The sequence below is a fragment of the Haliaeetus leucocephalus genome, unplaced genomic scaffold (assembly GCF_000737465.1).
Source record: "Haliaeetus leucocephalus isolate CR32 unplaced genomic scaffold, Haliaeetus_leucocephalus-4.0 Scaffold142, whole genome shotgun sequence".
NCBI classification, from domain to species: Eukaryota; Metazoa; Chordata; class Aves; order Accipitriformes; family Accipitridae; genus Haliaeetus; species Haliaeetus leucocephalus.
This window is the reverse complement of record NW_010972578.1, coordinates 162,309-233,746: the sequence shown is the minus strand read 5'-3', so window position 1 is coordinate 233,746 and position 71,438 is coordinate 162,309. Positions and strand designations below refer to the sequence as shown.

Genomic DNA, 71,438 nt, shown 5'->3' with positions numbered 1-71,438 from the left:
GAATGAGGGTGCCATCACATATGAGGCACTAGTGAGGAATTTCTCCTTCTCCACGTTGTTCTTAAAGGCAGAAAGACAGCATGACTCCTCACAGCCAGCTGGCCTTGTTATACCTTAGCCAGAATGCCGCAACTGCAGAGCTTGTGGGGTGACCCACATGCCTCTGACCCATAGCCCACATTTCTTCATGCACAGTCCTCAGATCACACAGTCTATTGCAGCCACAAGTGTCCTGACACAGGCAAGTCTAGTCTTCCCCATTAGGCAAAGCCAAAAGTTGTAATGGGGAGCAGAGCAGTTACATTGAGTCTACTGAGGCCCCTCCAGCACTTCAAGGATGAAGGGTGGCTTTGCACAAGCAGAAGGAAGATATGCACTAGAGCTCCCAGCACCAAAGCTGGTAGGACATGAGCCAACCTCCAGTATAAACCTCCAGTATAAAAGCCAATGGTCACAGCACTGAAGCTGGGTGATGACCGAGGCCGTGCCGCTAACACAACCAAGTGTGGAGTTGTGTCAGGGCTCAGCACTCATCTTCAGCTTATCAACCATGGGGACATGGTGATAGCTCAGCCCTGGTGGTGCCACCAGGCTGCCTGGTGTCTCCTTCCCTGCTTGAGGATGGGACTCAGATGCAGGCCAGTTTCTCCCTCCACCCATGACCAGTGCACCCTCAGTGCTAGATGCCAACAGCCTTGTGTCCCTCACAGTCCAGCCTCTCGACCCAACTATTCACCTTAGCCAGAATTAAAAGCCAATGTCTCATCCCAGTATGCTGCCTAGGTCCTCCCCTCCACAACCAAGAACAAGCTCTCCCAGTAGGAAACTGCTGCTCGAGATAGAGGAACAGAGAGCTTTTCCCATCCTGGACCATCCTGATCTCTGGGTCCTCTGACAGTGAAAAGGAAAATGAACAGATTATCCAATGGCTCACCAGAAGGCCAGTGACAGAGGTGGGGAGAGAAACCCATCCCCCGGTCCCACTCCGAAAGCTGCGCTCTCATACAGCCATAGTGGATGTCTCACATACCTATCATGACCTCATGCAGAATGATGCCACAGGTATCTTCACCACCACTACAGGTTTTCATGGAGCCAGAGCAGCTTTTTCCTATGCTGTGACAAACCTCACACTGAAGGGAGATCCCTGGGGAAAGAAGGACACATTCCTGGGTAGCAGTCATGAGGGATCTCACTTCCCCTTTCATCGATGTTTTACTTCAGCATTTGATCAGCACTTTTCACGTTCCTCTTCCCTTATTTTCCCTGCTTCATTGCTCAATTTGTGTTTTTTTAATTATTTCTATTATTATTTATTCTAGTATGAACTTGAATTTGGGCAAGTAAGAGGAATCCATTTGGGGAGAGCATTTTACATTTTAACCACCAAAATCCAGCCAGCTTCCCTTGTCTCCTCTACAGTGATGTTTGCTTGGTTTTCCTGGGGCTGCTTAGGAAAGCATCCCCACATACCCCTCTGTCCTGGCAGGCATTCGGGTATCCCTGGATTCCCAGGCCCCAAATCCTCTCCTTGCAGTGAGCAGAGGCATCCAAAGGTCTCGGGACCAAGAGGCTGTCAGCAGGTATTAACTGTACTATGTACAAACTGAGGAATGGCATATCTCTTTGTAGGCATTAGGGGAAAACACTTCACCTGCTGGAACACCTTAAGAAGATCAGAATATCAGGCAGTCAGCAGGAAACACTTAGAAAGGAATAAAGTGTTTATCAACAGAGGACAAACATAATGTCTTCCCTGACACACCATCATCGGGACCCAAGGGTCCAGCATGCAAATTAAGAGGCCCAGGGCATGTGTCAGTTCCCTAAACCCAGGTGCCATCCAAGGCACCTTGCAGTGGCTGTGACATCTATATGGGGTGGCAGGTATAACACAAGACCACCAAGACACCAGTCTTTGCTCTTCCAGAGTAGAGCTGACGGACAGCTGAGATGACATATAATGTCTAAAATGTCACACGACCCCAGGCATGAGCAAAATAAATGAGCCCCTAAGTTTGTGGTAAATGGTGGCTGGAGATCAATTCAGCCGACCAAAGGTCTGTCTGCCTCAGAGTAACCTGTGTCACTCCTGTGACTGTCCCTGCTAGATCACCAGTGACCACCACGGGAGCTTAGACAGCCAGCTCACGTTGTAAACGCCTACACCTTCATCTGCACATTGTCCAATAGCACCAATGCTCCCCCAAGATCAGTCACCCCTCTGCGGTGCAAATCCCGCTGGATGAGGGGTTCTTATGGCTCACATGGCAGGAATGGCCCCACGCGCACAGCACCCATTCCCAGACCACTTCCATGTCTCACAACCCCGCAGGTCCCAGCGGAAAACTCACCTGGGTCCAGGAAAGCCAGGAAGAAGCTGAGGCCAAGGGACACTTTCATGCTGATGGGATGTAAGCACAGGGAGCTGCCAAGTCTTGCTGAACACAGCACTGTGTGCCACAAGGGCTTTATAAATTGTGTTTTGGGGAAGTGGTGGTTGAGAAAGTGCTCTGAAGAATACAGATACTGCAAAGCACTAGCACCAGTGTTTGTTTTTAGATTTAAAGCACAAGTTCTGCTTTTTCCTCTGCATGAGTAATGCTGTTTGTCTTTCCCCGGTCTAGAGTATGCAGCCTGTGGGGAAAGACTGGCTTCCCTGGGGTCTATCAGGTATGTCTCCAGCGCGGACTTTGAACAACATTCAGCCTCTGCCATACACATGAATGACGGAGAAGAAACCATTTGAACAGCCCTGTTGTGCTCTCACCATTAGGCCCAAAGAAGTGAAGTGTAGCAAGGGCCAGCCAGGAATTTTCCTCGTGGCTGAGTTTTTGCTGGCTGGTTTCCCATCTCCCTTCCCATCAGACAGTCAGGAGCTCTCATGCCCCGAGTACAGCAGCAAAGCAGACAGTGGCAAAGCAGTGAGCTTCCTCTCCAAGCTGGCATGCAGCTTCTGTTTGCAATGTGACTGCTAATGCATACCTTGGAGCAGAGTCAGTCAGGGGTTCCTGGGGTTGATTATGTCAGAGCTGCAAAGCGGGTCCTCCAGGGTGCAGTTTTGATATAAACACTTGGAAGTTGCTAGGAAAGTCTTCTATTGTACCTCTGGGCTTTAAATCAAACCAGCCAGCAGGAAGAAAGCATTGATGTGGCTATAAGACAGCCTGGTCACAGCTTAGGTAATAAGGTAATAGCAGGTTTTCCATGCCCTGAGATCTCACGATGAGCTAATGCCAAGCAGCAGTGACCAACTTGCCATCAGCCCAAAGGTTCCCTGCCCTGTGTGCAGGTTTTATCAGGATGTGCCGCCTCACTGAAAACATTTCCTACCCTGAAGATATCCTCTATACTCGTCTCCCATGCCAGAACAGAAAGCCAGTTAGTTTATGGTCCTCCGGGACTTCTTGCACTGATGGCAAGGAAGAACTGAAATGTTCTTGTGCCCCCGCTCAGCTGCAGTTATCAGCGACTTGGGGGAGAAACTGCTCCAAGTACACTTCTTGCTGTGTAGCACAGCAGGGGTGCTGGGCTCATCTGGCCTCCAGACACAAGGGCAACACAAACAACAAGTCCTCCGCAGCAGCAGCATGCAGACAACAAGTACAGAGGCGTAATAAATCACAAATACAAGATGCAAGGATCTTTGGAGGCTCACCCAGTCCATCCCGCTGCCCAGGACAGCTCTGGCCTAGGACAAGGGCTGCCTGTGGGGATGGATCATGTAGCTGGGAAATCCAGTTTGCTGGGGAGGGAGTCTCACCTTGACCTTGGTGGGGCTAGGTTTTGATGAAGAGCAGAGAGGGTTTCACTGCTGAGGTTTCCTACTGCTGCACAAATGAGCTAAGTGCTGTTCCTGGCTCTACGAAAGACTTCCTGCAAATCCATAGAGAAAAAACACAGATCTCACTGATGTTTCCACTCACTCGTTGCTTTGTTTTTCTGTTTCTCTCTCCAACCTTACTATCTGCTTTTCCCGTTTGAGACTAACCTCTTCAGAGAAAAAGTGGTCTTGTGACGTTTCCAAATACATTGAGCCATCCAGTGGGAGCTCTTCTTAGCTAAACCCACAGCACTATGAGAATGGAAATTAGTCCAATCACACCGGATAAAAGCCTAGGTCCCCCAAAATCCATAAAGCTGGTATCACAAGAAGATAAGGGAGAATTATATCATCACTTTGAATTTCTTTTTCAGCTCAGAAATGGTCTCACACCACATAACAAAGTCAAACTTCTGACTGCTGCCAGTCCAGGATTAAAATTCATTCCTCATTGGTCTTAAACCTCAGACTGAATAAAACCCTGTCCGCAGGCAGGCTGTGGTACTCAGATCAGGGTGATCCTGCCATTTATCTACATGTGGGTCTGCAGATACAGGTAGGGAGATGAGTGGATGTGACTGTCTCTGGTGATTTTAATTTCATGCCCTTTCATTTAAGACGATTACTGAAGTGCCTGGGGGATTTTCCCTGAATGACATGACTGCACTAGCCCCACTGAATTATATTGAACTCACCTGTTTCCCACCTCTCATGGAGGGAGGGTGTGAAGTTGCAGCCTTTTCATGTGCATTTTTAGAGATGAAACGAAGCATAGCAAGGAGGAGCCAAAATCTGCAGCAATAAGAGACCTGTAAAAATAAGACTTATGAGAGAATGTGGAAACAATAAAGGTGCTCAGGAAACACCCAGTCATATCACATATATCTGCAAAAACGAGGACTGCATAGGAAAAAATATCACAGGAGCCTTACATGAGGCATGGAGGGAACTTTCTAACAGTGACAACAGTGAAGCTGATTGCCTAGGAAGGTGTGGATCCTCCATCCTGGGTGGCTTGGAAAAACAGGCTAGACAAATACTGGGAATTATTTAAGTTGATAGGATCCTGCTCCAGGGCTGAGAGATGGATTAGATGATCTCTTACAAGATCCCTTCTAAATTGGTTCCTACTCTTTAATTTCATGGTGTGCATGAAATGCCTGTCTTCTGCAGCTTGTCCATGTTTCCAGAAGCAGAATGGGGTGATAATACGATAGTCACACTCTACAGGGAGGTGAGACAGAGGCTGGAGAGGTCAGAGAAATTTGTAAGACGAGAAAAGTTAGAAATCCAAACCCGAAAATAGCATTGGCAGGAAGGTGAGAAGAAGTGCATATGTTCAGAAGAAAGATGTTCAGCAGGAGAAAGATGCCCATCTAGGCTAGAGCATGGACAAAAATCATATGTGAATCTGTCTTGCAGGCTTGTGGCAGAAAATGCCAGGGGGGTTCATAAAATCTTTTATGTTGGAAAAGACCCTTAAGATCATCAAGTCCAACCATCAGCCTAACACTACTAAGTCTACCACTAAACCATGTCCCTAAGTGCCACATCTATACATCTTTTAAATACCTTCAGGCATGGTGACTTCCGTGGGCAGCCTGTTCCAATGCTTGACAACCTGTTCAGTGAAGAAATTTTTCCTAATATCCAATCTAAACCTTGCATGGCACAACCTGAGGCTATTAGCTGTCATCCTAAGAACCCAAACATATGGCTTTTAGACATATATGTCATCAAAGCATGAAGCTAATGAATCAGGTTTACACCACAGCTGAAGAACCCAGGTCAGAAAGCTCTGGAAAAAGTAAGAAAAGTGGCTAAGGTGTGACAAAGAAAGGAAAATACAGAAAGGGCTGGGCAGGCACAGTTTGTGTAGGAGGTAGGAGGTACTAGGGAAAAGCCTTATGCAGACCTAACTGGGGTTGAAATGCAAGGAGATGCTCAAGGGAGAATGACAATCATGGCTTTAAGAAAGAATAAGTGAGATCAGAGCTAAGGATAAACCCTCTGATGGTAAGAGCAGCTGGGGCCGGGATGAGCACTCTGTTCCTGTGATTGAACACTTGAGAACGAGCCAGAAGGACAGGGTGTGCCTGGGCCCAGGGCGAAGCCGATGCAGCCCTGGGACCAGGCAAGGGCATTGCGGCTGCCAGCCCTCATCCCTCACAGTTACTGTGGCTCCAAGGGATGGCAGCACCCTGACAAAGGCTCCCCTCCCAGCAGCTGGGAAGACAGCAAAGCACTTTCTGCAATGGTGGACAAAAACAAGAACCCAGGCAGAGGCCGTTGCAATGCAACTGCTCAGCTCAGAGGCACAGCTCACACTGGCCATCTAAATCCAACTGATGTGTCTCTCTAGACACCTCACTTGCAGATATCTTGATCTGCAGACACCCTTTCAGGAACTGGCCACATTTATTTGAGATTCACTGGAGTCACTAACTCTGCGAAACCACATCTGACTCAGGAAGCACCAGCACAGAAGTAGCTGAGGCTGGCACAGTAGTACGGAGTCAGGAGTATCACAGATGTTTGCTCTGTTCTTCCTCAGGGCTCTGCTTATGTTCACTCTTTAGGGTTTGGTTTGCTTTTTTTTTTTCCATGCTCCTATCCCCAGAGGGATGAGTACTGCATCCTGCAGCCAGCTCTAGGGAGGAGCATCTCTTGGGTAATGGTCAACCACCCACCAGATGCAGCAGAAGCTCAGTGGGGTTGGGGTGGCTGGAGAGGAGCAGAGCAGCTCCCACTGCACCTGCTGCCACTGCTTGTAGCTGAGCAGAGTAGGGAGAGCAGGTGAGGCTCAAATCAAAGCAGAGACCTGAGGAACAATATGCTCACGTGCATGCTCCAGGTCATGGATGATATAGTCAGGTGCATGTCACCATGTCAGGTTGAAGCCCTGTACACAGGGTCCTTGCATGGCCTGGGTGGGCAGCTGGGTCCAGAGGGTCACCCAGGCTGGTGGCAGCCACAGCAGTACTGTCCCCCGCTGTCTCCACATACCAGGATACAGCTCCAGAATCAGGCTGGAGGGGCCATCATGCCCATAATAGCCATTTTTAACCACACTGTGCCTCTTTTTCTTCTTATGTTAGAAGATGTGACAGTCTGACAAATTATAGTCAATGTCTCAAACATTCATTAAAGAACTTTGGTGGAGAAGATGGCCTCTGTAAAAATGCTGGAGTTGTGCCAACAGGAAAATGTGGCCAGAGGAGAGGGCCTCACGGAGGGTGGGACCATGCTTCTCCAAAGCTGCAATTCCTTATCTTAAGTGACCAGGAGAAGGAGCACAGCGTATGCACCTGGAGGAGGGGCCCCACAGAGGATGGGACTGTGCTTATATCTTAAGCAGTCATGCCAGCAGAGAAGGAGAGGCAACTCCCCAATGAACCCCCCCAAAGCTCACCAACTGATTCCAGAGAACTCCAGGAACATGAACTGTTAGACTACCGACTAACACACTATAAAAGAAGGGAGAACGAGTTTTCAGTGCACACTCTCCAGAACTGGATGTCTACACTGGCTGTACCAACGGTGGACCCAGGACTGGTGAAACCTTTTTCTTCTCTCTCTCTTTCTTTCTTTCTGTCTCTCACTCCCTCTTTTTCTTCTCTGTTTTCCACAGTCTTTATACCTCATCCTTTTAAACATAAACTGTTGCCCAAGTCTGAGACTAGGAGTGGATCTAGACACCCTTGGGCTCCTCTTTGAGAAGGACTCCAGGAAGCAAGGGGGTCTGCTCTGAACCTCATGACTCAATGGGATGGATCTCCTTCTGACACAGTTTCATGTTCCTTTTTTGGCTTCTTTTTCTACACCTCTTTTCTCCTTTCAAACAGCGGCTTAATGATGTGATGCAAAGTTCATATTGATAAGTTCACTTGTATTTGGGCAAGGTTAGCTAGGTTGAATAAATGTTGATTGTTGTTTGAACTCCCATGGCGTTGTTTCACCTTAATTCTGACAAAGGAAATCCACAAACCTGAGTCAGTCCGACTTTGGGACGTGACAGAGGATAGTCCTGACTCTTAAGCCTTGCTAGGCTAACATTTGGTTTATGCTAACATGGGGCTGTCTGCAGCTGCAGGACCCTGTACACCCCCAATAGTTCTAACACTACCAGTAAGAGAGAACAAGTCTAACAGTGTCCCAAAAGCCCAGGCACAGCCTCTGTGGGAACAATGGGGCAAAGGAGTCTTCCTTACCTCCCTTTACCCATGGTGCGAGAGGACAGAGCCACAATACGTTGGGACATTTCAACAGTGAAGCCATCCACAGCCCATAAAAAAGCTGTAGAAGAAGAATCAAACCCACCCATTTTCTGAGCTGATTCCTTGTTCTCCAAAACCTGCTAATCTGGTTAACCAGGCAAGGAAACATAAGACAGCAACCCTAACCACACCATGCAGGGATTTGTATGCCTGTCCCAAAGAGTGAGAGCAGGAGGAATCTCACTGTTTGCCTGCCGGCTACAAGCTGAAGAAGATTTTGATGGTCATTTGTTTCAGCTGTGATTGCATGAATTAATAAACCAGCCAGGTGGTGGGAGGTCAGTATAAATCTAATTGCCACTCCTGATTTGTATCTTCCCAACAGCCCACAAGGCAGCACCTCAGCTGTGTTCCCATCAGTGCTTCACCACCTAACCCCAGGCCAGAGAGGAGGGGATTTATTGTCTTTCCCCACCTATTGCTGATTTGGGTTTAGTGCTTGAAAGAGGAGCTGCGGGGGGAGGGCTGGTGGCACTCATGGTTCAACAGAGCAAAGCCATCCCTGTCGCCTACATGGGAGTTCACAGTCCTAAGAGTTTGTCAGCAAGGAAGTTAGTGCATGCCTGGAAGAGCAGCGTGCCTATAATAGGGTGCTAATTGACACGGATTAATTTCCAATGAGGACTCCTCCGTTCATGGCCATGTATTCACTTTGAAAGTGATGCTGCTCTTACTAATGAAGCACAAGCAATGCAGCAAGGGGGAACCACACACCAAAACGGAGCTCAGGCAGACACTCATGGAGGGGGCTGTGATAGCAATGGGTTCCCCCAGGGCAAAGAGGGTCTCCAACAGTATGTTGCCGCTGCCAGCTCCAAGGTGGGCGCACTGAGCCCTGTCCTTGCTCCTGTCCCTAGCCATTGGCTTCCTCCTGCCTCTGGCCAGCGCTGGACCTGCCCTGCCCAAAACCACCCTTAAGGGGTTAGTTTCCAGGCAGCTCAGTCTCTTAAGAGGAGAGCTAGGGTCAGCAAAGTGTTTGGGAACCAGAGAATTTGAAGGATGGAAATAATGTGAATGTAATAACATAAAACTGCTTCTTAAATGTTTTCTTCTATGGCTAAAAAAGATGGTATTTAACACGTTATTGCACACCTGCAACAACACTCTAGTGAATATTATCAAATCATGTAACTTTATTTTTCAGGAGATCAAGACATTTAAAGGAGTGCAAGAGACATTTTATTTTACCTTTGATCCTACACCATTTATGACAATGATGGCATTAACACTGATAAATTTTTGGTATCCTGGCTAGTAATTACCTTTCTGATTGAAATATTTGCCAAGAAATCCAGCTGCTTTTCAGGCATCTTGGAACGAAGATAAATTTGCATGCACGTTAGCATGTTCAACAAGCTTTCTGTTCTGGCATGAATGATCAGCAATGTCATCTTCAAGCAATCAGGACAACAGCATCTACTTAATTCACTGGTGGATGATGTAAAAAGTAAGTCATTATTAGATATTCAGAGTCCTTATTAGATATTCAGAGTCCTTATTAAACACTCGTATTTCAACCTCCTCTTCAGTGAGTTGCTCCAACATGCAACATTTCCCAGCAACAGTTTGTTTGCTAGAAGAGTTCCAGTCTGGCAGCTGAGGCAAACCAGTTTACCAGTTTTAACTGGTCTATTGAGAGAAAGCTAATGCTGCCATGGGCTTATGTCAATAGACAATGAATGTATAAGAGGAGAGGAAGTCTTTTAATATGATATTAATATCCACACATTTTACTTAGTGTTAATGGAAGCGGTTAGGACCCTTGGAATGGAATAGAAATTCAGCATTTCAGGGATCACTTCTAAGTGGGCAGTCAAGTAATTTGTGCCCACTCTTGTCCCTTGGAAAACTGGCCCCCAAGTCTCTGGCAATTTGATTTAACATGCCTGAAAGTCTCTGCCTCTTCTAAATGGCTTTCCTATTTGCTGCTTTCTATAAAAAAAGCCCCCTGCTTCCATATAGCTAACGCTTGTGGTTGGTGATGAAGGTCCCAAGTCCTGGGAAGCTCAAGTGGCTGCATTTTGCATCACACTGGAATTTGTGAAGGAACCAATGAAGAGAACAGTAATTTATAAATTTCCTTTAAAAGTCCAATTTTGTGGGCAAAAAAAGAAGCCAGCCAAAGCCAACCTGGAGGTGAGGCATCTATGGACTGCAAGTGCTAGGCTGATCTGGCGGATTTTGGAGGACAAAGATTCATTCAGTCCTTTACTCACCCACTCCCTCCCTCCAGCTCTCCACTGCTCCCATCTGGGCACCTCTGGCATGGGAAGCCTCCTTAAAACAGACTACAAGATACTTGGAAACAGGAGATGTGTAATGGGTAAAAGGATTAATTTTTGCCCTTGATTGCATTTATTCTTAAAAATGTGACTTTTATCACTTTCCCACCCTCTCTTCCCATTCAGTCTATTACTAACTAAGTCCCACCAGCAGGAAACAAGATCTTATCATGAAAAGCAGTAGTCATGGCTGAGTAAGATCCACCTTGGAAATGGGCAGATGCAGCCAAATCAGAAAAACAAAAAATAAATATGTTACCAATAGGCTCAAGACAAAAGACTAGGTTGTGGCTGCAAACTCTCCCCACAGTGGGAAGTATTTGCATGCAGGTATTTCTTTGAGCCATCACACAGATGCAGCAGCTCTGTTTGTACCAGAGGTCTTTGAAGTCTGAAGATCCAGACAACCTCATTTACCACCTTGTCTTAAATTGAAGTGATCTGGAACTGACTGAACCCTCATTACAATTTTTGGCATCCCATCTCTGAGAGGTGTGACCTCACTCTGTTGATGCCATTCTTTTCTGTTGCAGGATTTTTTCTGTGTGTGCAAAGCACACGTCATTTCTAATGAGCCCAGGTGTTGTACACTTATCAGTGCCAGCTTCTGCCTACTCTTTCCAGTCCCTTATTGTGAAGCATGACACATAGCATAAGGAAGAGAACAGAAAGCCATGCCCTGCAGCACCAAGAGACGTACTCCCAGCTTTCCAAATGATGCTCATCTTTCCCATCACTTTCCAATCCAACTTTATTCATTGTGTGATAAGCATCATAAAATAAAGGTATTCCCAGACAAATGTGTCACACAGCACTAAGAAGAGCACGTTTGCTCAAAGCCTGCATTGGTTTGGGCAGATTTTCAAGTCAACAGTCACTTTCAGAAAGCAAAATCTGTTGTTGTGTTTGCCTGGTTGTTTTTAAGAGCTGAAGAAAATGTGTTCTTTGTTCTTGCATTTTCTTACACATTCATGAGGAAATGCAACCATTGCCCAAGGTAGGGTGATCCCCCAGGCAAAACAACTGTTTGACAAGTTGTAATACTGTGGGATGTTCAAATATTACAGCAAACATCAGATAAACACCCAGAAACAGCAAACAATGAATGGCAGGGGGAGAGATCAAAGCAAACCTTCACAGCACTTAGCATGGAGACACCTGTGGTAGCTCAGCAGAAGCTGGTACAGCTCATGGCACAGCACCGTGTGGGGACATCAGCTCAGGTTCTGCAAGCAGGTTGAGCGGGGGCTGCTGTGCTGACCTCCAGGACCCAGAGCAAAGGGTGCTGCCTGCATGGCATGGGATGCTCACACAGCAGCCTCCCATCTGGTTACATCGGTGACTGGGGGTTCAGAAACCAGTGGCAGCTGCTAATGGCCAGAGCTATGTATTGCAACAAGACAAATGACTTTGACGTTGCTTGTCCTCAGCTGGGCAGATTGGACAGAACCAGGCAGAAGCGATGAGCACAAAAAAAGATGAGCAATGTTGCAAAGGACAATCAAACTGTTCCACAGATGCCGTGTTCCTACTCAGCCCAAAAGGACATGAACTGGGGTTTCTCACTCTCTAACAAACACCCTGGTTATGGGGATAAAAATCATTCTGGCAAGGAGCTCTCTGCAGGGTAATGTATGATAATAAATACATTTTCACACATAGGCTCTCACTCTGCTACACCAACCAAAAAGTGACTGGTTTCAGCAAGTCAGAAGACTAGGCTACAGACATCTTGGGGCCCTTTACAAACCTTTTGTTTATATGAAATAAAAGTTTTACAACAAGAACATGTCCCAGTAAAAAGTTTCTTAACATATCAGTGACATAGATGCAAACAAAATCCCCCCAGACATGGTCTTTAATAGGTCTGCCCCACATCTTCAAACCTGAGATATTATAAGTATACCTGATAGGGGTGATATACTGATAAATGAATGGGGTTTGTGTGTCTTTTAGGCCTCAAGAAATCATCTGGGAAACCACAAGATTTTAATGAGCCTGCCCCAGAGACATCAGATTTTATGGAAACAGATTAAAAGAATTTTACTTAACGATTTAATCATGCAGTATAATGAGTAAATAAAAAATAATGCCATACAGATAAGACATGGGAAATTCCAGTGCTAGTGATATGGAATGTATGGAAATGATAATTAGGTCGATACAGAATGAAAATAAAAACAAAAGTGAAAGAAGAAAGGCAGATTTGTGAAACAGGGATTATAAGATTATTAAAAGACTAGGGCAGTCCCATATTAGACAAAAAAGTCCTCCCTAATGTAGCTTTTTTCAAGACAGTTTTTGCCATCTTTGTATTTGAACTTTTGCATGAACATAGAGTGAAAGATTGAGGAATACAACTGGGATCCAGATCTCTGCATTGTCTTAATGAGGTCTTTAAAATACCTGTACCTCAGTTTGAGGAAAGCCAAAATTACATTCACTGATGATGTGGAAAACCGTAGCGTGAGGGTGACACAAAACAAAGACTGTGGCAAGCTGGTGCTGCCTCCTGTGAAAGGCTCTAGGGCAGATTTGGGGGCTACAAGAGGGGACTTATTTCTAGGAATTACCTTGGTGAGACCATGGGAGCAATATTCCTCCTCTCCGTGACAGGATCCTCTCAAAGTCACAATCTCTGACAACGTGCAGATATCTGACGTTTCTTGGGCTGTGCCTGGCTGAGAGCAAACCAATAATACAACTAGTGGAAAGGCTGCCCTTTCTATTCTTTCACTTCATTAACCAAACTGATGAAAATAGGTCTTTTAGATCTAGAGGCAGATTCATTTCCACTTCAACAGAGTGTTTTAACACTGTCTTTTTTAAGTTTTGACCAATTGTGAAGTGGAACAATTCTTTCTTGAAATAGTCTCCACAACATTACCTTCTCAGCTGTCCATTCTGATGCCACTCTAGCGTACACCAGCTCTACATTTCTTCATGAATGGAAACCACATTTCTCCCCTGGGACTTTCACGTGATGCCCATGACTACTCATGTACTGGAAAGTCTTCAGCAAGCAGTGGGGAGCTCTGAGCAAGCTCTCTGAAAAGCAGAATATATCAGGGTTTCTGTAACTACTGAAGAAGTCCTCTGGGCCCCCACAGTGGAAAGACAAAGCCCATCCAGGTCTGTCTCCTAGTGACATGGAACCAAGCCCTAGAAGTGTGTAGAGTAAAGGCAAACAATGAAAAACATAATAAAGGCGGTTCAGCTTCTGTCTCCAGCCTGGGGATGCAGACACTTAAGAGAAAGGAATTACATGTGCTGGGCAAAGGGGATAGGTGTATTGTCCCTTTTCTCTTGCAAAAGGAAATGTTCACTGGGGGAAAAGATGAGCTTCAGCGGGGCATTCACACGCTGCCTCAGGAGGTGACAGCCCTTTGGGAGCTGTGGCCATGGACAGAGTGTTAGAAATTATCATCATGACCCTCTTGCTGGGCAGATCAGGAGCAGGATCAGTGCAGACCAGGCAGCCAAAGACAGGCCACTGAGTGGCCCAACACTGCAGATCCAGTAGTCCAGTAGTTGAGCTTGTGTTGTGCGGCACAGCTCAGGTCATCAGCCCAAGGAGCAATTTCTGAGGAATTGTCTCTGATTAGACTGAACACTGAGAAATGCTGCTTCTCTCATTCCCACTTGCCTGCCTGACTCAGACACGGGAGTTTGCTTTAATACAAGTGGGCAAAAAGCTCAGAAAATTCTGGCACAAAGCACAACCATTTTGTGATCTGTTAATTACGGACACATCTGCACTTTGAAGGAGTAGTCTGAATACAGCTGCATCCTTAGAAAAAAGCATCAGTGGTGAAAAATTCACACATGCAGCTCCATGTGCAGAGGCAAAAGAGGCTGCATATAAAGATGAAAGTGAAGAGGAAGCTGGGGCTTTGAGAAAAACTTACACACTCTTCCTATTATACATCCCAAGACCAAATGGAGAAATAGATGAAGCACACACTCTGCACACCCCAGCAATGGGATCTGGACTTCCCTGTCAGTTTCGTGGCTGAAGATCAAGAGAGGTGCTCAGTTTGGGGGCAGCACAGTGACAGAGATGTTATGGGAACTTGAAGACAGTTGTCGAGATAGGGCTCAATTCTGCTGCATGCTCCCTTTGAGATGCTATGCTAAGCTGCTGTTATGGGCTTGCTGCAGTTCCTGTATCAGGTCTGACAGCAACATGAGGATTTTTCAGATACTGTGGGGCATTTCAAATGGCAGCTAAATGCATGAGTCTTAGCCTGCAAGATGAATCCCATCTGAGGAGCCTGTGCATTGCATTATCCCTGGAGGCCCTACAATGTTCCCCACATCAGGTGTTCCGAAGTTATTAAACCCACGGATTCACAAGATGTTCTGATAGTGCTTTGCCTTATACAAACCCTAGGGAAACAAAACTGCAACAAGATCCAGTTATGCCAGCACTGTATGCATGCACAGAAAGAGGCAACACCAGTTCTTAAATGCTTTAGTGAAGAGATCTGAACACAGAGAGCTAAGTGGCTTGCTCATGGTCTCATAGACAGCATAAATGCCCTGCCAAAAGCAGTCCTGCAAAGGTCTTCTGCCTGTACTTACATCCCCATGACAATCCCGTTGCAGTGACAACCCCATGTGGCAGGGTTAGAGGCAGCAAGAAGTCTCTCCTGCTCTGAAAGCGATGCACAGGTCAGCCAAGACACACAGCATCACGATAGGGTTGCTCCAGCTACTCTGATATAAACACAACTCTTGTTATACCACCTGTTGCTAAGGGAATAGCTTTTGTGTTTCACATGGGTTTGCAACCATTAAGGCCTGCTATTTATGAACCAGGCAGAAAAGAGCTGTTGGAATACAGGTCTTGACCTGCCTTTTGTCTGTGCCAAGGAATAGATATTTCCTGACGTACTGGCCTGTCAGAGCTGAGTTGTTCTTGAGGATGGAGCTGGGTAAGCAGAAAGCCAGTGCCTTCTCCATATGCACCCAAGGGTTCAAGAGGACTCCTAGTACCAGAAAAAGAAGCTGTAGCCACATGAAGCAAAGCTCTGGTGCAGCAGAAGTTGACACTGCTGGCAGAAATTTATTCCAATGGTTACCTCTGACCTGGCAGGCTCTGTTCCGGAACAGACCCAGCACGGTCTGTACTATGCTGTCTCTAGCTCAAATCAGATGTCATCTGACTGCACTAAGCCCACATAGTATCACACCAAGGCAGTTAAGCCAAGATCACCACTTCCTTCTCCCATATCGTCTGCTCTGTGTGCCCTCCTCAATCTCCTTCTACTTCCTCCTCTTTCTTCTCCCTTGTGCCGCTGCCAGTGCTCTTGTGCTCCCCTGGCAAGGCAGTTCAGGGAGCAGATCCATCTAACACTCACCCAGCAACGAAGAGGGCAATGTGGTCAGGCCATGTGGCTACGCTGGCAGGGACCGAGAGGACAAGGTGGCAGCAGCCCATGTTTGACTTGGCTGATGCTGGCAGGGAACCGAGCACTAACTCTGTCCTCAGCATAGTGCGTGTGCTGGGTCAGGCATATATAAAATCATGCGTGCTGCCTAAAGTCTGTATTATGCATCCTGGCTAATTGAATTTAAGTTTATTCAGAACTCAAACCTGCTTTGGTTCAAATCCACATTGTGACATGACCCGGCAGCATACAGACCTGGTACTGAGGGTTATGGAAGTACAAACCCCATCTCCATCGTTCATGCAGTCCCTGGCTTTTTTGCTCGACCTCTTGCAGGGTCCCAGGTTCATCTTTTGGGATGTGGCCATACCTCCATCACGGCAGAACAACTCGGTGGCCCTCCTGCAAGGGAAGCTAAGAAATTAATTCTTTATCACATGGGGCTGAACTGAGGTCACTCAATACTTGGAAACTCAGATGTGTGATAGGACTCTTACAACATCCCCATTCCAGGAACAAACCAGTGATTCCGATTTCCTAGACATTCCTATGCTCCAAGTTGTCCAGGGTTTGGCTTCCTATACATTGAAAGCAAAGAACATGATACTTAAGCTTGTCACCAACAACACAATGTGCATATAACACGGGATCCACTCCTGTGCTGGGCTGGCTGGGCTGACATTCACACCAAGAAGAAAAAGGCTCCCTTCTCCTTTTGGTCACCACTATGGACTTACAGTGTCACGGCCAAAGAAAACTGCTTCCTCCTCTTACAGACTGCAGACAGAGGAACTGGTTTCCGCAAGGGAGGATGAAGAAAATCTGCATAAAACCAAAGCCAGGATTATAACACAGTAATTCTGGACAATAGGCCAGTGCCAACTGATCCAAAATGCCTTTAGCCCCAAAGGAAATGGCTGTCTAATTAACATCACTAGAGGGAAGGCATGTGCATGGCTCATATGTGCTCTCTGCCAAGGTTACAGTTGGCAAGAGCACACCTTGTCAAGAGCAGCCTGCAGAAAAAGACCCATGTTTTCCACAGCGTAGAATCACATGTCTCTCCTCATTTCAGAGATACATCCACGACCAGTGGGCTGCTCCATTTTGAGAGTCCCTGCCTAGGCACACTAACCCCTCCAGAGTTAGCCTCTGCTTCCACTAGAAAAGAGGGATGAGTTCCTTATGCAATATTTAACAAGACCTCAAAGCCAGAGACGCTTTTGTCCCCATTTCAGCCTAGAGCATGGGTGCAAGACTCAACTAGCCCAGAACTTTAACAAGGCATCACCAAAATGAATCATTACTACCAAGTTATGTGATTACTTAACATTCTGTATGCATAACTGGATGAAACCAGCTCTCTCCCCTCTCTTCTTTCTCCTTTGTCGAATCTCCCCAATTATCTTCATCTATTGAAGCCAAGATCCTTTCAGTACCTCCAGCTTGCCAGGGACAGCTGCCCCAGCTTGCTAGCTGAATTATAACACACCCTCCAAATAAGACTCTGGCTCAGAAATCACTTGAGTGAGAATATCCCTTAAGTGCATAACAAGGAAAGCACAGTTGGATGAGTAATTGATTCAATTTGGATTGAAATGGAAAAATATAGTTGGGTCCTACTCTCAGTTTTCTCCTCCAGTACTTGCACAGACTGCAGTAGATCTGTTCTCAGGGCTCAGGGATGAGTTGAAGTTTCTGAACTAGCTTTCCTGCAGAGGTTGGCTGGCTCAGGGTCACCACCTGGATTCACAAGCATCTACTCTCTTATCCCTAACAGAGCCCGGAGAGGGAACCTCAGGGTCTGCACAGGTGGAAAGGAGGTAGTTCTTCTGCTTGGGAGCTTATCTGAAGGGCTGTTTCGCAGTGGGCTGATGCTTAGACTTTCAGGACTTGACTGTAAACTGTAAGGTTGGGAATAGCCCCAAGGCACAGCTTATACATGATTTTTGGAAAGGAGAGGGGGTTGCTGTCAGCTGGGGAAAGGGATGGCCAACAGGAAGCCAGGTACCTCCAAGGGCACAAAACAGGAGGATGTCAGCATTGCAAGAAAGTTGAGGAGATCTCCAATTTTTTATTGGAGACGAATTGTAGTGGTGCAATTCTTCACACCAAAGACAAGGGAAGGTAAGCTGCATCCCTCTGTGCCTCCATGCAGCACCCAGACTAGGTGAAAGCAAAGATGGGAACCCAGTATGGAGTGGTTGTCACTGTCCTCTTGTCCTGCTTTGACCTGTCCGGGACTGTAGGATCTCTGACAGATCTTTCACTAAATGCACGTGCAGCACCTGGCACAGAGGAACCCGGAGCCTAGCAAGGCTGCCAATCTATTGAGAAAAATAATAAACATAGTAGATACAATCTCAAAGAATGCAGAGCAGAGAGAGCAGCCTCTGCCAGGGCAGGGACCTTTCCTTATGCACTTCAATGGAGATGCTTAGCAAAACCAACGCATTGCTTAATGTGTGGGGATGAAGGACTGTACAGGAATATGCAATACAGGAGCAAGTGTCAGCTTAGCCATGTCTAAGACAGGACAGAACTTCTTGTCCCTCTGACATGCCTATCTCCAGCTATCCTAGCAGTATTTCTGTTTCTCCTCTGCAGATAACATGTTTGAGTATTTTAAGATGCACTTAGGATTTAAGTGGTGTCAGCTCTGTAATACAGAGAGTCTGCACCAATAGCCACATTACAAAAGAGTTGTATGCTCACATTATTGCTGTTTTCCCACCAGTGGTGGCAAGTAGAATACCTTCCTTTTTCCCTAGGAGGGACAGCGAGCACATGGAAACAAAAGCCCATGGTCCATGTAACACCTACAGACAAGGTCTAGAGAACAGGTGTCTCCTTCAGAAGGTTTGTGAAGCGTTTTGCAGAAAAAATTGTGCATCCTCATGGCACCATCCATGATGTAATCCTTCATGACATCACCCTTCTAGAAGAAGTACAACCCAAGGTTTCTTTCCAGACGTTCAGGCTGGCACAGCTCAAAGCAGGAAATTGGCTCAGGACTTCCTGGGGCAGGGGAGGAGGGCTTTTCCCCAAACATTGATTCTCAGTGGATTTCCATCTCTGCTTCTTAATCTTCTTTCTGTGCACTCTTGATTCCCACCGCTCATCTACCCCGGGGGCATTCACTTGAGTGTTGCCACTCTATTAAATGTGAATTTAATTAGGCAGGAGGCAATTATCTGTGCTGGAACTTTCCCAGGGTATCAGAGCTAACATCCTCAGCAATATCTGATGAGATCTTTACAGACCACAAGCAACATAGATATCATTTTAAATGATGGTGCTTCCCACACTGCTCCTGAATATAGTTTTGGGACACTGCGCTGCAGGGTAAGTAAGTCAGAGGGAAGAGTTAAATCACACCCCTCTTCACAAAGCAATTGGGATTTTCTTTGAGATGTCTTGGACTACAGATTTGCTGCTATGGCTTTTTATTCACAGGTGACTGAAAAACAGTCCTCTGGCATGAGCCGTGTTTGGTGTGCAAACTGAGCACCCATGTTACCACATTGCTGAGTGTGGGGAAGGGTCCACCATCAGTACAGGTACTGGTGAAGGATATTCCTGCCCTACCCTGACCTGATTATGATATCTTACCATATTGTTAATGCCAGACTGATTTTGAGCCAGCAATGTGCTCTCATTGGAAATTGGGCAAACCACAGACTGGGCTATGTTAGGACATAGTTGTGGCAAGCAGACCAAGGGAGTTACTATCCCCACTGTTGGGCCCACAGTTCAACATGCCTATCAAGAAACTGGAGAAGGAGCAGAGGAGGGCTACCAAGACCAGGAGACCAAGCACATGTCCCAGAAGCAGATACTGAGGGAGCTGGGATTGTTTAGTTTGGTGAGGAGGAGGCTGAAGGGGACATCTTATCGCAGCCGACAACTAGTTGAAGGGTAACTACAGTGACAGTGCAGCTCAGCTCTTCTCAGCAGGGCAGGTGATATAACAAGGGGCAACAAACTGAAGTTTGGAGATGTTCAGGGTGAGCATGCGGAAAAGTTTTTAGCTGGGAGGGAGGACCAGCCCTGGGTCTGGTCACCAGAGTTATCTCCATCCTTGCAGCTTTTCAATACACAGGTAACAAAGCCCCAGACAGCCTGATTGAGTGTTTGGGATAGCCCAGCTAGTCAGAGCAGGAGGCTGGAGGGCAGGTCTCTAGAGATCTCCTCAGACCAAAGCTCCTGTGGTATAGTCCTTCCATCAGCTTTGCCAGCTTTCTGTGTGTCCACACAGAGGGTCAGTGAACTGCTTTAGTTGAAAAACAAACCAGAAAGGATGATTTGTTTCAGGCAGATCTGTTCTAAGAGATCCCACACCAGCCTGGGAACAGAGATGAGTGGTGTGTAGCAGACGGTCTCCAGGTTACCACCACTACCAACAAAAAGTATGCAGGACCACTGGTAATCTAAGATAACATCTATCTCAGAGAAGTTTGTATTTTGGGACTAACACAGCTTAGTAGCTTTCTGACAGAAGCAGTCTCATGTCCATGTAGAATATGAATGAAGGACTGCAGCTTTCAAAATCTAGGTTAGGAATCAGTCTCCCTCAGCAAAATCATTCTCAATTTACTGCTTGTCAGTCTCAGTCCAGAGCTTGTAATGAGCCATGTGTGCAAGTACATGTAGGAGAACAAGAGTCCTGCCTCACCGTACAGTAACAATTCAGCATGAGTAATTTCACAGGGAAAAGATTGCCTCCTAATCAAGTCAGTAATCAAAGAGGTCATTTGTGGGGAGAGGAAACAAGATTTTAATCTGAACAGGACTCCACATTGAGTATGGGTACAAAAGGAAGATAAATATTGAAATGTGTGTTTGCTCCCATGAAGGACAATTTAAGGCTGCAGAGTTTGCATAAGAAAAACACAACAAGACAGGTAGAGAAGGGGCTCCTAGGCTAGCTGTGTGATGCACAGCGAGAGAGGTCATGCAGGCCAGCCTTAGGATGACTAGTGCAAACTGTGGTTTTCTCTTATTCATATTTTCTTCCAGCACATTCACTCTTCTGTTTGTTTTGCTTTCATAGACAAATTCTTTGTTTACTTTTCTTTAGCTTGGCTGGCATTGCAGTTCATGTTGAATTAATTGCTACTCCAAGAAGACCATGCCAATGAGTGTGATAAGGCTCTCTCCTGCTCATGACATTAAATACTCTAGGAAACAAAAAGGTTATAGGCTGTACTTCACCCACCTGAATGGACCACGCTGAGGGAAGGTAACAGAGAGGGCATGTGAAAAACATGTATTAGCCAGGAAGATCTTTGCATTACAGCAGGACAGTGGGGAAAGCCTCTGAGGTCCCCCAGGAAGCCTGTACTGTGAGTCTTACAGTGCCTGTGACCCGCAGTGGCTCTGGCTCCATCTAGAACAGCATCAAGGTACAAAATGTGGGCTTCTGGACTCACACCCTTCCTCAGTTTAAGCCAATTGCTCTTCTTTTTTCCTCTTTTTGAATAATAACATTGCCTAACCCAGGAATAGTGGATCATTTTTAGGTGTTGTGAGTCCATGGCCAAAGAGATGGTGACAAATGATGTCTTGACAGATGGGACAGGCTGGGGCCACACAGTTATTGCAGCTCACCACAACTCGTTAAGCTGTAATATCTTGGTTGCTACTGTTCAGAAGCCCATAGTCCAAGGTGTACCAAGAGGGAAAGGAGAATCAGGAAATTCTCATCACATCCCACATCCGCCACCAGACCAAAAGTGTAAGCCAACAGCAACAAAGCTGCACTATGCACAGTGTTAATAACTGCTCCAGAAATATTTTTTCCAAGCTATATTCCCAAGGAACGAGTATCTGAGCAGGGCTGGAGGAGCAGAAGTCAGTGATGAATGAATGGTGCCATACAAGTTCAGCAAAGCCTTTGCATGCTAGCACCCAGAGCCGTCGGGGTCTATCAGACATTGGGATTATGGGGAGCTATTGAAGTGATCAGGATGCGCGATCACTTCCTCCAGCTGGTCAAATCCCATGTGGGAAGCAATCAGTGGTCATCACAAAGGGTTTGGCTACCAACCCTGGGTAGTCCAGGTAGCCTGTGCCATTGCCTGCTGGTTTTCAAACATGTGCATTTATTTTTTATCCTATGCTCCTTGTTCCTGGGGGATTTTCCTCAAAGATGACCCATGGAAACCTCACACCCCCTGCCCATCGCCTTCTGGCAACCCTCTGCATTCAAACCACCATTTGTCAGGCTGATCCCTAGGGTCTCACTCCCTTCTTCTGCCCCCTGGGTCTTCATCCAGCTGTCAGTTCTTGTCTGACATTGGCTGTAACCTCTATGAAATGGGCACATGTCCTGAAGCGCTGTGAGGTACAGGGGAGTCCACGTCCACCATTAGGTCATTTATTCTCTATTACGGCAACAGAGGGGAGGAGGTGGGGAATAAATACACAAACACTCCAGCAATATCTAGGGAAACAGGCTCTGGAGGAATCCCAAAGCCTCCCTGGTTGTAGACCCAACATCTAAGAGTACAGTCAGTCAACATTTTTATTCAAATTACTTTTCAGCCAAATGTGTCCTTCTTAGGAAATGGGAAGCCTCTGCAAAAAGCTTAACTATGCCCATATCTCTGGAGCTCAGTGCAGAGTGAGCCAGGTGATGAGCCTCACGGACAGTCACATTAGGCAAATCACCAACTCCTGCTAGCTTGCAGGTCTGGTGCATATAACCTCCTATGAAGACATGCTGGGAGGAGAAGCACTGCCTTGGACACAGACGAGGCTGGAAGACACAATGTGAGTCATGTCATAGCTGTTGCTAGTCCAGGCTCCGTATATCACATTCATTTTCTACAAGACACTGGAACTGTAGCAGTTGATAGATAAAAGATGCTCAAAAGCCAGAGATGGACCTGCTCCAATAGGAAACCTGTCCAGCCCCAAAAGCATAGAATAAGAAGAGACATCAGGTAACAAAGTGAAAGACCAGAGGGTGAAGGGGAGGATGGCAGAGTACAAAGGAATAGTTGTCACCTTACACCAGAAAAATAGAATAGACTATTCCAGTTGGAAGGGACCTACCATGATCATCTAGTCCAACTGCCTGACCAATGCAGGGCTGACCAAGTTAAAGCATGTTATTAAGGGCATTGTCCAAATGCCTCTTAAATGCTGGTGGGCTTGGGGCCTTGACCACCTCTCTAGGAACCCTGTTCCAGTGTTTGACCACCCTCTCAGTAAAGAAATGCTTCCTCATGTCTAGTCTAAACCTCCCTTGCCGCAGCTTTAAACAATTCCCATGCGTCCTATTGCTGGATACCAGGGAGAAGAGCTCAGCACCTCCCTCTTGCCTTCCTCCTCTCAGGAAGCTGTAGAGAGCAATGAGGTCACCCCTCAGCCTCCTTTTCTCCAAACTAGACAAACCCAGAGCCCTCTGCTCTTCCTCACAGGACATTCCTTCCAGCCCTGTCACCAGCTTTGTTGCCCTCCTCTGGACACATTCAAGGACCTTCACATGCTTCTTAAATTGTGGGGCCCAGAACTGCACACAGCAGTCAAGGTGAGGCTGCCCCAATGCTGAATATAGCAGGATAATAATCTCTTTTGACCAGCTGGCTATACTGTGTTTGATACACCCCAGGATGTGGTTTGCCCTCCTGGCTGCCAGGGCACACTGCTGACTCATGTTGAACCTGTTATCAACCAACACTCCCAGTTCCCTTTCTGCAGGGCTGCTCTCCAGCCACTCCTCTCCCAATTTATACTTCTGCTTGGTGTTACTCCATCTTAGGTGCAGAATCTGACATTTTGACTTGTTAACTTTCATCCTGTTAATCATAGCACAATGCTCCAATCTATCTAGATCCCTCTGCAAGGCCTCTTGTCCCTCAAGACACTCAACAGCACCTGCCAGTTTGGTATCAACTGCAAACTTGTTCATAGTGCATTCAACTCCTGCATCCAGATCATTGATAAATACATTGAACAGGACTGGCCCTAGACTTGAACCCTGAGGAACAGCACTAGCGACCAGTTGACAGCCAGATGTAGCCCTATTCATTACAACCCTTTGAGCTCTGCCCTTCAGCCAGTTCTTCACCCAGCACACCATGAACCTTCTCATCCCACAGCTGGACAACTTGTCCAGAAGGGTGCTGTGAGGAACAGTGTCAAAAGCCTTACTAAAATGCAGAAAAACTACACCCAGCACCTTCCCTTCATCCACTGTGCAGGTTACCTTATAGAAGGATATCAAATTAGTTAAAGAGGACTTTCCCTTTGTGAACCCATGTTGACTGTGCCTGATGATTGCATTATACTTTAAATACTGCAATAAAACCAGAGTTTCCCATCCTCACTGAACCATGGCCACAACTGTCAGCCAGTAACTAACCATAGGCATCGCTGTGTTTCCCCTTCTAGATTATGCATGCATCTTGTTACAGACCTAAAAAGGTCTTCTGGTCAAATTACCCTTTGAGCTGTGGGCTGGGAGACACACCTGATGGTGTTGCCCAAACACCTGGAGAAGGAGACCGCAGGTTTTGTACCTTGGGCAGAAAGATTGAACACCCTGGAGCTGCAGCTCTGCAGGCCATGGACAGAGGGATCCAGTAATGGGAAAAGAAGTGTGGAATAAACACACACCACTTCCCCAAGGAAAGTCTTTTTCTGCTAGAAATTTAGCTGAGAAATAGATGTGGTTTATACTCATGGCTTTTATACCTTGGAGACTGCAGTGCTGTAACACTAACCATGCATTAACATAAATACTGTCTAAATTAAAGGTTTGCGTTACCCCAGCTGCACTCAAACGCCTTGGACAACAAGCCCAGGAGAGTGACCCATCAACCCCACAGCTCCAAGTCCCTCAGGCGAGCATCGCAGCAGGGCTCGGATGAGGAAGCAGCAGCAAGAAAATCACTTTTCCTCCCCACTCTAGGGCTTTGTTTCACTTCAGCCTCCCCAGAGAGCTGGCCCCCTCCCAGCGTGATCTCTGCAGCACCCTGATGACATGATCATGTTTGCCTCATATCTGGAGAGGATCCATGTGATTCACTTACAGCTCCTCCAGGGCCTTGAAGCTTTGATCCTTGTCCTCATTGCTCATTTTTGTTTTCTCACAAGAGAGAAAGTAACAAAGATGACTGACAAACACACAAGATAAGGAGTCTGCTCCATGGTCACCAAGTGCCAAGGATACAGGCTCAGGCATCTAACAGCACTGGGTGGTGGGCAGGTGTGTGCGATGCTGTGCCTGGATTGTACACCAGCATCTTCCATGAGCCAACTCCACTCCCTGGAATAGCACACATTTTCCTTCGAAACCAGAAAGACCAATGTAATTGCCTTGTCTTTCCCAGAAATGAGTAACAGCACAGAATGACAGATGCTTTCTGAGCTGACTTAGAGCAGTGAGTCAAGGTTTGGTGTTTGGGCCTGGTGTGCCCAAGGGGAAAAATGACACCCTGAAACAGCCAGAAGGCTCTGGGGACTAGGAGGGTTTGGTGCAGAGCAGAGGAGTGGGCTAGTCAGCATAGACCCTTGCTTTTGTGGCTAAAAGTAAAATAAAGTCCTTAACTAATAAGATGAATAGAAGTCAGCCGGCAGTTTTAATTTGCAAAACTGCTGAGAAGCTGCCATCACTAACTTTTTGTTCCTTTTTTCCCCCCTTAACTATCCCCCTTTTTTTTTAAATAGGTGTATTTCCACATAGGGGAAAACAAGCAAGAACGAAGCTTCAGTTGTCAGCTGCTGAATATGGAGAGGATTGTGTCTAACTAGATGTGTCTAACCAGATGGGAGCCCTATGCAAGAACAGCCTGCTTAGCCAAAAATAGGCTTTCCTCTGTGAAAAGCCCAGTCACCTTTTGCCAATTCCATTTTAAACAGGGGAAGCTTTGAAAACCAAGATTGTTTTCCAAGTTAAAAAAAAAAAATATATATATATATCTTTTGCAACTCTAGGATCCTGTTATCACAGGTGACTGCTTCCCAATACCATCCTAAGAGACTTACACAAGCATGATGTGATTACTTCGTCTTGCCAGTTGTCCATGACTTTAGGAGATCCAGTGTCCCTGACTGAAAATGAGCTTTTCTGTGCATGGCAGTGATCTGTTTTCTGATGGCTTGCATGCATGTGGAGTGTCATGCAATAAATGTCATGCTTATGAATTCCCCCTCAGTGGGGTCAATAACACCGAGTCCTCTATCCAGACAGAGACTTTTATGAAATTGGTAGGAATTCTTCGCTCCTGCTGCATCTGCCACTCTCCCATATTTACCTGCAATGGGCCGAGCGGTTCAAAGGTGGCAGGGGAGCGGAGAGGTGCACTCAAGCCTCTCGCACACCCGGACTGCATGGTCTCTGAGTCCTGGTCTCCCAGGGAAACCAGACAGAAGCAGATAATCATGTCCTCATTGTATGTCTCCAAGAGTAAGTAAAATTATCCCCTGCAGGAGAGAGCACTTCTTGTGTGGGTATATTTCCCTGCCTGCGGAGCACTGATACACTAAGAACAGGAGATTAAGAGTACCATGTGAGCTGCGGATCCAAGGCAGAGATGAAGCTTGTTTTGAAGCTGATAGCTTGTTTGTACACAGATCGCTTTAGAAGACTTTTCCTGAGTTTCCTTTGAAGAAGATAAACAAAAACTCATAGGAAAAATTACTGAGAATTGTTTGCTTATCTACCTGGCCTACAGCTGATACTGCAAGGTATAGCCAAGAGCTCAACTCCAACCCAAACCTTCTCCAGAGACAGCTCTCTGCCTCCTTCAGCATGGGACATCTGTGATGCCAGAAGGGAAAAAAATAGGAGACCAAAGCTACTAGCAAGGGCATATATTGAAGGTCCCCACCTCTTTTCGTTAATTTCTTTGTTCATGCTTTCTCCTGGCTTTGAAGTGGAATTTTTCAGTGGTGTGCCTCATGATACTCCCGAACATGCACAAGGGAAAGAGGGTTAGGAAGGAGAGGGAGATGATGTGGGAGAAAATAATAGAGGGTTTCCACCCTGCAAGTCCTCTCAAAGGACTCTGAGACCCTCCTGCTGCTGTGCTTATACACGTGCAATACTTACAGACAAGGTGATGGGGAGACAGATCTTTGGCAGTAATAAATGAGTTAGAAAGTGGCCTGGGGGCTGTGGGAATGTGGAAAACGTGTTAGGAAACAAAGATACTAGCACAAGAGCAGAAGCTCCTTCCAAAACACTGGGAGGGTGCAAAGTGACTGAGCTGCACACCAAGGGTGGAGTAAAAACAGCCCAAGGGCATCAGGTGAAGGAGCTCTGGTCCCAGGCTCATGTGGTGCCTCAGGCAATGTCACAGCATGGTACATGTGTGGAGCAAAAGCAGGGACAGACAAGCATCAGGGGATGGGAACTCACCTGCCTCTGTCCATGCCCCTTCATCTGCCTCCACCATGGAAAAGTCCCTCGTGCACCCCTGCCCAGTGAAATCCCCATGGATGTAGGCTTTAACAGGGGAGGAAGAGGAAGGAGGAGGGAAGGATTTAAAGAGATTTGCTCAAAGCTCAGCTGAAATGGCTGAGTGGGCGCGCTGGGTGAGAGGTGAGGAGACAGCGAGGACGCCCTCAGAGAGGAAGGTTTGGGCACGGTAGAAGGAGAAGTATGGTGAGGGTCAGAGACCTTGGAGGGAGGTGGAGGTAGGGAGAGGAGCACGTGGAGGAACAGAACACAAAGGGTCCATGGGACAGTACACAAGCTATATCCCTGATCCCCTGCCATGGCTCTTTCCTCCAGTGACCAGCTCCTGGCTCAGAGTCCTTGAGGGCTGGGCTTGGTTCCCACATGTTTAGGGCATAGGTGACCGTAAAGCTGTGTTACCTTGGCTCAGGAAAAGGCTCTCATTACCCCTGGTCCCTTTGTAGCTTACTTTCCTCTCAGGGGCTGACACAGCTGCAAACATTTCCTCCTCAAAAATGAAAGGAAGAAGCCGTGAAGAGACCAAGCCCTGAAGGGAAATAATAAACAAAGCCATGACAGCATCACCTCTTTGATAAAACTCTGGGAATATTTTATGAGAGCTCCTCAGACAAACGTGGCTGGCTGGCTGCTAGCCTGGAGCAAGAGCTCCCAGATCCCCTCTGCCCCCAAATTCCCAGCTTGCTCTATTGGGGCTGGTCCTCCCCCCCCGCCTCTATGACCCACAAGTATAAATGGGTCTGGGGGGCTCTGCTAGGACCAAGGGGGGAGGAGAGGAGAGGAGAGGAGAGGAGAGGAGAGGGAAAAACACTGAAGCGGAGGAAAAGGAAGAGTGCCTTAATGAAAAAGAGGAGCAGGACAAAACCTGGAAGAAAAATTAATCTCAGAGATGCCAAAACACGGAAGGGGTGCATAAAAGGGCTGAGTGGAGAAGAGGTCATGGGAAGGGAAAATACTGAGCCACTTAACCAAAATGATTGAATAGCAAATGTTGTGTACAGGCTGTCTCCATCAGGGGACGACACTATCTTCAGCGTACACCTTCTCCCTGCCCGCCCAGGGGCAGGGTGGTGCTGCTCTCTCTACTTTAAAGGCACACAAGGGCTTGTGCCCAGACCAGAAAAGGGTCTTAGGCGTGGGAAAGCTCTGTGTCGCCGCTCCTCAATTCCAGGCACCTGGCATGCACACTGCAGGAGAGACACGAGTGCCCTATAGCACAAATAGGGAGATCCACCCCTCCCAAAACCAGCTCTCGTCTCCAGAGACTTTCCCTCTTGTGTTATTTTCCCCTTGGTTATAGATACAAAACATAACTTTTTTCCACTGGTTCTACAGTTCAGGATAAATCCTAGAGCCCTGGTTTTTATTTGTTTAAATCCACCCCTCTCACGGTGAGTGGGATTCAAGCCTTTAAAGTCACTGAACTAAAAGAAAGCAGAGCTATTGCTGCCCTTACCCTTTCAGGGTCAGGGTCTTCCTTGCTTTGCTGCTTTCTGTCCCATGGATTTTCTTCCCAGTAAGCCCAGTCTCAAAGGGAGAGATGGTGGGAGACCACATCACCTAGGCAAGGACCTTGCATATGAGGCAAATAGGGATCACACAGCCCTTCACAGGACCACTTTGCTTGTGAATCTCAGCAGGTCTGGTACAAGAGCCAGCTACTTCTGGCTAGGGATCCTCCAGATGTACTGGAGCAGCATTGCTGCTCCTAGAGGTCAGGGAGCAGCTGAGCCAAGATTTATTGGATTGTGGCTCTCCTGTGGATCAGGTGCTAGTACTTCTGTTCCCCTGGCTCAGGGGAGGTTTATCAGCATGGCTTCTCCTCTCTGATCAGCTTCTTTCATCCTGAAGGGCTAATACAGGTGTAAACACTTCCTGAATGAGCACAAGGTGAGAGGAAAAGACTCAGACATGCAGCAGTATGGCTGGAGATAACCTAAAGCAATGCAGCAAGAAAGGGAAAGCGAAGTTGAAGGGCAACAGAAACTGTTCTTCTGTGCTGGGTGGAGTTCAGAGGTTGCGAGTGAGCCCAGGAGATTTAAGTGAAAATGTAATTGTTTCAGGGACTGAGCTGATGCCAGCCAAGACACAAAATTCAACTATTACAAGTTGTCCCAATGACTCATACCTGAGAGGTGACTGTTACCTAGATATTAGCCATTCAAGTTAGTTACCCATGCTCTGGGTTTTCAGGCTTCTGGCCAGGGACAGGGCACAGTCACAATAAGAGCCTGACATGTGAAATGACACGTTTGTGTGACTGATGCTTGAGTGTGCTCAGTTCAGATAGAACAGGGAAACCAGGCTACCTCTGACTCAGACTATGTCTCTTATAGCTCTGATAGCCCAGGCTGAGCCTTAGCTGCTGCATCTGGCAGGGAAGGTCCACCTGGGGCCAGTTCCCAGTGGTGGGAGCCAGAAACCTGAGCATCTGGGGTGTTTCTTGCAAGGTTATCCAGAAAGGTGTTGCTGTATTCTCAAGTACAGCTTAGAACAGTTGAAGATCTCCTGGGACAAGCCAGGCCTGCCTGGCAGGGAAGCTGTCTCCCAGAAAGAAAATTAGAGAAAGAAAAGTGTTAATTATAAGACAACATCAGTGTTTCTCCTTGGGATAGTGAATGAGGTTACCCCTCCCCGTATAAACCAACAAACTCCTTTCAGTTAGTATGTTAATGCAGTGCTGCTCTGGGTCCTCAAGAGAACTGGTTTCAACCAACTCTGTCACAACTCAAACCAAACCAAGAAGAGTATCTGGGAGCTCAAAAGCCACCTCATCCATGTGGTTTTTATTGCTCCCTGTTGCAGCATTCCTAAAGAGGTTAGGGAGGTGTAAGGGCTGTTGTTGGAGACAGGGTGCAGGAGCAGGCAGGCCTTTCATCTGTTCCCTGTGCCATTCTTAAGCCTCTATGCAAATGGGCATTCTACACAAAGGAAACAGAAATACAGAGATTTGTTGAATTTCTGCCTCTGCCCAGGCCATAGTTTCCTGGGGAGGAATTCAGGTCCAGTTCAGTGATCTCCAGGGCTTGACCCAGTTGCACACACATAGAATGCTCAAAGGTTTGGAGCAATGACACAGGGCCTGCAGGAGACCTCAGGCCTTCTGGAGTGGCAGCTAGAGCAGGCAGGATTCCCCAGGGTATCTCAAATGGCTCCAGACCCCTACACTTAGGCATCTGAATTGAGTCCATACCCAGCACAGTCAATGAAGCAATTCAGTTCTCCTTTGCAGGTGGACTCAGTGGAAGTTCATGCTGTCACTTGCCAGTCTGAGCAGAGTCATGGGCTCCCAGACTTCCCTCAGCTGCTATTTTCCCCTCTTGCACCACGCTTGTCTCATGGGCTGCAGGGCTCAGATACGACCAGCTTCTGCACCTGTCCCCTGTGCTGGGTCTTCCAACAGTCTTGCGCACTTCTCCCTCCACCTTCTAGTCCCTGGAGACAGAACAGAGGTCTTCTCAGTGTTTTGCCTTTCACGACTGGAGGCTGAAGACACCATCATCTCTGTCTTGTGTGTAGAGAGACAAACATCATCCCAGTATCAGGAACATTCATCACTGCGGTATGTTTTTCAAGCTCAGCTGTTCATCCGGGTACACACAGGGCTGGGCTGCAGTGCTTCATGTCTGCTCAGCACTTGGAGCTTTTAGTCTAAGATGCAGGACACACGGGTGAGAGGTTTGGCAACATGTCACTTTGTGTCCCTGTTGCTCAGAGATAGAGGAGACTCTGTTATCTTGCATTTCCACGAGTGATGATTTTAAAGCATTGGTGGCGTTCCAGGCACCGAGAAGTGGGTAAATGCTGAATGTCCCAAATTAGAAAGGGTAAATCATGTCAACACATATATACCTACTCTACACTCAGCACTTTTCCTGGAGTGAAAGGATTTTTAGGATGAACAGTCCCCCAGCTCTCTCTCTACCTCACCTCATTCTTGCACATTAAAGCCACGCTACGTATGATGAGGGCCATGGGACTCAGAGATACATTTTCCCTCCTGGAGGTGGTTAGGTGGGAGCATGCTGGAAGTTCTTATGTCTTATGACTTATACGTGGGTGTCACGTCTTATGTCTCGATTGCAGCTTTTCAGCTGCCACCAGAGTAACACAAGAGGGGCACCAAGTGACTGCACAATACCCAAGTAACTGCTTGTGGGCACCCATGGCACTGACTGGTGGCCAAGCAGGGTCAGCAGGTAAGGTGTCCTTATCTGTCCTGGAGGCAGGAGGAAGGTACCACCCTAGACTCCAGGCAAGAACTCTCCTCCTCTACCCTTGGGTCAGGTTGGTTAGCTGCATTCAGAGGGTGGGTGTTCCCTCGTGTGCCACCAGCTACAAGGTCTGGTGTCACTTAGCCATGCGTATCCTGTGAGCCAGCTGGCCTGGGCTGGACTCATGGACTTAGATGCAGATAAGCTGTGTCTCAGTGCTTTAATTAAAAGATTTTATGCAAGCAAGCAAAAGAAATCAAAGGCAATTTCATTTGAGACAATCAAAGTGCAGTGGGGCAAGGGACATTTTATAGAAGGTTTCCCAGATCCCAAGGAAGATGTTTCAGCTAGTTCCAGGCCAGTAGCAGAAATTAGTATGGAGCAAATAGATATCCTGGGGAAGCAGGACGGGGGGAGTAGAAGATGGGGTAGGTGGGAACTGTGCAAATTCCCTGCAAGGAGCTAAGGTAATTTGTGATCATACAGCCATTAAAACCACCATCTCAGGCAGCACATGTGTCATGGTTTAACCCCAGCCAGCAACTAAGCACCACGCAGCCGCTCACTCACTCCCCCCCCATCCAGTGGGATGGGGGAGAAAATCAGGAAAAGAAGTAAAACTCCTGGGTTGAGATAAGAACGGTTTAATAGAACAGAAAAGAAGAAACTAATAATGATAATGATAACACTAATAAAATGACAACAGTAGTAATAAAAGGATTGGAATGTACAAATGATGCGCAGGGCAATTGCTCACCACCCGCTGACCGACACCCAGCAAGTCCCCGAGCGACGATACCCTGCCCCCCCCTTCCCAGTTCCTAAACTAGATGGAACGTCACATGGTATGGAATATACTGTTGGCCAGTTTGGGTCAGGTGCCCTGGCTGGGCATGAGAAGCTGAAAAATCCTTGACTTTAGTCTAAACACTACTGAGCAACAACTGAAAACATCAGTGTTATCAACATTCTTCACATACTGAACTCAAAACAGAGCACTGTACCAGCTACTAGGAAGACAGTTAACTCTATCCCAGCTGAAACCAGGACAACATGTCTTGTTATATTTTCAGAGATGTATCCTAGCTGGCAATCTTTAGCTTGAGAGCTTGTTCTCCTTGTTGTCCTCCTCCCCCCATTTATTTATTCCTCTTTCATTCATCTCCTTTGTCAGATTCTCAGCCCCAGCTGGACAAGTTCTGCTGGGGAAATGCTTTGTTAATAGCCATTTGCCCTCAGACCAACAGGCAGATAGACATCAAAGAACAACTAATGCAGGCTTAACTATGTCTTCTGGAGCAATGTGAAGGCTGAAAGACATTTTTTAATGTCCTCTGCCACTCCCTATCATCTCTCTGGACAAACAGAAGATACACTGCAGCTGGTGGGGCAAGAGCTCAACCAGTTGGTCCCCCAACAGGGCACTTTTAGAGAATATTTTTCTCCTTCAACTATAAATGCCACTCAGCCTGTAGAAGAGTAGATAAGGGAGTAGAATTTGTTGCTGTGCAAGATGAAGTCTCCATCACCCTTCCCTGACACTCTCCTGGGGTGTTGAGCAGTGTTGCAGCTTGAGAAGGTACCAGGTCACCAGAGTAAGCATGGAGGAGAGCGCTGGTAGAGCAGGGGGAGGGCTGGCCTCTCTCACCGAAAGGAGCAACTCAGGTAGTAGACCCCTACGAAATGCTAATGCTCATTGCCACAGGATGTCCCCAGGGCAAAAAATAAGAATGGATCAAAAAAAGACCTCAGGGCAAATGTAGTCAAGGGTGGTTACTAATTTCCATATTCTTGATGCAACCTCCAGCTAAGAAAGGCCCTGTCATGTGGTCACCAGATGTGGAGAACGTACAGCCAAAGGAAAGATCACAACACCAGGCTGCAGGAGCTAAGGGTGAGATTTTATGTCCTGGCTGCATCCTCCAAACCCACAGACAGTGATGGGGATGTTAGCAAGCTGGAGCTGCAGCCAGCAACCACAGGCAGCTCAGGCACCAAGGAGGAAAGCTGAGCATGAGAGGGGAGAAACTGCAGCAGCTGAAGGGCAGCCACCTCCTCCCACGTAGGAATAGGGGTAAGGGGGAGGCTTGTCTCCAAGACAAGGTCCTCTGCAAGAAGGACTGTTTTAAGAAAGCACCTGAAATTCCCAGGGCGACCAATGAGTGATGGGGGGATTAGAGGAAACCCCACAAAAATTTAGACTCCCACATCACTTGCACACAGGTTTACCAAGATACTTTGTGTGAGTGCAGATACCCACTCAGTGGGATTTGCAAGCACATCTAAAGGGGTAAGGCCACATTCCCATGGGCTCCACAGGTGCAAAAATCTGCTTGGTGATATTTTCCACTTGCTTCCCCACAGGTATTGCTGAGGTACCACCACTGGGCAACTTTCCTAGTGAAGGAAAGGATCCAAAATTGGCTCTGTCTTCCCATTCATGTTGATATAACTTTTTAGTAAGTGTTGTTTATGTTGGATTTCATAACCTGCATAATTCCATGTCATAAAGTTCCTTGGGTGTCTGTATATCTCGTTCAATGCCCACTCTGTGCAGCTGATTTTACTTCCAAAATATCAGACACCTCTGTACACCTACCATTTGTAAAAAAGAACACAAACAAACAAAAAAAAACCCAAAACCCAAGGGATATAGGTACTGCAGGGCTGCCTGAAACTATGGTAAATATGGGATCAAGGGTTTCATTCAGCGGTGCAGCAGCTTTTGGCTTGGATGTGTTTCAGAAGCATATCTGCACAGACCTATCCAAATGTTAATGCAGACTTTGAGCCATTCATGCAAACTGTGCTCTTTCACTTGTGGGGCAGGGGCGGCTTTGAAGCTGCTAGCAGAGATGTGGTGCTTTACACAAGCAAGAAAATTTGATATCAAGATGGGTTTATGGAGATCAGATTCTGATTTTTTTAATTCTTTAGAAACTTTAGGAAAACAGATCAAACCCAACTTTTTAGCCCTAAGCTTATTACACAGTTTAACAAGGAAACTCCAATTTTCATTCTTTCTTCAGACTGCTGTTAGAGGGCTGGTGTAAACCTTAAATAGTTACCCCAGTTTTGCAACTAAAAGAATATCTTGAAATCTTTCTTGGCTAAAGTTTGAATCCACCTCTGCACTCTAGTTGATAATGGTAAATACAAGCCACACTGCAAAACTTTATTGGCAGAATATTTTATCTGCTTCATGAATAAAAATGTTGCCCTTTAAAATGATTGAGTCTTTCTCTCTGTGGCTTTCACACCTTTATGGTATTGAACTTTCCTTTTCCACTGTGGCTTTTTTGTTATTATGATATGGCTAGATACGAAAATATTTTCAATCTGATTAACTCATTTGGCTGTATAATCATTCTCCAGCCCCCTGGAGTGAGATGGTTGTGCTTGCTTCTCCAGCCTAATTAATCTTTTGCAACAGTGACAAGCCACATGACAGCAGCTGAGTTGCAGACACATTTGCCTGGAGTTCCTCACATGCACGCTCTATACCAGAGAAACATTATGAGGGGCATTTCTCCTGAACTGGAGCTTGAATGGGGAAGAGTGAAGAGGAACCTCCCACTCAACAAGGAGTTTGTGGTGCCAGGAAGGATTTTTATTATTCTTTATGCAGTAAAGAATAAACGAGGTGGTTTAATAAGACACATGTGCAAGGCTCCTGGAAGGCTACAGAATCTCCTAAAGAGTTGAGTGCTCACAAACTCAGAGGCCCTGGGCACACCAGGACTGCGGGCACGCTGGAATTGGCCAGTGGGCTAGGACTTCTTTCTGCCTTGAGATACAGGGTGAGGACCAAATCCTTGGCTGCACAGGAGAGCTGGGAGTATAAACACTACCTGAGCATGCAGAACTACCAAGGATGTACAGGAAGCAGCAAGGAACAAAACAGCCTTCGTGGCCCAGCCTTTGCCAATGTTGTTCCTCAATAGAGCCCAGCCCTCACCTTCTTTCTAGGAAGGCAGGCAAAGACCTGTCCTTCTCGTCTTCTTTGGCCTGTCCTGGGATAAAGCCCTTGCATCAGCTTCAGGGTTTCTCTCTCATAATGGCCTTGGCCCTGTCCCCTTCTCCCATAGAGCTGCCAGGTGGCTCTTTCTGATGGAAAAGGGTGTCATGAACCAAGGTGAAGGTGATGGGGCGATGGGAAGAGAGCAAGCAGCTGATGCATCAGTGCTGATCTCCTTTGGACACATGTGGAAACCTGCTCCAGTGCAGCCCCACCAGACCTGCCTGGAGGTGGTCAGCCAAATGCCAACCAGCTCCTTCATCCCCAGCACCCACCACTGTCAGATGGAGAGCTGAAACTCACTTTGGGATAGAAGAGCTGCAGAAAGGGAGGCTGTATTATTCTCCCATCCACACCACAGTGCCCAGCACCATCGGCCCTTTGATTCATGATGCCACCTTGGTCCCTGTATTGGGTTTGCGTGGCAAGGTTTTGGTAGCAGGGGGGCTACAGAGGCAGGTGAGAAGCTGCTGGAAGTTTCCCCTATGTCCGACAGAACCAATACCAGCCAGCTCCAAGATGGACCTGCTGCTGGCCAAGGCTGAGCCCATCAGCAATGGTGGTAGTGCCGCTGGGAGAACGTATTTAAGAAGGGGAATTGTTGCTGCAGAACAGAAACTGCAGCTGGAGAGAGGAGTGAGAACTTGTGAGAGAAACCACCCTGCAGACCCCAAGGTCAGTGCAGAAGGAGGGGGAGGGAGGTGCCCAGGCACCGGGGCAGAGATTCCCCTGCAGCCCATGATGAAGACCACGGTGAGGCAGGCTGTCCCCCTGCAGCCCAGGAAGGTCCACAGTGGAGCAGATATCCACCTGCAGCCCGGGGAGGACCCCATGCCAGAGCAGAAGGATGCCCGAAGGAGGCTGTGATCCTGTGGGAAGCCCACGCTGGAGCAGGCTCCTGGATGGACCTGTGGAGAGAGGAGCCCATACTGGAGCAGGTTTGCTGGCAGGACCCAGTTTGCTGGAGCAGTCTGTGCCTGAAGGACTGCAGCCCAGGAAAGGGACCCACGCTGGAGCAGTTAATGAAGAACTGCAGCCTGTGGGAAGACTCATGTTGGAGAAGTTCTTGGAGGACTGTCTCCTGTGGGAGGGACCCCACACTGGAGCAGGGGACAAGTGAGGAGTCCTCCCCCTGAGGAGGAAGGAGCGGCAGACACAACTTGTGACAAACTGACCCCAAACCCCATTCCCCGTCCCCCTGCGCTGCTGGAGGGGAGGAGGGAAAGAATTCAGGAGTGAAGCTGTGCCTGGGAAGAAGGGAGGGGTGGGGGCAAGGTTTTTAAGATTTGGTTTTATTTCTCATTACCCTACTCTGGTTAATTGGTAATAAGTTAATTTTCCCCAAGTCAAGTCTGTTTTGCCCATGATGGTAATTAGTTAGTGATGTCTCCCTGTCCTTATCTCGACTCATGAGCCTTTTGTTATATTTTCTCTCCCCTGTCCAGCTGAGGGGGGGAGTAATAGAGCAGCTTTGGTGGGCACCTGGCATCCAGCCAGGGTCAATCCACCACAGTCCCATGAAGCAAAACAGAGCAGGGTCTGAAACAGATCAGAACCGCTGCTGCCATTTCATGGATGGACAAAGTGCTAACAGCCCTGGAAGAGCCTCCCAAGACATGGATCTCAAGGCAGCAGGAGAACAGGGAAACAAAAGTAGGTTTCCCCAGGGCACAGCTGATATGCCACCACATTACAGCACCTGCGGCGAAGAGCTTAGACCACCTGAGAACCAAGAAGAACTGAATACTTGGCCACTTTCAGCTGCCTTATAAATTTCATAGGTTTTAGAGTCAGAAAGGACAATTCCTGTCAACTTGACCTTCTGTAATAGAGAGGTCTGGGAATTTCCTGCAGCAGGACTTGCTCTTAGGAGTACAGTTTGTGGTTTAACTGAAAGACCTGTTTGCAAGACAGCCAGTCTTAATTTGAAAATGTCACACAATAGGGAATCCACAACACCTTTTAACATTTTGTTCCAGTGACAAATTACTCTCTCTGTCAAGCATGAATAGTTTAAATTGTAGATTTATTTCTTCCTACAAAGTAAATATATTTCAATAGTTTGTCAGCTGGAGTTCATCTGACCTAAAACCCGGATTACTATATTTGGCCAGATGAGTCTTACCTTTCCAGTGATTCCAAAAGCAAGGCATTAACTACAAGATGATTCATTGCCTTTTAAATTTAGGTATGGAGAAAAAAGAAAAAAAAAAATCTCTTAGTTTGCATGGGCCTGCCAGGTGAATAATGCCCAGAAGCTCTCTCAGGGCAGTTAGATTGAAAACAAACAGAACCACAACTTGCAGCAATTTAAGGGAGCCTGCTGCCAGGGAAAATGCCATCTTCAGTTAACTCCATCTTTGCATCCCCACACTTTAATAACACTTCCAAAGGTCTTGAAATCTGGCATATGAAACTGTCCTGTAGATTGCCTTCCTTACATGGTTAGCAAAGAGCTGCCCTAATCATGTCTCTTACGGCCAGAGCTTTCTAGAAGGTGAAGCTGAGTTCTCCACAGCTCCCCCTCCAACTGCACCTTTCCACATGGTAATGGATCTACTCAGCAGTGCTTGGTGCTTCTCCAACAGATCCCAGAAAAGCCAAAGCTTTACACAGTGGGCATATGGTTAAGACAAATCTAACTTGAAACTGGTATGGTATTTTATTGCAATTTTAGTAAGCATAATAACATACACCACTGAGGTAAAGTAAGGCAAGGCTATAGAAAAAGGCAATTACTACATGTCAGGTGGAAGCAGGAGGAAAGTGTTAGGTAATTTAAAAAAAAAACAAACACCCCCCCCCCAAAAAAAAACCAACAAAAAAAACAAAAAAACAAACACCACAAAACCCCACACCTTGAATCAAAAGTCATAAGGTCTCTAGTAAGAATTTTAATATATTGATCAAGTCAGTTGAAGTTACAATGTGGTAGAAGAGTAGAAAAATGACTAACAGTCCTGAAGGGAAATGGGAATTGACGTCTGCAGCCGTATCACGCTAATATGCCAGACTTCTACACAGATTTTGAGGGATAAACTTTCAAGATAGAAATAGAATAAAGCAGCATGCTGACCACAGATGGAGCATACCAAACAAACGTGGCAACTTTCTTGCCAAAAGCTATTTGATTTCTAGTTGGTGAATTGCAGGAAACCACATTCATCCAGACTTCACTGAATTGTTCAGTATGGCACCGTATGGGAAGTTATGAGTTATTTTAAGGCACTAAAATTAATACAGGAAAAATACAGCAGTACACAAATCAGCCAAAGAGCAACAGTAATTGTATTTACAGAAGACACAAGCTGGAAGAAAGCTGTTTGTGTAATTCTGTGAGCATTGGGTTCAGATCTGTAATACTTTTCCTTGCATGGGCATAGCTAATAAAAAGTGACAAGCGAAATATGCTAGGTGATGCTGGACAGTACAGTGAATGCAGAGTAGGATTGCATACTCAGAAGAACTATGTTAACTGAAAGAATAGTAAGAGAATTTAAATGGTACAAAGGGCAAGGGACAAATGCTGACCTCTTTGTTCTTTTGCCTTAAGAATAAGATGCCTGACAGCAGGACCACACCACCTCCCAGTACATACCTTGGCCTTTGTACTGCGTACAGGCTCCCAATCTCCTCCCACCTGTCCCAAAAGCCCATTCCAAAAGGGAAAGGAATAAAACACAAATGAAGCATGTAGATGTATTCCCTGAAAGGGTTAATTCCCTTTTGCTCCTACAGGCTGAAGAGGAAAAGGGCTTGAGGAAGCTATTGCTATAGATGACTTCCTTTCCATGGTAAAGTTTACTGACAGCTGCTTAAAAATACAACCAACAGTAGCATTTTACAGTGTGAGTATCAACATTTTATTTTTTAAAAAGGAAAAAAAAGAATATATCATTCTAGTGACTGGAAATGTATACAAAGTTACATGTTTCAAGGAATTCACACCTTAAAGAAACAGGCTTTGAAAGAGTTTCTCTAATGCATGGGACTTACAAATCCTTTCACAACCGATACTACTTGTTTCAAACACGCTGTAATAATAAAGCATTGGGAGAGCCAGAGATCCCCTAAGATGCGAGCACTGCTACTACAGGAGGTGCCTGATCTCAGCCCCCAGCTGTGAGTACCAGGGATACCCCAGTAATTCTGCAAGGTAGAAAAGATGTTCCAACAACACAATGCCATAATGTAAGGCCACCCTGGGAAAATCCAACAGTATCTCAAAGCTGTTAGAGAACAGGCAGTTCCCACACATCTTTAAATGAACTCATCCCAACCCTGGTATTTAGTAACAGCTTTAAGGAGTATATTTATATATAAATCTATTTTTTTAAAAAAACACACTACTGTGAAATTTACATGAACACACACAACTTTAGCAACACTCAATGGTGTTTGCAGTGGAACTTGGCGATTAGCTGCTTGCAGTTTATATACAAAGCTGATTAATTAGAAGGGTTGCTACAGGGAGCCAAGTTTCTTTCCAGGTTAGCCCCTGCCTAAAACAAGGATTTTCTATGTGTTATCTTCTAGGAGTTGGCAATATTAAAAGTTGTGATTAGAACACCAGGACGTAGTGGTTTGTAAACACTTTGTCTTAATATTAAATTAAAATCCAGTGCATTCTCACTCTCTGCTCTGACATTATGGATCACCTGATTGATATGATGTTCTAGGAACTCATGGGAGATATAAAAAGTTTGGCCAATAAAAATCCTTTAGACAAGTTCATTCCCGGTGCCAAGTTACTGACTTAAGAGCAACACCAAGCATGAATTTGATCCACAGTAAAATCACAGGCAAATTTTTTCTGGGATGTAGGAGCTCCCAATCCATGCTAGCAAAACAATTTAAGTTTTGCATGATCCCCACTCTACGGATTGGGACACAGGTTCGGAGGGAAGCAGTTTGCCAACCTCACAGGCAAGGCCAGCAACACAGCCCAAAAGAGCTCCAGATTCCTGAACACCCAGCCCATGTTGGAGGTGTTGGACAGCAATGCCCCCTTCTCTCCTGACTCCTACAGTCCTCAACACCCTTCTACTAGGGAAAGATTACATGATACTGCATTTGGGGAAAGGCTCACAGGAAAATGCCTAAAGCAAATGCATCAGGGATATACACACACAAGAAACAAAAAATAAAAGGCTAGAATATCTCAAGACAGGAAAAAAAACTCTTCCTGTTGTTCTTGAAGCTCTTCTTAACTCCTTCCTCCTCATTGCCAACTGCAGTCCTGAGCAATGAGTGTCTGCCAGATCTGGGTGGCAGCTTCCTCAGACCCTTTCCTTGTGCTTCACGTTAGCCAGCTTGACAGTTTCCTGCTCAGAGGCAGGTGGAGAAGGCTCATCATGGCATCCAATCATGAGCTGATAGACTATCACTCCCGCAACAGCCCCAAGGAAAGGAGCAACGATTGGAACCCACCACCACTGCTTACCAGTCCTGGAAAACAAAAAGAAAGTGCACAAGGTAAGAACTGCAGCCTAAGCATTAGGATATTCGTGTTTGGATCTGGAACAATGCAAGATCTGGTCACCTGCAAACACCACCACTGATTTGCAAAAGACAATAGTACCTGCATGTCCACAGCAATTTCCAAGGCAGATATTGCCCCCCACTGCAAGTTCAGGTGGCCAGCAATTCAGAATAGCTACTTTCAGGATTTCCAAGACTGTCTCTCCACCAAGGAAGGAGAGAAGTAGTTGCAGTGCCTGAAAGAGGAACCTTCACTTCCCTCCCATTGCCTGCAGGAAAGCAGCCCCTGACGTCATGTAGACTTTATTGCTCGTGGTTATTTTCATTGTCTCCAGCAACAACAAAATCCAAGTATAACAAACACCCTCCATTTTCTACCACCAAAAAAATGATGATAGGCTTATGTTCAAGCTGCACCTGAACTTCTCATGGATGGTCCTAAATTTCCTCCTTGATAGCAAAGTTACGTCATTCGCTCTCACCACCGGAAACTGCCCAGCTTCTATGATTTTTTTAAGAAGTCGGAGCAGAGGAAACAGTGTCTTTTAAACACATTTATACAATCTGAAGATACCTCATGGGCACTAAGACTCTTCATAGTGCCAGAGATACCACCTATTGGGACTTTTAATTTTTTCCCCTTGATGCACAAGGTTTTCATTGGCAAGCACTTACCAGAACACTTCAGTGCCCCAGCCAGCAATGGCTGTGAAGAGACGAGGCCCAAAGTCCCTGGCAGGGTTGACAGCATAGCCGGAGTTGAAGCCCATGGAGGTTCCAATAACAAGGACAACAAAGCCCACTGTGAAAGCCTCCAGCCCTGTGGGGACAGGGTTGTTGTAGGGATCCACAATAGCCAAGACACAAACAATCAGGGAGGCAGTGCCAATGAACTGGGAGGGAGGAGGAAGAAAAAGAAGAATTTAATCCAGATTAATCTTTTAACCAAGTTATTTAGCTCCTCTGAAGTCCCATGCATTTAGGGCTTATTTTCGAAACTGGAAGAACTGCACTGTCATCCCATCACTTTATCAGACCACAGTAGCCTGGGCACCCATGGGAATTGGGAGAGTGGAACATGTTCCTCCTGGCAGCCCACAGGCTCAATCAAGCCCACACCTTTTTCCCTACCCACAGAAGACCTATGAATAACTGAGCATCCAGAAAAGCTGAAGCCATCTTCCTGAACCTGCTTCCAACGTGCCACAACTAGGTAGCAGCTGTCCCTTTGTGGTTGATGGCAACTTCAAGGAGGAGAGAGTCACCTCCAACAAGAATCACCACCCCACACCCAATTGACCTCTAGGTTGTGCAACAGCCACAGCAGTACAGTGGGAGTGAGGAAGAGCCATCCTTCCTCATGCTATGCCTCTTCAGGGGCTGAGAGCAGGTGGTGTCCTTTTCACTGGTGTCCTGGCTAGTGTTGTACCACTGGTTAACCCCCTTAACACAAGCCTTCTGGCTGTAAGGGTCTGGTCTTCCTATGGGCTAGTGAGATACCTGTGTCAGCTCTAAAAACCTTCCTGGATATCTTCTTTTTAAATTGCAATTCATTCTTTAACTAAAGGAGAGGCCTAAAACCACCCCACAAGATTCTTCTTGAAATGCACCTTCATCCTTCCAGCACACTCTTACCTGGTCAAAGAATCCATTCACAATGTTCAGATGCTGAGATGGGTAGGTGGCAAAGATACCAGCAGTGCCATTCTGTCCTGTTACATAGAGATGGTTACTGCCAAAAGCCCAGATGGCATCTGGAGGGGGATGGGAAGAAAGGTAGAGAGGTCAGTCATTTTCCGACACACATCAGAGAGAGGACTCTTCTTGGAAGATGACTAAAACGTATGCTCCACAGAGCCATGAATACTGAGGTAGAATTCCCTGAGCACTCCATTGCTATGTGTTGCAAAACCATTTGCTGTAGAGAAAACACTCATTTGGAAAACTTAGGGCGTGATCTACCACAGCATTTTACCAGTCAGGCTCAGATGCAGATGGCCTAAGTCCCTGTTCCTAGTATTTCTTGTTTGCCAGGCACCAGGAAAGAGTTAGAGCCAAAAAGTAAACACTAAGGTGACTCCAAATCTCTCCCAAAGGTACTCAGTTGCCTATGGTATCTGTCTTGGTGTCAAGACGTGAGATGTTGCTATGAATCTGACCTGCAGCAAACAAGATTTGGGCTGATCTTGCACTTTCCTCTAAGTCAATACACAATTAGTTTCACATCTCAGGACTGTCTTGTAGAGCAGTCAGCCCCTTGCCTACAACTATGTAGAAGCTGGATAACTAACCTAAGTGTGCTATCTAGATTCCCTCCATGGTCAGTGGAAAGAAAAACAGATACTTTCTGAAAGTAGCTCTTCCATGGTTTAGGCAGCTAAGATGGGATTAACTCTCTTCTGAAGAAGAGATTTCAGGCCACCAACTACAAAGGTAACTGGTGTTGAACTGGAGTCCTGATGTTTACAGAGATAAAAGTAGTTCCCCCTGCTTCTTTCTAAAGAGAAAAGCAGTTGTCACTGGTGCTGGGGTGGCAGTTTCCTCCCTTCAGGTAAAAGCTAGTGACCCAAATGTTCTACTCAGCTACAGGAAACACTGCTCCTATTGCCAGAAACAGACATCAGGAGGCAAAGTTTGAGTTAAAATGTCACCCTTGATATTTGAAGAAGAGCAATTTCCAACACAAACAGTCAATTCTTGCCCACTAAATATTGCCCTGTGATGAGGAACACCACTCAGGAGGAATAGATGCATGAGGAACTGGATTTCTAGGATGCTTTCTGAGGTATAGAATCACTGATAAGGACAGCAAAAGCTGAAGTCCCACCGTCTGGAAGCTAACACAAGAAAATGCAGAGGACATCCATGGTGAAGTCTATTTTTTTTTTTTAAACCAAGAAGGTTAAAATGGCTCTGGAACAGTGCACAGGTATGAAATCTCCATCACTAGTAGTGTTTCACTGGCTTTTCTGAAAGATCTGTTTTAGTCCTGACAGTAGATAGAGGGGCCATCCAGTGGTCCCGTGATCATTACTCAAGGACAAAGGCTTGCCAATTGACAGTGCTGGTTGGCCCTCAGATTGATTTGAGGAGGCTTCAACTCATCACCATGAGAACAGGAAAGCCCTCCCAGAAAAACTGTAAGGAGGTTTCTCAGATCTCTGCTCTGCAAAAAAATGCTTCTCTCTGATCTGGAAACCAGCCTCCCTGCAGTGAGTCACAAAGAGCAGTAGTCTCACCCCAACAAACACACAAGGTTTCTGCACTTACCATAGTACAGCCCAAAGACTATGCCAGCTCCAAGGAAAGCCCCCAGGGTTTGTGCTAGGGCATAAACTGGTAGCTTGATCCAGGGCTCCCGGGCCAAGAAGCACATGGCAAAAGTGACAGCTGGGTTCAGGTGTCCACCTGCAGAGAGGTTGGTGGTTAGTGTACTTTTACAGGCAGAATTTGGGTCCCAGAGATGAGCCAAGAGACACTGGTTTCCAGACCAGTGCCACACAGAAAAAGGACAGCCATCTAGGCCTACACAGTAATTGTCACAAGTGAAATCCAGCCCACGCAGAGGCACAACATACCTGATATCTGTCCTGAGATCAAAATGCCGAGCATTACAGCGAAGCCGAAGGCCAGGTTGACAGTCAGGAAACCTCCATGAGTACCTCTGCTGAGCACAATCTGCGCAACGGAGCCACAGCCAAACAGCTAGGAGGAGAAGAAGGAATTGAAATTACCCTCTGTTTCACATCAGGGCCAGTTGCTGACCAATGCCTGCATCTGCTCCTCTCACACCTGCATGCACTACCGCAGCCCACCCATGACTCAAAGCCTTTGAAGCTTCAACCTTTGGTCAAAGGATCTAGGCACTATCTCTAGGCACAGCAGGGAAGGAGAAAGGACACAGGACAAGCCTATCTCCTGACAAGGGGAACTGAAACCAGGGCCAAAATCAAAAGCAAGATTGGACCACAGGAGGCTGGAAGTCTTTGTCCAACCATCTAGTTTTAAGGTGGTAGGTGAGAAGAATCAGCCAGATAGCATCCTGGACCAAGGTGTTTACAGTGCAACTGTTCAGATGAGGGAACTGTGTACCTTATTGTTAAAAAAGGCTAATAATTGTTTGACACAGTAGCACATAGTTTGGCGGGGATCGATTTTGCTAATGCCTGGAAATACAGACATGACTGAAGAAGGCCAAATTCAGCCTGATATTCACGAAGTCATGTTTCAGGTGGCACTGGCTGACAGTGAGGGACTGGGGATCTCTCCTTGAGCTGAGGTACCTGCACTTCTTCGGGTGCCTAGGTACAGTCTCTGCTGTGGGCAATCTGAGCATGGCCCACACCATCCCAAACCACCCTTATCCTTCCTATGTAAGGAATTATCAGAGCAACACAGCTAGCCTGTCTCTGCAACACCAGCATGGCACAGGCACCACCAAGAAAAGTCCATATGCCACAGAGAGCCTGCCACCAGCACAGCCAGAGGCTTGGCCTTCTGTCCAAGGTGAGGGATGCACCAAGCACTTTGGGGGAGAAAAGCTGTTTCTGTCATGTGGTAAAGGGTGTTTCCTAGTATCTAAGGGAGGCATATACTCTTGCTCAAAGACATTTGCTCCAAATGGGTGATCCTTCTCTTCCCAAACACATCCAAAAGTCATCCTTCCTATGCTCGCCCTTAACAACCGAAATCAGTTTCCCCTGGCAGTTCAGTTTATCACTCATCCAGCTGGAGGTTTTCTGCCTTGCCAAGTCTTTCCACTACCCACCATGTAATTTAAGGACCCCTAATCCTTGTTATCTGTAAGCTTGTGTCTTCCACTGACTCCACCTGAATTGAGTCTTGGTGTATACCAGGGATTATCACATCAGCAGGTACTGAGAACATCCTTAAACTAGGACAGGAATTACAGCTTGCTCCCAAGATCCTTGAATCTAGTGATCAAGGCTTGCCTTATTTCTTCTGACCACATACCCATATCTACACACCCAAGAATTTCTGCTTCTGTGAACTCCATCAGCCCAGAATTACTCAATTGCTGCAGAGGCCGTACCTGTTCCTAGGGGATAAGCCTCCAAATAGGCAGCAAGGGTAGCTGTCTTCACCTCTCCTGCCAATACTGGACATGCCCATTGAGCAACACACAATCCGGACGAGCAGCAAAGCCAAAACACACTTAACTCATACCCTCCCATCCCCTTGACAACTGATGAATTACTAACAAAGCAAACACTGCACTCAGCCTGCTGGGAAAGGAGCAGCCAGGTAGGCTGCAGGCTGACTCATGGAGGTGGACACTGTACACAGGTGCCTCTTGACAAGAAGCCAGGTCCCCAACACAGGACCTTGTGCAGAAAAAACAAAGGAACCTGCAGAACTTGTTAGTTAATGAGAGGGATGGCCAGCACTGCTCTCTGCTGAGTGCAGTCAGAACAGCCCCTTCAGTGTCCTAACCCTAAGCTGCCCAGCTGGGAAACCATGGCAGAGAAGACACCCAGGCAAAGGCAGAAAAGATGAGTCTTGTTTATTGTGCAGCAGAGCCATCATTCCCAGCTATGCCCAAACCACTGAGGGAAGCATAGCTCCAACTGAGCAAATAAATACTGGCTAATGACCAGGGTGACATCTGTTCCTTCCCTTACCCCAGACGCTCCCCAGCATGCTTTAAACAGCGGTTTGGAGAGACTACTTGGCCATGGTGTTTGCCTCTCTAAGGCCACGCAGCACATCAGTCTGACCAGGGAGGGGATGAGCCCACAAAAAGCTGCAGTGGGCATCTGAATTTGGTAAGGTTGACCCAAAGTTCTTCCTGGTGATTAAGGTATTTGTGTTATTCACTCTGAAAGAACTGGCAGTTCTGCAAGTGGATGGTGGTTGGCTCATTAGCCACATACCTTTTGGTTGCAGAAACCACAAAGTAAAGTTTTCCCCACTCCACCTCCCTGTTCACCCACAAAGCTCTTCCCTTAACCTGGAGGAATGCCAGCTCTGCCATTTCTCGAGAGGTTATTCCCCATCCTCCTCTCCCCCATCCTACGCCTGGCAATAGCTCTCCAGCTTTTCCTCAGCAGAGAGTCTATGGCCCATGTAAAAACATCCTGGAGCCACTCCACAGGAGCATTACAATTATTTATCAGATGAGCCCTGAGCACTAGGTGGCTTAATTCAGCATAACTGTAGAAAACTTTAGCAGATAAAGAGAGTAAGGTGATATTTAGGGACAGGTTTGAACTTTGATATGCAATTCCATCCTGCACCAGTGGAGTCCACTAAACATGAACTTATTCACATGCATGGCATCCATACCTGGTACTTGACTTCTAGGAACCAGTTCAAATCATGCTCACCCATGCTTTTAGGGCAAGTGGCTTGACATTACAGTTTTGTTATGGGAGTGGCTATTACAGTTTTTAATTACACCATTTCAACTTCTGCCATTTGCTACTTTTCCTTCCAATTCCTTTTCCTGGGCCGTATGAGACAGAAGACCCTCAGGATCCATTTTTTAAGTCTTCCTTTCCCAGTGCTTGCAGAGAAGTGTTTAGGAGCAGCTAGCTTGAGTTGAAAGGCAAGGAAGGTCAAGTAAAAGCAATTCAGCATTTATCCCAGTGGCTTTGAAGTCCATGCAACGGTTGTAAGAGTCCTTAGGCAATATTATACCACCATGGTGAGGAGACAGTGGTGCACACCCCAGGGGGAGATGACCCCTCATTCTCTTGATTTTAATAACCTGCCTCCAACACTCTTTTTGTTTAAAAAAAAAAAACCAAACAAAAAAACAAAAAAAACCAACAACAACAAAAAACACCTGGAAGAACATCCCAGCCAACAGAAACTCAGGTTAGCACCTCACATGGCAGTGGGTGCAGCAGTCAACTGTTATACCCCCATAATCCACTAGCCAAGTTCAAAAGCAGTTTTAAAGTGCTAATAAAATGATTGCAACAAACCATTACTCTGATGTATTAAAGCTACTCTCCTATGATTTGAGGTCAATGCACCCATTAACCAGGTTAATGGAAGCCTGCTCCCTAATTTCATCTTACTGGCTGTAGTAGATCTAATGGTTTTCCTTGCCAACAGAGAGGCTTGTCACTCCTCATGAGCTGATCCAGCTCCCTGCACTAAGAAAGACAACAAAATCCATGTTCGGCAGGATCCATGAGCTGAACTGGTTCAACAGTGGAGGGGCTGACAAACTCCAGAACCTGTACAAGGGAGGGGACAGCCAGGAGCAGCAGGAGCAAAACCAGGAAAAGGTAGCAAGTCACTAGGTGAAACTTCATACTCAGGGAAACATTAAATTCCCTATGTCCGGGGCATGTTTGGAGAACAGCCATTTGGCTTTGTCACCCAAGGTAAAAATAGCCTGTCTCAATGGCTAGACACAAGAAAGCCCCAGAGCCAGTCAAGGCTAGTAGGAAAGGACCTTGGAGGACAATAAAAAGTTGAGTTTATAGGCAGACCTTGTGAAAAGCAGCTCCGTGTATGAGCTCAGGAGGAAGGTAGTATTCAGCACTCCCCTGCACAACAGCCAGGTTTCTTCCCTTTCTTGCTTTCTCTTTTCTTTGCGGGTGCTTTTTTGTGCCTTCAGGTACAACACAAAAGGCCTGGATGCATTTGCTGTTAGACTTAAGACAGACTGATCACTAAATCAAGATGGGAAAGTTTTGCTGGCATAGCCCGTGAGGAGTGTTATTACCTGAATTACAACTTTCCTCTTCAGCCAGCAAATAAACCAGAGATTAGGCAAGGAGCCTACCGTAAATCTACCCTAATCACTTCAGTTGATGGGAAGGGCTGCTCAGCCCTTGGTGCCCTCTGGTTAGCGGGGAGGATGCCAGAATAGCTGTCAAACCATGTGTCTACTCTGGTAGAGATCCCAAGATTCTGATGGAAGATTTTAAGCATTAGACACACAAAGGGACACCTCTTTTCATATCTCAGTGAAACTTCAGACTATCCTACAGCCCCTTCAAGGGAGGAGGCTGGGGGGGGAGGGAGGGAACAGAGGACTATCACTTTACCACTTTCAGCCAGTTCAAAACAACCTCCCAACTCCTTCTCTGCAGCTCAAATCAAGAAGGGGTTAAAGGCATTATAAGTCTCCCCCACAGCCTCTTGCTGCCCTCCCCAAGGAGCAGGACCCAGCTGGGTAGATCTGAAGACAGATCCATTCCCCATTGCTGTTTCTGCTCAAGCAGCATGCAGAGATCTTCCTCAAATCCATGACCCCTGCAGCCAGCATGACCACCAGCCACGAAAACAGTGCAAGGAGCACCGTCATTTTTGCCTTTCCTCAAAGCATCTCTCGAACAACCAGACTGGTCATCATTTACAATTTGCAAAGCAAGGAGAAACATTAGACCCCACAGTGTGGCTTCTTGTCCAGCACAGCTGGAGCCAGCCTGGACAGAAGCAGTCCTACGGGGAAGGGCAGTGGCAGATGGTCTATCAATTTACGGCTCTTTCCCCACCAAACGCTGTCCCAGAGCCAGGAAGGACTGCAGGACTCGAGACATAAGAAGGTCTAAGGAAAGTTGTGCCACACATACATCACACAGTACAGCAACGCTGCACAAAGCTGGAGAGACGATTGGCACTCAGCACAAGAAACCTGAGCAACTGTCAGCAGCGCAATTGGGCATTAGAGAGGAAATTCTCTATTTAACTTGCTCCCACACTCATGGAAGCAAAAATACTTATTCTGATATCCCTGGTATCCCTCAGATCAGGAGGCTTTAGCTCTTAGAAAGATCCATACTTCTGGTGGGGTTTTGGTCACAGGGTTGGGCACTCCTGGGGAAAAGCTGCCTCCCCGCCGAGGGTGTCTTGGTGCCTGAACTGTCCTGTTTGTAGGACAGAGAAACCTCCCTGCTCCTCTATGAGGACAGCAAGGAGGGACAGTTTTGAACAGTTAATGAAGAGCTTGAACCTCTTCTAGTGGAAGAGGTGAGGGAGAGCAGCGCACTGCCATTTCCCACGCCTCCACACCCAGCAGCACAGACCCTTTGCAGGGAAGAATCAGCAGCACTCAACATGCTTACAGCAAAGATTTCCAGTCCCTTTTAAAGTCTAGCAAAGCATTAACAAAGAAAAGAAATTTTAGAAATTTAAAAAAAAAACAATAAAAAAACCAAACGCATTCTCCAAATACAACAAGCTGGGTTCAAGAAAATCAGCACAAATCAAACAGTGACTGTGGGAACTGCCATACTGCCCTGGATGGCTACAGGATCATCAGCGACTTTAAGCTCTGCACTGCCAACAGTTAAATGAGGCTTCCTTTGCCTTGATCATCCCAACCACTTTGCTATTTTGGTTTTTGTGGTCTGCAGCACGCTCATACCCCAAAAAGCTCCCACCTGGCCACAAAGTCAAGGCAGCCATAATTGAAAAGCAATTAGGAATCATTCTGTTCTTTCTTTGTGCCTTAACAGCAGTGAATCACAGTTAGTCCAACTTGGAAATCAATTATAAACATCAAGTTACTTCTCCTGCAAATGTAAAAACCAAACAAAGCCAGCTTTGGTATTTACAGCCAGCAGAGCAAGGCAAACAGATCAAGCCTTTAAGGGAGGCACGGAGGCCTGCCGCTGGAAGTCTGGCTTTAGTGAGTTGCTACAGTAATAACACAAACAGCAAGCAACTTGGAAAATGCCTTCAGCGTTTGCATTGCTTAACTATTGCCATCAAGCGGTGCTTCCAACATGGGTATAAAGTTCAAACCTAAAGTGCCACTTGGAAAGTGCATTTTGAATGGGGGGGGGGCGGTAATCTTAATTATCAAAGGAAAGGTAGAATCAGCACTACTATTTTTTTAACAGTAAGGACACTACTCACAGACTAAACCCACATTGTGCAAGGTGCTGTACACAGCAAACGCAGCTTGCAAGCAGAGAGCACCTCACCTTTGCACTATTCAGGGCTTGGCTGCTTTAGTTGGATTACTTTTCTTATCTCAAAAAAAGAGGCACTATTTTGTTTTAATGTTTGCTATCTTTACAATCTCCTTAAAAAATAAGAAAATTAAAATCAAGCACTAAGTTAATTCTCACAGTTAAAGAGACTTTGCAGGGGTCTGAAATAACTTTGCTTTAGAAGAGTTGGAGAGCACTGCAGTCATTATGCAAGTGAAAGGGAGGAGGGAAGAAGCTGAAACCATGCCAATATCCACAGTGGGACAAGTTTTACATTACACAGTGAAATTTAAATTAAGCTGCAAACTTTAAACAGTCTCCCTCCCTTGGGGCTCAGGAAGATGATTACAGTGTGAATAATGTCAAACCTTAAATCCATCCCTAATACTGTTCTGTTCTACACATATTTGTGTCAGTCAACTCCATCCCCCACAAAGACAATTTCATGGATCCCAGGTCTTTCCTCAGGTATTTTATTGTCTGAAGCCCATAACAGATGTTTACTGGGCTCAAATGCAGCTAAATACAAGCACACCCAGCTCAGCCTGCTAGCAGGGTGGGCAGCAGGGACTTTTGCAAGGTACAGAATGACAATCTTTCTGCTGGGACTATCCAATTCAAGTTAATACCCAGGCCACCTGAAAGGGGAAGAAAGTGGTCTTCAAGGCCCTTTATATTTCAGGCAGGTGATATAATAAAAAGATGCAAAGGAATCCAGGTGGTAGGGAGAAAAAAAAAATTTAGTAAAATAAATAAAACCTGTGAGTGTCACTTCATCAAGAATAGACTGGGACAGCTCCAAGGCAGAAAGAGATTGATGCCCAGCAGACTGATATTTCAGGCTTGCTGCTCTGGAACTCATTTCCCTCTCTGTGTACCCTGTTTTAGACTGCTGACAACCTGGGAGCATTTACTGTGTTTGGGACTTTCCTATTTCTCCCACCAGCCGACCCCATCTTCTCCCACATGGACACAGAGTACCCGCAACCCTCTATCCACTGCGGAGCTGCTGCTGGAGATCCTAGGTGACTTTTACGAAGACCTATGAGACAGAGTTGAGTGTGTCATTAAACCCAGCATATTCTTTGCCCTCAGACACCAGCTCAGGAATCCCTGAACAAGGTGAGGGATCTGCGGGCACACTTACACAGACACTTTAAAACACAGCAGGTGTGGTGCTCCTGAGGACAAGGCATGTGCTACCCACTTTTGTCAGTGCACCATCCAGCCTGGCTGATGGGTGCCCATTACCACCCTCATTTTGGAGGCTGGTTATGATTTTGGACCAAACCCTTCCTCAGGCTCTGAGCACATTGCATGTCCTCTCTGCCACGGAGAGGCAAGGCTGTAGGGAAAGGCAGTCTCTGTTGTGCCAACTAATACAGTGAGAAGAAGAAATAACTTGTTTTGGATCATGAGCCCTTCTGAAAGCTCATATCCACATGGCTAAAGGCTTGCCTTTTTTCTCAGCAATATTAACTTGGCTAGCAGGAGACATTATTCCACCTTACAAACCTTACCTTGCTTCAATCCTGAGACTAACTCCAGCAACGTCAGTGATTCATGAGCAGCAACTTTCTATCCATTAATCACTTTCCTATCAGCTTCTGTCCACCTTAATTCCAAGTAATACTTCCCTGAAAAATCAACAAGACTTGTTGGCAAATCACCAAAGCTGGGTCACTCTGATGATAAAGCCATTGCACTGTATGAAGCTGCTTTCTTTTAGGAGTGATAGCATTTTACAGGGTCTTAGCAGAGTTCCATATCCACCCACCCAAGACTCCATAGCCCTCTCTCTTCCTCAACAAAAAATAATCTTCTTTATGAAAGCATAAAACTGTGTGTCGGTCCTTTTGTGTTGTTTCCCAGGCACACATGCAGCTTCATCAAGCCCTTCTCTGCTTTCAGCTCCTCCAATCATTAGATTTCCCCCCAAGCAGTCCTGCCATCAGTTACAAAGAGGTGTAAACCCCCAGTCACGCCACTGAATCCTATAGGATTGCTCTGGATTTATACCACTTCAGAGGAACTTTCACCTGCAGGTATTCACTGTGTGAACACCAACTCATTCCTGCAGCACTGTCAACACACCAAACCTGTGGCCCATTGGACAGTCCTGCATTTTCGGATGCAGATGCCCAAAGCCAGATATCCAGATATCCCTGTCCCAGTTTTGCTACACTGGCATTTGCTCCCCCCTCCTCATGCACAACTGTCCTAGCTGTTTACATCTGCCTTTGACTTCAAAGCAAGCCAGGGCCACTCAGCACACCTGAAAACTAAGTCACTTACACAGGTATCTACCCTGCTTTAGCCCTTATATCCCATCCCTTTGGAAACTGAGCATTAAAACAGGCAGAATAATTTTGTTGCCATTCACCACTTACTTAAAAACACGTCAACTGACAGCTCAGTGCTGTCACACACATGGTGAGTGCGAGCTCCTGATCGGCTGCCAGCACAGGCTGCCACAGTGTCATGCAGCCCCACTGATAAAACTCTGGGGAACCTGCAGCTGACTTCAAAAAAACACTGCAACAGTTTAAATTCTGGCTACTTCTTGTCCATTGGATGCACAAAGAAAACAAAGCGAGGTGAGGAAAAATCTTTCACTTCCCCGGGTGATAACTCTTGAAGTATTTCACTGCCAAGAACATATTCCAGGGCAGACAGAAAGGAAGTTTTTCACGATCTCTAGCAAAACGCTTGCTGCTTACACAGAGACACTTTGCTCCCTGCACTTCTCAGATACACAAAAGACCCCAAACACCCAACAAGCTCTGTAGAGCCCACCCTTTAGCAGCAACCCCAAAGTTCATCCTGAACCAACTTGCATGAATTTTTTTTGTGTGGGTAGAGGCTTCTCCTCTAGTCTTCTTGTGGCAGGTTGCACCAGAGCTGGGCTCATCCCCAGTGCAAACTCTGGCAGCAGCGCAGCCCCTTCACTGGGGCGATTCCCACCCCCCAGCCAGGGGTTAGAGAGCATCCCCACACCACAGCACAGACTCACCACCAGGATCAGCGTCCCCAGACACTCGGCCAGTGCTTGCCGCACTAATTTGTTTCTGATCCTCAGGTGCTTCTCAATAGTAGCAAGAACATCCTTTTGCCTCCCCATCACAGTAGAGGTGCCCTTCAAGGAGTATCAGGGAAAAAGCAGCAGCTGACAAAACCTGAGCAAGGTTTCTTCCCCAGCAGAGCTGCCCTTGCTTATAAATAAGTTTGGCGATGCCTGCCACACCTCCTGGGTAACCACACCCCTTCCACCCGCTCTTCAAACCCAACTTTTTTTTTTTTTCCCTTCCTTTTCAACCACAGAGTGAGTGGTTTTCTTCATTTTCTTTATTGCATGCAAAGGTGAGCAAAAGATTCAGGAGTTTCAGAAGAAGGAGAAATTAAACATGGCAAGGATGTCCTGCTCAAAACCCTGCTGTTTTCATCACTTACCACCTAAAACATGGGGCCATATCTACCCCTCCACAGCTTCAGTTGGAGAGCTAAATGCTAAATGCATGGGCTGAGCAGTGTCTTATCCCATTTGTGTGAGCACCGTGTCCTGGGTTCAGCTGGGATAGAGTTAATTTTCACAGGAACCTGGGAGGGGGCACAGCCGGGACAGCTGACCTAAACTACCCAAGGAGCTATTCCATACCATGTGACATCATGCCCAGTATATAAATGGGGAGCGGGCTGGGGGGTCTCTAGGCTTTTGGTGGGGGAAGTGGTGGAGTGTTGGGTTCTGGGTGGTGAGCAGTTGCACTGTGCAGCACTCCTTTTGTATAGTCTTTTATTAGTACTGTTGTTGTTATTGTAACTTCTCTTTTTGTGTTGTCCTGGTAAATTGTCCTTATCTCAACACTCAAGGTTCCTGTTGGTTTTGGGGTTGTTTTTTCTCTCCTCTGATTCTCCTCCCCATCCCACCAGAGGGGGGCAGGGAGGAGTGAGTGAGTGGCTGCGTGGTCCTTTGTTACCGGCTGGGCTGAAACCACGACAGCATGGTACCCTGTTTTCAGCTTTCTTTCCCTCCCAAGCTCCTGTAGGGTGGCAAAGCGATGAGTGCTCCTGTGCTGATTCAGAGGTGCTTTTGCAGCAAAATAGTGGGGCAGGAGGGTTTGATCCCCCACACCTGTACTGTGGGCTGAGGCCAAGGCACCTCCTGACCCCAGCAATTATGCAGTTAAAGCTGGTATCACGAAGCAAAACCAGACCTCTCTCCGTGAAAATCTGCATCTGGGTCCAAACTTTTGTGTGTTGTTACAGTTTGTCTCCCCCTACCAGGACTTCGGGAGAGCATTTCCAGCCCAGTTCCCATGAAATCTGTGAAGAAAAGCCATGAGAGTTCCCCAGTGCAGAGCCAATACTCTTCATAGGACCTTGACAAGGAGCCCAAAGACTCACTGATCCTTGCAGGAATTCAGCCTTGCTGCCTTTTCATCCTCAGTAACGTCCTATATCACCCTAGGCCAATTCTATGGGACAGCCTGAACGAAAGCTGTCCCAGTCCATACCATCTGTGGTGATGGCTGCTAACAGGACGCATGCCACTCGTGGCATCTGGTTTCTGTTAAGTGCGTAGTAAAAATTCCCTGGGATCCTTGACTCACCAGGGCTTGACACAAGGCAGCAAGGCTGAATTTGCAGGACTGAAGGGGACCCCTTTCCTGGGGTTTTTTTCCCTGCCTCCTCTGCAAAGTCACAGATGCCCAGCTTTTCCTCTTCCCCTTATTTAACCATCAACTTTCCTCTTGAAGAAGCAAAGCTTATTAGTGCAGTGGTGAATGAGCCTTTATTTTGTACAGGAACTGTAGCCAGCCCGAGGAGCAGAGTCAGGAATGTGGCTAAGAAAGCAATAATGTGTGAGGAATCAAATGCAGGGAAATACTCAGGTCCATACATAATTACAGGGACAGGAAACTTTCCTCATCACTTTGCTCTCAGGCCCAGTCCGGTATCGCCAGTATCAATGGGGTCCTCTGAACTACAGCAAGCACTCCATCAGCCCCATGCATGCTCGCTGCAGCTGGGGTTTGCGAACCAGCACTCAGGACACCAATTTTTAACCTTATTTCTGTATGCCTCCTCTCACCCTCTTGCCGTGCATCACCAGAGCCGTGGAGGCTCCTCAGCCGCTCCTCTGCCTTGCTTCCTCCTGTGCTCCCCTCTCCTTTGTACTCCACTCTGTCTGTTTCACCCTGACTTTGTATCAAGGCCATCACAGCCAGAAATGAAGCTGTATGTTGGTTTTATCCCTTTTGTCAGTTCCTAAGCTAAGGTCTGTGGGCTGTTTTGCCATTTGTTGAACCACCAGTGTACAGATGCTGTGTTCTGTGATGTAGGTTTATTGAGATTTATTTAGACTGGGTCCTGGATCCTGTTCCTCCCTTGGTGGTGGAGGTAGGGCCATAAAACAAGAGAGAGACCAGTGAGGAGCAAGAGGCATGGGGAGGTGTTATGTTCTCCAGGTAGGCAGGCAGGTACATTTCTCCTATCTGCAGCATTTGAGCCCCTCTGGCTACGAGTTGAGGATACAGACATTTCCTCCAGAATGGCAAAGGGAGGGGAGATGTCTAGGCTCCCAGGTTGATGGTAGAAGATGGTGGTAACACCAGCATCAAAGCTGGTGCTTGGAAAAGTCTAGACAGATGCAAGCCCGAGGAGCCAGGGTGGGGTGGGAGCTCCAACACCAGCTCTGCGACTGACTCATTGCCTGACCCTGAGCAAATCCTTCACCTTTCCACACCTCAGATTCTCCATCAGTAAATTGGAGAGAGTGACATTGGATTCCCTTCTCGGGGTATTGTGAGGGTGAATCACTGCAGCCCAAGATCCAATGACTTAGAATGAGCAATAGGGACTTACGCAATTGCTTTCCCAACAGACAGCCGTGTTATTATCTAGAAAGGAGCGTGGGGAAGGGACAGTGATGCAACACTAGAAGAAGCGGGAGATCTATTCAGAAGCAATAACTAATCAAAGCGTAGGTAAGGGCTGAAAGGCCCCCGTGCTGGAGCTTTTCTGTGCCAAGGCAGGAATTGCCCTGCCACACCATTCAGCTGGACTCCAGGGACACATGATCTAAGCACAAAACAATTAGATGTGCGTCAGCAGGTTTCCAGACAAGCCCATCTTCTGCAGTAACTGGTGCACAGGGTACTGGTACCCATTATGGTGATTAGAAGAAGTCCACGTGTCAGCAGAAGTAAACAAGGAAGGGTGTAGCAGTAAGACTGACAAGGTAAGCCCTCAGAGCTGCTGGGCTCTCCTAGTGTTGCGTGGACACAGCAAGATGTCCATGCCTTTAGGATTGCCTTGCTTGGACATTGAAAGATGCTCTTTCACAGCACAAAGGCTTGAAGTACAGAAATTTCCAAAACTCTGTCACAAAAACTCATGCCTGACCTCCTGGTGGTAGTGCCAAAGCTATTGAAGCCCAAGGAAGGGAATTCTGTTGTCAATCACAGTGTGATTCAAACATCAGATACCAAAGTGCCTAGACTGAATTACCCCTATCAATCTGCACAGTGTCAAAAACTTAAGGCATTGGGCGGAGGGCAATGTAACGCTTTAACTCATGGAAACTGCTGGTTGCCCAGAAGAAACTCAAAGAGAAAAGGAAGCTCAGCTCAGCAGGGAAATCAGAGACAGCATTGTTCTGTTGTGCTTCTTCTGTAAATCTTCCAATATCTTCTGGGACCAACAAATATGGCAATACCTAGGAATAAACCAAGACTTGAACCCATGCCCTCTGACCCTGGTCCAAGAGAGCACTTGTCTGTAATGTTTGTCACTTTCTTATTCCTTTCCTTTCTCTCCTGCAGAACTGTGCAATGTGCCACAAGAAGCTCACTGTGCTCAGGCTGTTATTTCTAAACAAGATCCAAAACTAACACCCAGGTTCTAAGTTTGCTGTTTGCATTTCAGCCTTGCTGCTTGGCTCCCTCCCTCATCACTCCATGCCAGGGGAAAGACACAGGTGAAATTTTAAAGGAAGAAACAATCTTTTGCTGCTCCCCTTCAGCTGTTTTCCTACTGGCTCCAGTGGCACAAAATAAACTGAGGCTCATAAACTCCTTGGATTCTGCAGAGTGCTGAATTAGCCTCCAGCAATGTAATTTTTCCTATTAAAAACCAAGTTTAACAAAGTAACCAGACTTTTTCTTAAGCGGCTGAATGGATAAACCTGGACTGATGGGTTCCACATCTTGTCCAAGCCAAATTGATTCACCCATCCCAGGATGGATGGTGCAATCCAGTAAGGAGAAAAGTGTGAATCACACAAATCTGTAATAAGTCACCCATTGCACTGATGGCTGGGTCACCTGGTGCAAAAGCCGTTATGCCAAGAAAGGTCACTGGGTCAAAGCATGACAGGATTCATCCTTGTGAAATCTCCCTTTGGAAGATACTTCTGACCGTCTCCTTCCCATGATCTATTTGACAGAACAACATGGTGACATCTTCAGGAGATTTCATTAAAAATAAAAATTATAGCTTGCCTAGCAAGGCGGGGTAGGAAATGAGTGGGTAGGAAGTTTATAAGCTATCTAAACCATTCTAGCAGGAGGGTTGAGCGCAGTGATACCAACATCCTGCCTTGAATCTCCAGATTTGCAGAGCCAGGTATTAATTTCATATCTGGGTCTGCTTAGCCCTCCACCTTGAGTTAAAAAATGGAGAAATTCCTCCAGGGAACAGTGGTAGTCTGCACAGCTGAGGGTTGTCAATGGCATCTGTGTTTGAAGAAATTTAAGATGAAACTGAAATCCTAATTTAAGTTCCTCGGACATCTAAGAGAGGCCTGGAAGTTGGCAAACTGGATTTGGACTTGAATTACAATATAGTAATGGGGATAATATTTAAAATCCCTGAGAACAGCTCTTCACGAAGTCCACTGCTTAGGACCAAGTGGAGGAAAGGGCGACCCTGAGCTGATTCTATACCTCATATAGAGGTATGCTCATATTCAGAAGTGTCTCATAGGGATGGATCCCCCAGAGTTATATTGGTGCATGGGCCCACAGCCTGTTCCTGCTGGTGGTTCCTTGTCATGTCTCATTTCTTCCTCATCCCAAAGCTGGTCCCAATTTACAGGAATAAACATTGTTCATCACATGCCATTCCTGTAGAGAAACCATTTTCCAGTATAAGCAATTGCATACCAGAATAACTACTGTACACTGGAAAAGCACCAATTGCTTCAGAAGAAAGCTTTTTAATAACACATCTGAAAGGAAAGCTATTACAAACAGCTCTCCTGAAATATGGTTTTGGCAGGAGCTTCTCCCATAAACTGCTCTGTGTAGACAGCCATTCTTCTGAGAGCTGCAGAGCCAGTCCTGACTTGGAGACACTGCTGCTGCTGAGCACCACAGCAGAAGAGTTCAAAGACCCCGAAGGCAGAAGACAAAGAAATTGGGTGAAACTCTGCTGGCCCAAAGTGTGAGTCAGGAGCAATGACAAGAACTTTCCCTACGAGGTGAGGACATGTCCAGGAATGGAGAATGTGCCTTCTCTCCAACCTAACCACAGGTTGTCCCAGCACAGATGTCCCTGGGCACAGAAATGATCATTTTGAGAGCAAAAAATACCTAGATATCATTTTAGATGTCTACTCCATGTGATCATTTTAGAAGTGTCTCTTTGTTGGCTACAAAGAAAGCCTAAAACAACTAGCCCAGGTGGAGACAGCTACACATAGTCAGTGTAACCCACCCCCAGTCTCTAAGGAGGTACAGACGTGTAAATGCAAAGGCATTTGTACCATAGATGGGGTGAGGTATTTGCAATAAGAGCAGGGAAGTCTTAATACTGTTCCACAATTCACAGCAGAGGCTCTTTCTGCAATACCACATGAATTTCAGATCACCCATGCTCAAGAAAGACAAACTGAAAGTGGAAGAGGTGCAAAGAAATATCAGAAGGACACGCAGGTGAATGGAGTCCTTCCTTTCCAGTATGGGCCAAAAGTGCTTAAATAAGGTAATGCAGTGAACCCAAGGCCAAGTTGGGACATACCTCTGTCAATAAGTACATTAGGAAGCAAAAGAACTGTTTGTGTTGGCACAAGTGCAACTAGGGATGAACCAGCCATGGATTATTTTAGGTTGGAGAGTAGAAACCATAATAGCATGGATGTTCTGCAGGTATTTTCCAATGCCACGAAGATGTTTTCCTTTCCCAGGAGATGCAAAGGCAGAATGTATAAGGGGGTTAAATCTGAAAGGAGGCATGGAGTTCCCTGAAGTAGTTAACTCTTTTTCCCCTGTTTCTGTACCTGACCCAATGCTGTACCCACAAGCCTTGCTTGCCTTTATATGGTCTCTGCAAGTGAATTCCTACAAACCTGCACCCTCTGAGAAGAGAATCGGGCTCCTGGACTGTAGAAGAACCTTTGGAGCAAACTACACTCTCTGTCTCTTATGACTTCAGGGCTCTTGAAGGACTTTAACTACCAGTTCACCTGGATGGTCCCTAAATCCACCTCTGAAAATGCAAAGTGAGCTTGCCTACACTTGCTGCAAGGGAGAAAAGAGTCTGCTGTCCTCTTTGGGACATTCATTCTTTTAGCTGATTTTAAATCAGCCTGAATCCTGGGGGAATTTCCATACTGGCCTATTTTTTTTTTTTCCCCCTGGGTAGTTTAAGTATTAAACATCATCCTTAAGCAAACAGGCATTAAGGAACTGCATTGTAATGGACATTTCTGACATTCCATAATGCAACAGGGATTTGGCATGGACAAGCCACCTGAGACGAGCGCCCGCGGCTGTGGAGATAACAGGGCCGTAAACAGAAGGGCTGGGCTGTGCAGTGGATGAAACACACAAAGTCTGAAGAGACATAAGCACACACCTCCCAATTCACCAGCGGAGTCCCTCTCCCAAAGAGAGGGACAATGTCTTTTACTTGACAGCTCCTGCACAGACAGACATCAGCAGGCATAGGCTGTAAGCTGGTTTTGGGCGATAGCTTATGAACTGGTTCTGGAGGCTTCAATGAAGGCTTGATCTCATGGGTGGGGAAAAGCAAAGAACTTGAATGCTGCTGTGATGACAGCCACTGTCTTCCCCACCCTCCCCTTGGATGGAGTTGCATTGGTTGACCTGGAATATCCCAAGGGTAAAGAGCCAACATTTCCTTAGAAAAACATCCTGTCCTTTTTTTCTTGGCCTGCCCAGAAGGAACAAAAGTGGGGATTTACACACTGAAAGCCCTAAGAAGAGTCAGCAAAAGTAGATCCCAAAATAGGATGTAGGAGATATTAGTAATTTCAGTCCTGAACTAGGAGCACTGAAATGAGGCTAATCCGTGCCCGGGAATACATTCATTAGTTCCCATGTGTGGACACAGGAAATCCAAGCCCCAGTTTGCTTCATGACCCAAGGCACGGATGGGTTTTATCTTGAGAAACCCACTGTCAAATCGAAGCGGTTTGTGGAAGCAGAGGGGAGGACATGGCAGGGGCAATCGCTCCCCAGACAGGCAGCCCAACTCAGACCTCCCTCATCTCCCCGTACCCCTTACATCTGAGGGCAGGGCCAGGTGTTGAGAACATCCAGCCCAGAAGCCACAGGAGCTGCCTGCCCTGGCACAGAACAGGGGCCTGGGGATCAGAAACCAGCAGACCGAAACAGATGCTTTCCCATGAATCACCAGTGCCTTTGTAGCCAGCACTGGCAGCAGGCTCCCAATTCCAGTCGCCTCCTCCTGGGGTCAGACACCCCTTTTCCCTTAGGTTAGGAACCCCCAAGCCCTGCCAGCTGCCAGTGCCTGGTGAGGACAAGATGAGACCTGGAAGCAGGAGCGGGTGGAGGCAAACAGGGAGTGTACCAAAGGGATGAGGTCCTCTCCCTCCATCCAGGGAGAGGCCTTGCGTCTCTCTCCCGTCTGGGATGCAGAGGGGATGGATCCCATTATCCTTGCAGCCCCACATCTCCCAGCAAATCCCATACTGGAGTCCCATCCCCACCACAGTTTCTGTTCACTTCCAGACTGGAGAAGAAGGAGCAACAGGAAGGTGACAAGAGCAGCAATGGGCTAGGGACCTCAAAAAGCACAGAGAGGAGGAGAGGTTACCCCTTCCCAGGCTGGCAGCAGCCCCAAGTCTCCCCATTACGGGCATTTTGCTGCACTGTGTGTTTTGTGGGGTGGTAGGAGCAGGGCAATGCTGCCAAGGTCCCAAAATGTCCATCCTGTAGCAAGGTATCTTGCCACACACCCTGCTGGGGAAACTATTTCCCAGCAAAATCTATCAATGAAACTTTGTTGTGTGTGACAGGGGCTTCCCCAGCAGGAGCTCTGGATCCTCTGGGGACAGGCAGCATTTCTCCTGCTTTGCCTGTTAACCTACACACCAACATACGCATTCTTCAGCTCCAGGCTGGGGGTATCAAACCCCTGAGGCCATACTGGGAGGTGCAGGTGATGGGTCTTTGATGTCCACCCCTGTTTCCTGAGCCTGCAGCTCAGACATCGCACCCACCCCTCCTGCCACCACATCCTGCAGCAAGCCCACGGAGACCTGAATCAGACTTGGGTTGGCCAACTGGAGTCAGCAAATTGGATACCTATTACTGAACGGGAAGATAAGATCACTTACACTCATCCTGCTTGTGGCTTTGGGAGTTATCTATTGCAGGCACCCAGCTGGGGCATCCACTCAGCCTTGCAAAACCCTTATGAAGAGGCACCAACCCTGGCTCCACACATGCTCTCCCACCCCTCCCACAACAAATACACTCAGCTGGCAGAAATGACGATGCGCGGAAGGAGGGAGTGGGGCTTGGCATGGCTATTGCACCGCTCATTCATCCCTCCACCTGGCATGCCAAGTCAGCAATGACGAGGGAAGGGTGGAGGGGCAGAGAAAACCTGGTGGAATACCCCAGTGTGGACCACTGGGGAGGAATAAGACATGCCAGTCAGTTGTGGGAGGTCTTCATAAGGCATATGCCAGGAAGACTTGGTCCTGGCTCTTGCCAAAGAAATCACGGGAAATCTGAACTGAAGGCTGTTATTAACCTATAGGAAACTTCTTGCCTTGCTTCGCCTCTAGGAGAGCAAAGGGGGGTGTGAGGGGGAGGAGAGGCAGCAGTCTTCCTCAGGTGGGGTTTGCCATCCCAGCACTTCTGAGATCCCCAAGAGGCAGGAGCTGTGCCACCCGTGCATCCACCGCTGGAACAGGCAGCTTTGCAGCATGAAGCAGAGCACCCTGCAGCTCTTCCAGTGGTCATACATGATGGCCCATAGACACAGCACCAAGGTGTAAGGGTTGAGCTCAGCAGTCCTCCAAGCACAAGCTGTCTGGAGTCAGCTCATGTGGAAAGCCAGGAAACGCTGCTGGGTTTTCAGCCAAGGGTCATGGGGTCTGAGCAGCCCGTAAGGATCCAGACCCAGGGCATGCAAGAGGGCAAAGCTGTAGCAGAGGGGATCACCTTGGTGGTGGTGGGACCTGCTTCTGGGACTACAGCCCTTTGCTGCTATGGCTCATATTGTTCCCAGGAGTGGCCACAGCCCATCCTGGCTCCTTCAGAAATGGTCCAAGACTCTTTGTTATCTTCAGTCAAGAGACAAGAGGTCTGCAGCAGTGTGTACCCACATATAACCCATGCTGTCCACGCTGGAGAGGTGAGGTACCCCTCAGATCAGACTTATCTTTCAGAAAAACATCAAGTGGGGCATAAACACCCATGTCCCAGAGGTGGCACCAAGCCTTTACACCAGCGGTGTCGCAGGAGGGAGGTGCAGACGTACACTCAGGCTGAACAACCTGCGGGGTTACTTCAAGCTGGACCACAGCAAGCCGTGCTGAGAGCAGCCCAGGAACCAGAACCAATTGCTAGTAACCGAGGTCCCATATCTAGAAAGGAATTAATTTTGGCTTACTGAAATGGAGTTTCATCAGAGGCCAGGGAGGAATACTGCTCCCTTGACACCAGCCCTGCTTGTTACCATTTACTGTAAGGTGCTTCAGAGATGTTTCTGGAATGTGCAGTGCCCTGAGGATGACTCTGGGCCATGAAACTCTAAACCAGCTCATGGACATCCACAGTAAATGATCACATCTGTCATTATTACCTCCAGCTGCTGGAGCTGTTTAACTCGGGCTGCTGCTCTGTCTTTCATCACTATTGTTTCTGCCGCTTGGTAAACAGGTAACTTTCCATCCTTGTGTCTGGGACAATGCATCATTCAATGGATGTGCTCCAAACCAACACCTTAAGGTTTCTGTTAACTTATATAGCAAGAAATGCTGGGCTAAATCCTCCATGTGTGTAAACTGGGGTGTCTTCCACTTTCAGCAGTAGAGAATTTGGCCCCTAAATCTTGGTGGCCCTGGGTCCCAGGATGCTCCCTTGCTTGCGCTCTGCACCACCAGCCCTTGAGCAACACTACAGGTGGTTTAAGACATGTTTGGGCTCTGCCCTAGCATGTGTAAAAGCCATGGCCACTGCCTGGGATTATACTTCAGCTATTGCCTCCTTTCACTGGAAAGAAGTTGGAGGATAGCAGAGACACTACGTGTGTACCAAACCTGAGGTTTGCTGGCTACAAACTTTAGCTGCAATAAAGTTCAAAGAGCCCTGCTGAGGAGTCTGCGTGGATGTAAGATCCACTTCTTGGTGCTGGGATTTCCAACAACAATGATGCTCTGGTTCTGCATCCCCATCCCCCACCAGGACTGCCAATGCCATCGGCCTGTAATTGCGAGAGCTGGACAGCCAGTACAGAGCCCCACTGTCTTGTGACTTGTCTGGCCACCTGGATCAGATTTTGAAAGGCCATGGCAATCAAAATCTTGTCACTGCAATGTCTGACCTCCTCACTGACATTGCTTATGTAGTAGATATCCACTAGTTGGAGGTTTGCTGGAGAGTGTGGAGAGGAGAGGAAGGGAACCTCGCATGACAGCAGATCATCAAGACAGGATGATCTGCACCCAGGCCTCACAAGTGCAGGGCTGTGGGGTTTCAGGTGTTTTTGCTTTTTTGAAGGATGTAAAAAAGTTAAAGACTGTGAAGACAGCACCAGGAAATTCACCCAAGGGCTAAAGCAAATACCCTTTGCAAGGAGAAGCTAAGAGTTCAGCATGTTCAGCCTTTCAGAGAGAAGATGGAGAGGCAGCTTGATTACAGGGTACAAATACCACTGTGGGGAGAAAAATACAAGGTCTTTAATTTCCAGAAGAAAGACATGTCAAGCCAAATGGTTTTTAGCCTTGAGCCAAACAAATACAAATGAGAAGCCCAGGCATCGGAATTCGCACTTCCCCAGTGCAGTGCTGGTTATCCCGGGGCAAGCCGGCTGGTGGGCTCAGCAGGGGGATGTCTCTTGGGGGGGAGAGAGAAGACGCCACTGCAAAGAGCTGGAAGATTTTTCTAGCTGCCCATTGACTGCAGGTGCTGCTGCTCCAAAGCATGCTTCATCACGTCCCCCTTTGAAAGGAGCATACACTTCAGTGGAAAGAAATAGATACGAGCAGAAGTGATTTGCTAGCCTGAGGCTCAGCTGGGCTGAGCCTGTGCTGCACTAGTCATGTTGTGTGGCATCCTTGAGCTCCAGGGATCCGGACCCAAGCCAGAATAATTAATTGTGCAACACCTTTATGACTGGGAAACCTGCCTTCCCTCCCTTATATAATGGCAGTGCCCGGGGGCGAGTCATCTCTTGCTGACTGCGGAGCTGCGTGGCACAGAGCAGCCTCCCGAGCAGAGGGCCAGGCACTGCCCCAGCACAGGGCACAGGCACCCCCCGGTCCCTCCCTGTGTGAAGGGCTGGGTGCATTTGCAGGGCCACGCACTGAGATGAGAGACACTTCTCCGATCCCACAAGAGGATGAGAAATGTGCTTAAACACCCCGTCCAAGCCTGAAACAAGAATTTCAACCAACCCAGCAGGTCTAGCTGATTTTTCTCCTTATCCACTCCATTGCAGCCTCCTACAGTCATCTTCCACCCATCCTCCCTGCCCCCTTCACGCCACGCGTGTGCCATGGGACACGGCCAGACTGCCCACACTAGGAGGACGCAGCCACACAAACAGCCCCCCACGCGCTCCCCGAGGCACAGCTGATGCCCAGCGCCGGCACGCACGCATCTGGCACAGGCATCGCACCACGCGCCGCTCTCCTCCTCCGCTGCCTGGGCATGCACGTCGGTGCTGGTCTACTGGTCTGGGCTACTGGTCCCCCTGCTCTGAGCGGGCAGGGGTAGGGCAGGAGCAATGCCCAGAGTAGGGCAGGGAGAGGTGGGAGCAGAGCTATGCCTGCACTGCAAGGGTGGGATTGTGTTGCATTGGGTGCTCACGTGCTGTGGGGGGGTGGCCTGGCTGGCGTGGGCAGCAGACGGACCTGTGGCAGAGCAAGCACTTTTGGGCAAAGGGGCCAGGGGTGGTTTTGCCCCTGAGGTCCGAACATCTGCCTGCACAAGCGCTTCTGCTGTGCCTTAGCGGCACGGCTGACAACGCAGCCTGTTGCTCTGCTCCCAGGCTTGCCCGTAGCATTGCCAAACAGGCACTGCTGGGGGTTGAACGCTTTCTGCCTTGTTTGTTTGCCTCAAGCATATATATACACCTCTCTCCGCCAAGACAATTTCAAGCATTTCCAGAAGTAGGCTAGTAACAAATCTACGCCTTTGCACATCTTAAAATCATAATTGTAAAAACCAGCTGACCTGGCCTTGGATCTGGGGCTTGAGGTACGATTGGGAGGCAGAAATGTAGGTAAGTGCTTTTGTCCACTGGTGAAAATCCACTCCACTCTGGTCCAGATGCTGCTCAGGTGACCTCAGCAGAGACTTGACAGATTTTTGCTGACAAGACTCCCCTGAAATTTTGAAATTCATACACCCACCTCTTTTCTAAAAATTTCTGCAGCTCCTAGAGAGGACGAGATCACACACCACCCCATCCCCACAGAGGAAAAATTGACCTGTTCCCTCAGGCTGGTGGCTTCTGATGGCCCCATGGCAGAAGGTGGGCACCAGTGATGAAAACCAGGCACTGACAACTTTCCCTGACCATGGTCTTCTCCATGAGATGGTGTCTAGGAGGAAGGAGGATTATCTGAGAGGTAACACACCCAGACTGGGGTGGAGAGACAAGTACACCATGAAATGAACACAAGTGACAACAGGACTGGGAAGGTGGAGGGGAGCTCTGGGATTTCAAGAGGGAGACAAGGCAAGGAGATGGAAAGGAAAGGGATGGGGATTGGGATGGCATTTGGGGTGTGGTGCCAGGGAAAGCCTTTCTCGGAGAGGCCACTTCATGGTTCCCCAGAGAGAAACCAAGACAGACAAGAAGGCTGTGGGACCCAAAGGTGGCTGGACCAGGTGACAGGGACTTCCAGCCTGTGGAGGACATGGGAAGGGATGAGAGGCAGACAGGAGGGCTACACAGAGACCTGGCATCGGGGACACAGCATCTGCCACAGGGGCCAGGGAGGAGGCATGCGTGCAGCTGATAAGGGGCTCAGGAGAAGTGGCAAAGGGACTGGGATCAGCAAGCTGTGTGCAGAGGCATTTTAAACCAAGAGCTTAAACTGGGAGTTGAGACTCAGCAGATAATGGGTCTGAGGTTAAGAGCAGGAGTGGGGGGTGTCTCCATAGAAAGGCAAAGAAGAAGGGAACAGGCACTAATTTAGGGGTCAGGGGGCTGAGAGCCTTGAACTGGGCAGCAGGACATGGAGGAGGACAAAAAGACTGGGGTGGACAAGAGGAGATGCTCCAAAAAGGAATGAATATGGGGAAATGAGCATGTATCAACCATGACAGGCTCTGCTGCTGAGCCCCAAGAGAACCATGAGTCTCACCCTGTCCTCTGCTGTCAGCAAATACTCATTAAGATGTTCAGGTAAAACATGTTTCAACCCCACTTCATAAAGCGACCAGGGGCTCCCACCAACCTGCGCTCCATCTGCTCTGGTGGAAGGGGAGAGGGTGTAATGAATCATGAGGACTGAGTAAGACCTGGGTTTTGATCAGTTGGGTGGGGTTTTTTAACAACAGAGAACTGCTCCAGACGCATGCATTAAAAGAAGTTTGTTAAGGCTTTAAAGCCCAGCCCTCCATTAAGAAGGGCCAGCCTGAAGCTCACCCTCACAGCCTTGGTTTAAAAAAAACCCTTTGAGTTTACAAATGAAGATATAGTCCCCACCACGTTTGCCTCCTTTGGGGTGTGCAACTGGCAGTGCTCAACTGATAAGCAGCTCTTGCATCTTCTGTTTTCCTCCTGCTGCTCCTCACTTGTCTTCAAATAGCTCAACTCCGTTCCAAAGGACCACCATGACCTTGGCTTTCCTGCGTCAGTCACCACCCTCCAGTTGGAGCATTTCATTCAAGTCCCTTCACTCCTTGGGATGGGAGCAAGGGAGGGAGGCATTAACCCCTCTTCAGCTGAGCACATAATAAATCTTGTAGGTCCCCCATTTGATGCTCCCCAGGTCCATTGTATCAGAGGACATAGTGCTGTACATTCAAGCCCAGCTCACATTGACATCCAGCGTTGTACACTGACAGTAAGACCATTAACATAAACAGCTGTCAATTCAACCTTCTTGGAGGAGGTCAATCACATAAATCACTGGTGAGCAAGGTTAACACTTGGAGAAGACAGAGCTTGCCCATAACGGGTAGGTTCCCTGGCATATGCCTGTCTCTGGCTGACATTGTCAAGATGCTCAGGAGTTTCTGGAGGAGAAAGCAGATCTACCCACTTCTAGTGTGTGCTCACCTACAAAGTGTGGGGATAGTCATCTGTCCCTGATCTTCTCACACCATTGTCATGCAGGCCTTCTGTAACTGCGCAACACATATACACAAGCAAGTAAAGAAGTCCAATCGGTTGGCATTAAAGTAAACCAGGACCATGACTGACAATCTTGGGGAACCAGTGTCTGACTTGTTGGTTTTAAGTCCTCCTGGTTATACTGATTTCAACAGAGCCAATACTGGAGTGAGAAGGACACTGGAGTGGAGACCCAGTATGCAATGAGCCTTAGGAATGATAACAGGGGGACTGAGACCTCTGAGGGGATCAGTAGATCCTGCAGTGACCCTGTTCCTACTGCACAGGTTTAGCATCATCAGGCAGATAGCGATCTTTTCCAAAGATCCTAAATTATTTGGGCCCAGAAGTGGGAGGTAAATATAGGAACTGGGCCCATCAAAGTGTTTAGACTTCTCACCCAGAGAACTTCAAAGACTTTTCAGAGGGTGGTCACATCACCTTACTCAGTGTATGAGACAGGGCTACATCCCTAGAGAAGCAGACTTGGATGTTGTGAAACCCATGTTGGACATGCACTGACAACATAGGTCATTAAGCTGGACATCTGGGGCCCAATTCAGTTATCCAAAAGTAGGTGTCTCTGAGGTGCCCTGAGGTACCTAAACTGATTGGCATATCTGACATGGGACCTTCAGGAGAGCCTTGTCCTTCCAAACAGCAGCCAGAGGTCAGGAAGGACATCCAGGTCATATCTAAGAGCCTTGAACATCTACATTTAGGCAACTGAATAAAGCCCCAGATGTGAGACATTAGTGTGAGTTTGTAAATCCCATGCAATGTCTGGACACATCTTCCTTTACCCAAATACTTTGATCCATAGCTGGTCCTTCAGCTGGCCATTATGCACTTTTGCAAGGACTTTGACTCCTAAGTCATTAGCATGGTTTGTCAAATGTTATCTCTGGGCAACTGCAAAAATGCCTCTAAGATCCAGCCAAGGTCCAGACTACCCCACTGCTTTGCCTCTGTTAGATTCCCATCTCATGTGTTGCATGGGAGTCTTAGCGATTTGCAAAGTATCAAACAGCAGCAGAAGTAGGAAGAGCCAAGGCAGTGGACAGGCACAACATGGCAGGAATCAAATTTTCAGTTAACCCGGTGGGGCTCTATCCTGAACATCGAGCAGCAGGATTTTGCCCTCCGGAGTTTAGCCCCAACTTTGCCTTTGGTGCCTTCAAAATGGGGCTGCAGCAGGTTTTGAGAAGTACTAAAGCATTGCAAACCCTTCTGACAGAGGTTCGACCTGCCTGATCCTGGTTTTCCTGACTTCCTTTCTGCACAATAGAACCTCATCTATCTCACGTGGGCTATGCAATGATGATTAATTAATGTTAATTAAGTTCTTTCACATTGTCCAATTCAAGGAACTATATTATTTCAAAATATTAATTACTGTTTACTTATTATCATGAAGCCAATAGCAAAACCAGCTGCTTATCTGCCTCAGCCATGACTCAGAAGGAGGATGATGGCTGATAAAGATAGAGGTGTAGAGTCCAGTTAATCCTGTACAATGACACATGTGTATGTGTGTGTGTGTGCGCATGTGCAAAGGCACCCGACACAGCAGGGCCAAGGCCAATACTCATGTGAAAGCCATGCAAACTGAAAGTCCACGGAGATGAGCAAAAATGCAACTTGCCAAAGACCCAGCTGGGAAAACGGATGTCTAGCAATGATTCACATGTTTGAAAATCATGTTCATGAGAGAGACCATGTGCTACAGAGAATTAGAATAGTCAAAGCTGTAATAAATTACTGTGAATGACTAAGAAGTTGTTGTAAGCATAAGCTATCCTCACAATGTGCTTGAAACATCATTGTCAAAGATAACAAACTATATGTGAGGGGCAGGAGACCAAGAGGCAGGGACAACAACATCCAGGAATAGAGAACTTGGCAGACAGATTGAGAGGAAACTGAGCTTAATATTTTGTCATATTTTGTCAAATTCTCACAGGATGATAGCAGTGAGGTTTGGGTTGGACTTTGAACCAGCTGGTGGTCAGAGGACTGGAGCAGGGTGGTTATTCCACAAACAAGGACCATGTAGGTGATATCCTCTGATTAATAGGTGTTTAGGGCTGACCATGTTGATGGAGCTAAGGAGATTGAGTCTACTGGAAAAAAGGCAATTCCAGCAAACTCTAGTAGACAGATTTAGGAAGGACCTGAAGAGGGATGGGAGCACTGAGCTTGATGCAGCTTGTTGAGGCCTCAGAGGAGGGGTGAAGGGCTCACTCTGCTGGATCAAGAAGAACTGTGCTTTGCAAGGAGTACTGGGGAAGGGAGGAGGAGAAAACATGGAGAAACATAGGAGTTTCGGGAAAAGAATGGACTGGGTCCCAGAGATTCATGGAAGAAAGCAAAGGTTGGGTTTGGAAAAACCATGCCATGGACAATGAAGAGCTTTATATTACAAAGGTGTTCAGGCATTTACAGGTGCTTCCAAATCACCATCTGACCTCAGAGAACCTACGAAATCCCTTAGGCATTCTAGCATCCTTAAACACTTCAGATTGCAGCCTAGCATCTACACTGACATGTAAAATTATCTTCCATGTGAGGGCTTGAAAGAGCAACCTCAAAGCCTGTGGCTGTGGCTCCTGCTTGGCTGCTTGCAGAGTGCCAGGTGCCTCTGAGCCATGGTGACTTTCTCTGCAGGTCCATTCAGAGCCAGGTGCATATACTGTTGGCAGCCTAGCAGCTCACACACCCAGGGAAATACACACAGGGAAGCAAGATAAACCTCCTTAAAACAGGTCCTTGGGAGAATAAGAATGATTCTGACCTACAAAAGCAGGATCCACAA

The 71,438-nt window shown here is 47.2% G+C and overlaps 2 protein-coding genes across 2 annotated transcripts in view; both read right to left on the bottom strand.

Moving 5' to 3' along the window:
• LOC104827842 (phospholipase A2 inhibitor subunit gamma B-like) overlaps positions 1–2,407 on the bottom strand; it is a 5,217-nt gene extending 2,810 nt beyond the window's left edge. The window contains exons 1-2 of the mRNA XM_010561107.1: positions 2,355–2,407; positions 1,031–1,147 (exon numbers count right to left, since the gene is read on the bottom strand). Of these exons, the coding sequence (XP_010559409.1) occupies positions 1,031–1,147; positions 2,355–2,403 (166 nt within the window). The 5' untranslated portion in view covers positions 2,404–2,407. The remainder of the gene's footprint in view (positions 1–1,030; positions 1,148–2,354) is intronic.
• Positions 2,408–40,617: 38,210 nt separating this feature from the next.
• Positions 40,618–54,057, bottom strand: AQP3 (aquaporin 3 (Gill blood group)). Its single transcript, XM_010561106.1, has 6 exons — positions 53,850–54,057; positions 44,495–44,621; positions 44,187–44,324; positions 42,552–42,670; positions 41,592–41,809; positions 40,618–40,883 (listed from the first exon to the last, which is right to left on the bottom strand). Exons 1-6 carry the CDS (start codon positions 53,955–53,957, stop codon positions 40,715–40,717), a joined length of 879 nt encoding a protein of 292 aa, XP_010559408.1. The 5' UTR covers positions 53,958–54,057; the 3' UTR covers positions 40,618–40,714.
• Positions 54,058–71,438: the final 17,381 nt, after the last annotated feature.

Excerpts from the sequence above, each read along its gene's own strand:
- AQP3 (XM_010561106.1), bottom strand. The coding sequence starts at position 53,957 with ATGGGGAGGCAAAAGGATGTTCTTGCTACTATTGAGAAGCACCTGAGG. Across the intron at positions 44,622-53,849 it reads TGGGGACGCTGATCCTGGTG|CTGTTTGGCTGTGGCTCCGT; the intron begins GTGAGTCTGTGC and ends TTCTCCTCCTAG. Across the intron at positions 42,671-44,186 it reads AGTCTTTGGGCTGTACTATG|ATGCCATCTGGGCTTTTGGC; the intron begins GTAAGTGCAGAA and ends ATCCCCCTCCAG.